The sequence below is a fragment of the Pleurodeles waltl genome, chromosome 9, assembly GCF_031143425.1.
Source record: "Pleurodeles waltl isolate 20211129_DDA chromosome 9, aPleWal1.hap1.20221129, whole genome shotgun sequence".
NCBI lineage: Eukaryota > Metazoa > Chordata > Amphibia > Caudata > Salamandridae > Pleurodeles > Pleurodeles waltl.
This window is the reverse complement of record NC_090448.1, coordinates 1,155,668,977-1,155,741,065: the sequence shown is the minus strand read 5'-3', so window position 1 is coordinate 1,155,741,065 and position 72,089 is coordinate 1,155,668,977.

The following is a 72,089-nucleotide window of genomic DNA, read 5'->3' as shown; positions in this document are numbered from 1 at the left end:
ACATTTTGTGGCCTGGGCTATGGGTGTGCCAATGGTGATGCAAACGGGTATGGTGGGCCATTTGTGTGACAGGCTGGACTGTTTGTCTAATGGTGTTCTCCTGTCTGTATTGCCTCTGCAGGTCAGCACCCATCAAAAGAAGGGAATATGGTGTGCCATTGCCAAGGAGGTGCGGACACTGGGGGTCTATGGCAGGCGGAGCACCCACTGTTGCAAACGATGGGAGGACCTGAGACGCTGGGTGTGGAAGACCGCAGAGGCCCAGCTGGGGATTGCCTTCCAACGAGCAAGGGGTGCCCGTAGGACCATGATCCCCCTGATGGCCCACATAATGGCGGTGGCCCACCCTGAGCTAGATGGGAGATGAGGGCATCACAGCAGCCACAAGAGGGTGAGTACAGTGGCTATCTTTACAACTTACGGCTGGTGGGGTGGTATTCAGGTGGTGGTTGTGTGTCAGTAGGTGCCCCTAGGCCAGGCCAGGCATAGCAGCATGGGTCCTATGGTGGCTAAGGGTTTGAATGTGAAATACTGCTTACCTACCTTGTTAGTATTCGCTTCTGGGCAGGGCTGCATGGGTCCCAGGTGTGCTGCAGTTGGCGGTGTGTGCCCCTCCTCATTCCTTGGTGACTAGCCATTTTACTGGTAGTGCCATGCATACTCCGTAGGCCTGTTCCCTGTGCTGTGTATGCCAACGGTGGTGTTGGTGCAGTCACTGACCCAGTGTATCCTTTGTCTCTCTCCCCCCTTTTCTTGTTTTGTCATCCTGTCCTTATGTGCATTAGCATCATCTGGCGGAGGAGCAGAGGCAACGGCGACAGAGGGGGTTGCATCCCACAGGAGCCTGGAAGCACCAGTGGGATGGAGGGTGAGGGGAGCACCACAGTGGAGACTGGAGGGACAACACAGACTCTGATACCTTCTCCGATGGGAGCTCCCTGGTGGTGGCGGACACCTCTGTGACCACCCCAGCTGCAGGTACCACCTCCAACCCCGTACCAACACTGCCCTCCAAGTAGCCCCTCAGCGAGTTGCTCGTGCCCGCTCACCCAGGAGGGTGGGCATCTCCTTCGCCCCAGGCACCTCAGGCCCTGCCCCAGTCAGCCCTGCTGCCCTGAGTGAGGAGGCTATTGACCTCCTGAGATCAATCTCTGTAGGGCAATCAACCATTGTGAATGCCATCCAGGGCCTGGCATGCCAGATGCAGCAAGCCAATGCATTCCTGGAGGGCATTCACTGTGGATTGGCAGCCCAACAGAGATCGATTCAGGCTCTGGCCTCCTCTCTGATGGCAGCCATTGTCCATGTTTCAGCCGTCCCCCTCCAACTTCCACTTCCCAGTCCCATTCTCCTCAACCCCAACCCATCCCATGCACACAGTCAGACAAACATGCACACAAGACAACACCCAAGAGTGGCACAGGCAAACACATGCACCACACTTCATCCCACAGGCACTCACACAAACACCATTCAGTTGCAGACATGACAGCATCCACTGTCTTCCCTCCTCCTCCACCTCCCACCCAGTTATGTCTACACTCACACCTGCATGCACTACATCAATATCCACTACCAGCATCATCACCACACCAAGCAGAACACACACCTCACTGGCAGACACCTCCACAACATCCATGCCCGCATCCCCTGTGTCCTCTCCTACCGTGTCTGTTCCCCCCCAAAGGACACAAACGCAAGCACTCAGACACCCAACAGCCATCCACCTCACAGAAGCATACAGCCCATGCACCTGCACCCAAATCCAGAAGACATACACCTCCAACGACCACTACCTCATCCTCCACTCCCACTACTCCTCCCTCCTCCCGCCCCAACATCCCTAAAAAGCTTTTCCTTTCCATTATTGACCTCTTCCCTACCCCTGCCCCCCGTCCTGCACGTATAGGCAGGGTAGCAAGAACCCAGCCCAGCACCTCAGCCAAACAGTCCACGGGGCCACTGGTAGCACCACCTACTCGTGGTAGTAGGGATTCCAGACCAACAATACTGAAGGGGAAGGAGCCTGCACCAGCTGCGAAGAAGGGGAAGGAGCCTGCACCAGCTGGGAAGAAGGGGAAGGAGCCTGCACCAGCCAGCAAGAAGGGGAAGGGGAAGGAGCCTGCACCAGCCAGCAAGAGGGGGAAGAGTCCATCCACCCCTGCCAGGAAGGGTAAGGGATCCCCAGCCCATGACCATGAGGAGAGGAGGCAATCTACGCCAGCGGAAGCTGTCAGACAAAGCCTGCCACCACCAGCAGCTGCCACAGGGCCCCCACCGCCAGCTGTGGTTGTGCAGCCATCAGAGAGTGCAGGGGCTGACCAGGAGCCTCCCAAAACCACCACTACAGTGCAGCCATCACCGCAGGTGGACGCCATGTAGTCCAGCCTCCAAGGGCTACTGTGCGGCCTGCCCCCCTCCAGAACCAGTGGGCAAGTCACCTACTTGAGAGACAGTGGCCTTGCACTCCCCAGGACAAAGCAATGGGCATGTTGCCCCCTCCAGAACCAGTAGACAAGACACCCGCTTGAGAGACTGTAGTCTTTCACTACCCAGGACAAAGCAATGGGCATGTTGCCCCTCCAGAACCAGTGGGCAAGGCACCCACTTGAGAGACTGTGGCCTTGCACTCCCCAGGGCAAAGAGCAATGGGCATGTTGCCCCCTCCAGAACCAGTGGGCAAGACACCCACTTCAGAGACTGTGGCCTTGCACTCCCCAGGGCAAAGAGCAATGGGCATGTTGCCCCCTCCAGAACCAGTAGGCAAGAAACCCACTGGAGAGACTATGGCCTTGCACTCCTCAGGACAAAGCAATGGGCATGTTGCCTCCTCCAGAACCAGTGGGCTTGTTGCCGCATCTGGCTGAGGTGCCTTCCACCCCCCTGAGGTGCCTGCCTATTTGACAACTGATGCCCCTGCAGTGTTCTATCCGGATTGGTGCAAGATTCGAGTGGGGCCTTGGACTGTGCCCTGTGGCCATGTGGGCCCTTTGAACTATGGACTGGGCAGTGTCCCTTTTTTATACAAGCGTACATATCTGTTTCATGGCCAAATCGGATTGTTGATTGTATTGTTGGACTGATTACAATCACTTTCATCAATTCCTGTTGTCCTTGCATTATTCTGCAAATTTTTGGGGTCAAATTGTTTTTGTATTGCATCTGGTTGTGTGTGGCGGGTGTGTGTTGTGCGTGTGTGTGTGTCACTCTCATTTTCCTCCCACCCTCCCTTGTGTGCTAGGCGGCTTTACTCACCGTCGTCGTCTTCGCTGGCTTTGGTTTTCTAGGTGGAGCCTAACACAGAAGATCATCGGGAAGACTTGCAGTTCGGGTTCCATGGCAGTGTGTTTCTTCCCTGTGTTTCCAATGGTGAGTCCTTTGACTTTTGTGCTCTGTTTCCGCCAGGCTTTTGATGGCGGTGGTACTGCCCCGGAAAAGGTGGCAGATTGCAGAGTCACAATATGGTGGGCGGAACTTTGTCTTCAACCTGGCTGTAGGCAGCTACCGCCATGGTGACTGTTGTTTCCACCCTGGCGGTCTGTTTGGTACATCAGCTGTCTATCGGAGATCACCGCCATGGTCATAATTTGGCTAAAATTACCACCAGCCTGTTGGCGGTATTACCGCCACTTTATCACCCACCGCCAGGGTCGTAATGAGGGACTTAATTAAGATTCATTGACTTGTAATGAAAGTTGTCTTCAGAAAAAAAGGTAAAAACTCAGGCCCATATTTATACTTTCAGCGCTGGTTTGCGTCAAAAAATTTACTGCCAGCTAACGCCATTCCTACGTGCCATGCGGGCGCCTTATTTAAGGATTGACGTTAGCCGGCGCTGTGGGCTGGTCAGAGTAAAAAAAAAATGACTCAAACCAGGCAGCGCCGGCGAAGGGGAAAATGGGGGTTGTGCGTCAAAAAATGGTGCAAGTCAGGTTTGAGTCAAAAATCATGGCTCAAACCGGACTTGCGCCATTTTTTGATGCACAGCCCCCATGGAAATTACTCCTGTCTTAGCAAAGACAGGAGTCACGCCCCCTTGCCCAATGGCCATGCCCAGTGGACTTCTGTCCCCTGGGCATGACCATTGGGCACAGTGACATGTAGGGGGGCCCAAATTAGGCCCCACTATGCCACTTTAAAAAATAAAAAAATAATACTTACCTCAACTTACCTGTACTTACCTGGGATGGGTCCCCCCCATCCATGGGTGTCCTCCTTGGGTGGGAGAGGGTGGCATGGGGTGTCCCTAGGGGCAGGGAAGGGCACCTCTGGACTGCTTCCATGGTCTGAGACCATGGAAGTGAGCCCACAGGTCCCTTAACGCCTGCTCCCACCCAGGCCTTAAAAAACGGCGCACATCAGGCTGTGCACCGTTTTTTAAGGCCCGCCCCGTCCTGTGCGTCAAAATGACGCAGCAGTATAAATAAGGCACACAGTCTTTAAAGTCATTTTTTGGACGTGAACGCCTACCTTGCATGTCATTAACGCAAGTCGGTTTCCCGCATCCAGAAAATGACGCACACAGCGGAATTTTGGCGTTCGCGGGCTCGGGCGTCAAATTTTAAATATGGTGCACAGTTTGTGCCGAATGTGCGTCAAAATTTTTGACACACATTTGGCGCAAACAGAGTATAAATATGCCCCCCAGTGCGTAAAAAGTGTGGTGAACATCTGCGCTGCAGGAAGACACCTTCTATATAAAAGGGACCACAACTGTGCAATATGGACAAAGACTGAGTTCAACCCAATCTGGAACAATAGAGGTGCCTGAAAGATGGTACTGGTGGCTGAAGCTGGCTCGCAGGAGGGAGGACACGTGCCAAGGACCAAGGCACATGCTTGACATCACTTGTTGGAGCTCAGCTTCTGGGAGGGCCCTGGAAGTTTCTGATCCCATGCATTTGTAGGATCAAGAAAGTTGCTAGTCAACCAATGTCAACATAAGTATGGACCAGCATTGTTTTGTTTGTTTCTAATGTGAGAGTCTTATTTAATGTTTTTTAAGGCACCATCTACTTGAAGTCTGTTTTAGATCTATTTAGGCAGGTGCTTTACGTTAATATTTCATTGGTGACAAAGCCTGTAGGTCTGGTTTAATAAAATTGAAAACACTGCCAAAAACAGTAGGCCTGACTATTTGATTGTTATTTCCTTTGCAAAGCCTGCAGATTTAACTGTGTTGATCATGATGTGTCCATGGTATTGCAGTAGGTCAAATTAGGGATCATATTAGTTGTACACATTAGGCCCTGCATGCACACACGTTGTCACTGGGTACCTCACAAACAAGATCAGCAGAAAAGACTAAAAGAATTACTTATCAGTACCCTTGTTATTTTGGAAATTGGTAGCCGACAAAGAACGTCTTGGCTTTTTGTATATTATTAAGACAGTTGTACACTTTGTATATATTTGTGATTTTGAGGATACTGTTTATCTGTGAGTGCACTAAAACATCATTCATTTTTAAAAATAAAAGCATGTGTTCTTGGTTTTCTATTTTTGTAAGGAGTGGGCTGCATGGTACATCCCTCTGCGGCCCATTAACCCCCCCTTGGAGCCCCAGTGCCCCTCCAAAAAAGTCCTCACATCTTTCCAACATTCAATGTGATATTTCCCCCCTCCGTGCCACGTTAAAACCACATGTAAATATAATGTATCTTCCACAGCTGCGGGCCACCCAGGGCTTTAAGTCGGATGAAAAAACGGGGGCGTGGCTTGTATTGTTAGGGGCGTGGCTTAAAACACATAAGCTAAAAATCTGTGCTTAGTTTAGTGCGCTGCCCAACTGGTATTTTGCTGCTTCTTTCTGTCATTACATCCAAACACATAATGCAACAACTGAGATTACACCTAAAACATGCCAGGACTATTGGCTTTGTCAACGGTTGTTAGTTGCATAAGATGAGCAAGTACATAGTGGCTTTGTTGTATATAATATTGAAAACGCTTCAGTTCTGAAGTGATGCGACTGAAGTAACTAGAAAGAGTCTCTGAAGTATCTTCCAAGGCAGTGGAGGGTGGTACTGCTGCCGAGCTAAGATTTTTTTTTCATCTTGAGGATGAAGGCAAAAATGGGGAGCCCAGCAGGGTTCCCGGCTCACAAACTGTTTTTCAGGACTGCCAGCACCAGCAGGACCCTGCCCACTTAAAGCCCTGAACCCAGTGCTTAATTTGTAAATAAAAATGTGCTGGTGCCCAAAGCCCTCCTCTTAAACACAGGGCTGCTGCAATTAAATGTGCCAGCATAGAATACTGAGGCAGTGTAATCCTGAAGCCATCTCGGGCCTCTTCAGTCCATCACAGGCACTCCCTGCCCCTTAAGCTCACTCTAGAAGTTTTCTACTTTCTCCCTTTGTGACGCTTTTTCGTTTTTCTCTTCCTCCGTCTTTCCCATATGTGTCTTTTGCTCACAGCAAATGCTTGAGGCAGAAGAATAAGCCCCTGCCCTCAAAAATAAGTCCCGGTGCTCAGCACCGGAAACAACAAGCACAAATTAAGCACTGCCTGGACCCACCACCTTGCGCCCAGGCATTCCTCCTTCGTTTGCAGGGCTTGTGCACTCTTTCACTATCATTGGGAATTCAGGCAAAATGGAATTTATAAAAAGTCCGCAATCCACAGCTAAACCCACATTTCCAAAATATGAGGCGAAATATGCATTTCCTCCTATGAAATCTGCTCTGTCCTTTATCTAAACTGAAAGGATCATTATTTTCCTGCACGATTGTGGCTCTCTGCCACAATCACAGAGCCCAAGTATCTGTCATAAAACCACAACAAAGCAAGAAGTTTGATAAAAGCCTCTCTGGAGTGGTTACCTGAACTGACCTGCCCACCGGATGGGCCCTTTGAAGGGGCCGGGCTTTGTGGGCCTTTGGAAACAGCTTCTGTCACTCAAACAAGCTCTTTCCTGAAAATTGACCGCGGTGCAGCGAGCTGATGACTTCAAGTTCTGAAGAACAGCAGCCAATTTGGAGCCGAGGGGAGAAGTCGTTTGTCAGAAGCAGCTCTGCTCCGGCTGAGGGATGCGGAAGTCGGAATTGCAGCCCCGGTTATTTAAATGCACCATTACAAAAGGGAGCGCTGGCAGCCATTATAGCGCGCGATTTGCAGGAATCGCGGTAATGCTTCTCTCTCGCACGTATTTACTTAAATGGAATAAATGTCGCGGGGGGGCGAGGGGGGGGACGATCAAGGCTCAACCGTTTTAACCTTTAGCTTGGCTGGCGCCTGCCTTGTTAGCATGCCCATCTCGCGCGCCGGAATAATGCGCGCCTCTATTAATAAAACATCGGAGGGAACTTCTAAAGGCATGTCACCCAAAGTGGGAGAGGTTGGGGGCGCTCGCATTAGAGGCTAAAGCTTTGCTTTCTGCGGCATTTATGCTCAAAGGATACAAAAGTACAGATATTTTAGCAGTTCGTGCAGAAAAACGGCTGTCAGGTACAAATGGCATTATTGCATTATTAGGTAATAATAAGCCAAGCAGTACTTTTAAGGTGTGCCGTTGGGTTTCGAGAGCGCATTTCCTTTCGAAGGGGGCGTTTGGAGGATGGTAAGGAGGGATGCCATCTCTGCCTCTTGCGGCCACGTGCCAGCCATTAAAGATCAAGAGGTCTGAGGTACAAAGCCCTTGTGAGGTCGCAGACCCTGTGATTCGCTAAATCACATTTGTAAAGTCGCTGTATTTTTAATTCGTCATTAAATGCCACTCCGGCTTGCAAATGGAGTTCTGCGTCTCATTCTGAGTCCCAATTATGAGGGGAAGTAATCGGAAGTCGCAATGACGTTTCAACGTGTGTGATTGCAAATGCGCTCGAAATGTCATTCATAGAATGGTGCAGAGTAGAGTGGCGTAGAGTGCAACGGCATACATTGCAGGGGCAATGAGTGGAGTGATGCAGAGTAGAAAGTGTAGAGTGAAGTGGTGTTAAGTGCAGTACAGTGGTGTAAAGCAGTGGTTCCCAACCTTTTGACCTTTGTGGACCCCCACTTTATCATTACTAGAGCCCGGGTCCCCTACTGAATCTTTATTGGATTCCGGGGACCCCCACTGAGTCATTACTGAAAGCTGGGGACCTGAAGTGTTAATATTATTTAATTTTCTAAGCAGTCGCGGACCCCCAGGGGTCTCCGGACCACAGGTTGGGAACCACTGGTGCAGAGTGCAGTGGGGCACAGTGCAGTGGTACAAAGTGTGGAATAGAGATCATGGCGGATAGTGCAGTGGTCCAGAGTTGACTGTCATAGAGTTCAGCGGTGTAGAGGTGCACAGAGAGCAGGGGCATAGTACAGTGGCATGGAGTAGAGTGGTGCAAAGTAGAATAGAGTAACGTAAAGTGCAGTGACCTAGAGAGCAATGGTGTAGAGTAGAGTGGCATAGAGTGAAGTAGCATGGAGTGCAGTGGCATAAAGTGCAGTGGTGTAGAACAGAGTGTTGCAATGCAGAGTAGAGTGGTGTAGAGTGCAGTGGTGTAGAGTACAGTGGTTATCAGCACCTAAGGTGCAGTGTTATCTGGTTCATAAAGGAGAAGCTTTCAGAATAGTGTCGGGCAGCCTTGAGAGAGCTGACTGTGGTGCAGAGGACCACTGCATGCTATCCCGATATCTCTTTTAAGAGCAGAATTTGTCCCTCTAGTGGGCTGTTTTAAAAAAAAAAGTTTCCCCTTTCTGAATGCAAATACAGGGATTGAGGTCTGCCGTTCCTTGCATGGTGGTATTTAGGGAAATAGAGTCAGAATTTTGACCCTAGTTTGGCGCTTTGCAGATGTTGACGCTAATCCTGCAAAGCACCCAGAGGCCCATTGTAACCAATGGTAGCCTCCTTTTAATGCCTGCTCTAAGCAGGCGGTAAAAGTGCCCAAAAAAATGACACCAAGAAATCTCTGAGATTTCTTTGCACCATTTTTTCGCCCCCCCCAAAGGGGGAACACCCTCTTCGCATACATTATGCCTGCTGCAGTTATAATGTAGCACAAAGGGTTACAAAGTGGCACAACGCATGCATTGCGCCATTTTGTAAATATGGTGCAGCGTTTTTGGGCATCTAACGCCACATTAGCAACAAAAACATGACGCTAATGTATCATTAGAATGGGCTAGGCCCTCTTAAATCTGAGCCCAAGAAGATTTCAAAAATTGGATTTATTTATAGAGTTTAAATCATGGAAATTGTTTACTTTTCAGAACAGTGCTACCTCAAATTTTGCAATGCTAACAGCCCCAAGCTTCACAGACAACATGGCTTACAAGAGCTGCATATTATTTCACAGAGAAGCCTTTTCATGGTGGGGGCTCGTGATCAGCACAGCAGCACTAAACTCAGTGCCGCCGTGGCTGACCACGACTCAGACCGCTTCTACCCCGCCGGGATCCATGATCCTGGCATTGGTGGTGGTCCCCTGGCGGTCGTACCACCAGGAGTGCAGTGGTCAGAATGCCACAGCCAGTTTCGCAGCCATAAGACCGACAAACCCATAATGAGGGACTAAGTGTAGAATATTTCACAAACAGCCAAATTGCTTGTGAAATAAAAATAATGCTAGCACTAGCCTATGTCCCTGTTACAGAGGTAGCCAACTGCTACAGTTTGCTAATAGAAAGCCCTTTCTACCAACACAATGAAGGCAAACTTCATCCCCTTATGGTCTATTTCTAAGACACTTAGGTTTGCATCGCTCTGGAACTGAAACCAACCCAAATTCCAAATACCATGGTGGAATGTTTATGACAGCACCTTGGCACACCTTGCCACAGGAACCCAAAACAAACAACGCAGTGGAAAGATGGCACGATGCCTTCCAATCCACTTTAGGCAGAACTCAACCTACACTATATGAATTTATAAAAGCATTACAAAAGAGCAAAGCTACCAGGAACTACGAATGGAGCACTCTGTTAGCCAAATTGGCCCTAAACGTAGCAAACAAACCAAAAGAATGTACACATGCTACAATTTAAAGTCAAAGGGGCCAGTTTCAAGTTTGGCAGTCGGACCGCCAGTCCGCCACGGTGGCAGTCCCAAATGCACCATAAAGTTGACAGTCTTTCGCACGCCCACTTAAGATGCATGCAGCCTCAACTTCTGCCCCTGTCGACGGAGTGGGTACCATAGCGAAGCGACGAACTGCAATGCTAGCAACACATACTCTGTCTCGGCCAGGGCAAGGTGTTCCGTCTGAGCAGATTACAAAAACACTGTGGCACTAGTGGTCCCCTGGTGGCGGTCACTGACAACGATCAATCATCACAGTATGCGCTCATCGTAGCACCAGAACAGTCGCAGTTGGATTGAGACAAATACAACACACTTGATGAACATCTGCAAAGTAAATAAGCCTGCAAATCACACTATGAAACACACGCCATTCCAGACCATGATCCTTTGCCACTCCACTGCAGCACAGCCATTTGGACACAGCATTTTGGTGAGAGAAGGCAGGCCTATTACTACTCACCACACACATTGCCAGCACCCTTTTGTCCCATCCCTTTGTGTAGTTTTTTGTTGCACTGTCACTGACTTTAATTTGGGGATATGGCACAACCCTAACACCCACGCTTTTCAGAGGCAGAGTTGACAGTCATGGTGGATAAAATCATAAGAGTAGAACCACAATTGTTTGGAACCCAAGTCCAAAATACCACTTTTAGTCAGAAAAGGGAAATGTGTACCAGAATAGTAGACAGGGTGAATGCAGTAGGCACCGCCTTGCGGACACAGGAGGAAATGAGGAAGAGCTTGAATGACCTGAGGGTGAAGGTGTGTTTTCCTGGCATCCGAACAACACATGGAGTCCAATAGGACAGTTGGTGGTCCTCCCAGCAACCCAATCAGATGGTTCCCTTAGGAGGAGAAGGTCTTGACCATCCTGCATCCTGAAGGCTTGGCAAGAATACCTGGGGGAGGAGACTCTGGTAAGCTACATCTCACTGTCACCAAACCTCAATGTCCTGTCTGCCCTCAGTCCAGCTTTTATCATTTTGTTGTCTGCATAGTTTCCTAACATATAATCCACAAAGTAGCAGATAGGTTGTCTTATCATTGTCAATGTGTGTTTCTGCAGATAAGATTACATGCATCAATAACTGTTGCATGCCACAAGTTGAAATGGAGTCTGTAAGTGTAGTCCCACAAAAAATCTCATTAGTTGTGTCAGTTGGTATCTAGATGGTCCATCCCAAATGCATTTTGTGCACAGGTATGTTATATAAACCATTCTGTAAGTGTTGGCAAGTAGACATTGCAATTACTACAACTACATAAGGCCTTGTTTTAGCAAATCAAAACATAACAAAAGAGGGATTTTGACCATTCACACATGTCTGACATATCACAACTGGCGTCCTTTTCACATGGAGTGAGCAATCAACCTACAATGCTCTACGCAGAGACATTTCTGCCAAATTTGCTTTATTTTGTCGTGGTCTCCACAACTGAAACAATTGATAGAATGAGTGACATCATACCAAGTGTGTGGGCCAAAGTTATGCAAGGCATGAAGTCAACTCAGCAGTCTACAAATTGCAGGTGAATTATTGTCTTTGCACCATCAAATGATGATGAATATGAAATAGTCAACTAAGATGTGTGATTGCCTGCATTGTACACAGCCAGGCCTTTCGAATGGTCAGACATACTTGTTAACCTCTACACTGTATTGGCTAGAATGATGGGGAGATGTCATGTACATCCCTCAATACAAAAGGTAAACACCTTGGGACATCTAGTGAACTGCATAATTTAAGTATATGTATTTTACGTCTACAACTATCTTGTCAACAACTTTAAGACCACTGAAATATATCACAATAGTAACCGCTATCTATTTTTTCTTCTCCTAGGTGGCTACTTACTGTGTCACAAAAGTTTAGGATGTAGATATCACACTTCCACCAATAACATTCTTCTCTTTTTCACAATCTAGCAGAACACCTGACCAGAGCTTGCAGACACCCACACCACCCCAGGACCAACTCTTCAGGGATGACAACACTCCTGGTGATCTGGATGAGGAGTGCGGCTCTGGTTTAATGGTCAGCCTGGGCAGACATCAACTGTGAGTGTCACTGGGCCCACAACAACACCACCCACCCCAACAACAACACCTCAGCAAACATCATCCTCCGCAACCTGTGTACCGAGCACAGTAACTACCATTGTGTGCCTCCCTCCTCTATGCTGGATCCTGATGTGACAATCGCCACCCCAATTACAGAGGAGCCAGGAACCAGTAGGAGTGGGCAGAGTGAGGCCACTGGGGACACTCACACCCAGGACACCATTGGCCAAGTTTTGGGAGTCTACCAGGAGTCCCAAGGCGTGATGGACCAGATACCCACCGAACCGAGGGAGATGAAGCAGCTGCATAGGGACATATACAATAAGATCGAGGCCCGTAACTTCAAAATGGGCTGGCTAATAGGGGTGCTGATGGACATCCATACCCACCTGTGCAGAGCTTTCCCAACACCATCTACATCTTCCTGTGATCCAACTACATCAGGACCATCAACATCTGCTGCAGCCACAGGAAGGGAGACCCTGCCAGAGGAAGATACACTTTCAGACACCCCTATCCCCGCAGCTGTAGATCCCCCCCTGCACTGCAAAACAGGGACATCCACGCAAATTGCCAGGAGATAAGGATGGCAAGAGCTCCACCACCAAGAAACCTCAAACCTAATTTCCTCCAGTGTGTGTTACACATTGACCCTATGGACTATTTCTGGACACATCTACCAGCAGTATTTTGGACTTGGGACTTCAAATAATGTGGCAACTCCAACTCCAACTATGGTTTCATTCACCATGAATGACGTCTTCGCTTTTCATTGTTCATGTCTGTATTACCCAATGTATCTTTTATCCCGGTTTACTAAAATAAATCCATTAGCTGTTGTGCATCTCACATCTAGCAGTGTATACAGGGAATTCAACATGAACTTGACAATGGCACAAATAACTACTTGTGCAAGTATGGATATGTTGGATATTTACAATGTTTAGCTCAGGATTACAACAATATTTCACCCACACATACATACAAGTGTGTACCCATATACCTGCTTAAGTACATTTCAGAACCAATAGCCAGGCATCATGTCAGAAACATAGCACATCAGACATGACACCAATAATTTTGATCAGTGTTCACAATTTATTTTGCATACATGCACAACATGGAAGGAGGGGCTACATCTGGCAAGTTCATTATGAATAGGCAAACTTTAATTGGTCTGTGTCACCAGCTGAAGCCATATCACCTAGTCCACAAAGGTAATCACACATTCATCAATAACACCAAAAGACATACACATGGTAGTACTACATTGTATGATCACAGGATCATTCCAAACCATATTTCCAGTATCTGGTGTAATGGCGACAACAAACATCTACGTCATGCTACAAGAACCTCACCGTACAATGATGAAACACATCAACAGCTACATACACATTACACACAATTACGATTTAGCCAATCTGAAGGGAGAATAGCATGTTTTGCCTCCATCACAACATTTTGTTGTAGCTCATGATGACACACATATTGCATTAGGACCATTACATGACAAGGAACACTTCCAATGATTTCCTTATTACTTCCACATACTGGTGAGGAGGAAGGAGCTGACACTGTGCAAGCTGCCCTGGAACAGGATTTGTACACCCAAAGTCTGTGATTGTAATACTCAGGAGCAACCATTCTACCCATTGTACATCCAAACAGCACCATATACCCACAATTGACACAACTCTGAAGTTTCCAAATGATAATGCCATTGTAAAGGTACCTAAAACAGATAAAAAATTAAAATTAGCTGTACACCCATACAGGTAAGACAATTCAGATAGTCAACTCCCTGAGTACACCGTCCATGACAAAATAGAGCAAAACAAAGCAACACAAACTTAATCACCTGGCGTAATTAACCTTGTTCAACAAACACCTTCCATCTGGATTAACCAGAGCTTGCCCTCCATGGTATTTTCCCATAACTTACACCTCCCATTTTCACTACAAGAGTTGTTGTTAGAATCCAAGTCATGACATGTTAATAAAATACTTACACTGATGAGAAGTTGCTGATGAGATGGTGACGCGTCAGCTTCTTCCTCCTCACCAGTATCAACATCATTAGACATCCAAGGATCCTCCCCCGGTGGCACTTCAGGGCCTCTGACTTTGCGACATAAGGGATGTTCTGTCGCAGGGCTAGGTCGTGGAGCATGCAGCAGGCCACGTGATCTGACACACCTTCCCTGGTGAGTGGAAGGGGGCTCCTCAAGTTTTGTCCAGACAGTGGAATCTGACCTTCAGGAGCCCAAAAGCCCACTCCATTGACTGCCTTGTCCTTCCATGGGCCTCATTGAAGCAGGCTTCCCCTTTCATTGTAGGATTCCTTAGCGGGCCAGCAACCATGGTCGATTGGAGAGGCTGAGTCTCCTAGATGGAAGATGGTCAGAGGTGGAACAATAAGTTACACAGTTCCTGTTTATAATACCTGATATTACCCACACAAAGTTAGCTCAGATCATACTTACCAACAAGCCAGGCCCTCTCCGGTTGGAGTTGTGACATCAGCTGGGGTACAGTCCTGTCCGCATGACAAAGGAATCATGGGCAGATCCAGGGCAGCGGGCACAGACATTGGAAATGTACAAATCAGTTAAGCAGACAACTTGGGCGATGATAAAATTAAGGTTCTTCCTGTTGCTGTAAACTTGTTTCCTGTTATGTGGTGGAACTAAGGCAATATGTATAACATTAACGGCTCCAAAAACATGTGGTATCCTAGCAACTCCACAGTATTTAGCCTTCACATTGGCTGAATCCTCTCTCCTGGGGAACCGGATGTAGCTGTCCATGTGTCTCATCACTGCTGAAAGCACGCCTCTTAGCACACAACAGAACATTGGTTGAGACATACCAACACATATTGCCACTGTGTATTGAAATGAACCTGTTGCCAGGAAACACAATATTGCCATCACCTTCCCTACTTGTGTTACACATGTGAGATTGGTGTTTTGAGGCAGGAGATCAGGCTCCAGCAGGTAACATTGATCCAGCATGGTTTGCCTATTCAATTAAAACTTGCAGATGATTTCCCTTTCTTCCATTGTGTGAAGGTCTGGAAATGGGCGGTGCACAGGAGGCTGTCGTCTTCTCCTTCTCCCAGGGTACCTATGCATAAATTGTAAACAATATATGAACATTGGCCTCAATGTCCACAGTAACATATGTGAAGAATAAGCCAAAACTCATGTGACACTACAAATCTGTTTTAGATTTCAAAATAGACATTTTCATCTAAATTGTATGTTATGCAATATCCATCACCAATCCACATTGTTGCCTTGATATGTTGTTTGTCCACTGATGTGTAAATTGTACATCACTGATGTATTATTTGCACCTTTTCATATTTAAAAAAAAAGTTATATTGGAGAAAGTACTATCAACGGTGGTGTACAGGGTACCGTGCTAATTAAGCCTAAAAGCACACTAACACACCAGACAGATGAAAAGTTTAATTAAAATATTTCCCAATTGTCTTTCACATGTTAACAGATGTAGCCCCTCATTTGAAGTGGTGGTAACGCAGTTAACAGTCCCCATTACTGCATTTTCAACCGCTAAAATGGCTGCTGCCTAACCTTTCATATTTTACATTGTGCATCTGATGCCACCAGCGGAAGTCGACCGCACAGTAGGAGGATGATTGCACGACGGACACAGCCATAGGCTAACATTGGTGATTATGGTGGTCGAGGGCCAATGGCTGTGTCCCTATACACTGCTGACCGCGTATATCGCATATATGTACGCCGCGGTTTGGAAAAAAACCTCACTTTCCTCCTGACACTGCTGCTTTCAAGGCCTCCTCCATTTTAGCTGCTGTTTGTCACTTCTAGGAGCAATCATGGCAGGCCAAGCAGGTGAGAGGGTTTGTGCCATCTCAGCAGAGGAGCTGGAGCTGCTGGCAAATGTCCTTTCCCTGTATGGCCAGCTCTATGGCTCACCAGAGGCACAGGTAGCTGCCTCACATTCATATGTTTCTATGTTTTACTCCCTAATGTTCCTTCTCCATGTAACATTGTGCCTCTGAGTCCAATTGTTGAGTCTGATTACTTGTGTAAAGTATTGTGGTCCCAGCATAGGGTAATAATGTCAGGGACTGGCTAGCATACCATACATTGTGTACTGAACATCATCATTGGGATGCGTGAAGTGTGTTAAGCCCTATATTCCATTTGTGGCATATGTAGACATATATGCATGTAAAGCTGTCATGGTACCTGTAACTAATTTATCATTCAGAGCATGCAACTCTGCAAACACATCTCTGGCCCTTACTGCATGAGCTGTGAATGTATCCTGAACTAAACTGTTGAGAATAATGTTAGGTAGGTGCGTAGGTTCCCGCCTATCACTCAGTATAGAACATATTTCTAAAATATGTTGTCTGTGAACTAGCAATAGCTCGCAGACACCTTCAGAGTGCCACACAGACTTGTGCACACATATGGAATTACCTCACATTCCAAAATATTTTGAAATACTTGAAACATGATGTTTAGATGGGGTTAGTATGCTCTGCCTGCAGTTAGCAAGGCCTGAGATTGAGTTGTGCCTAGTCATTACCATGGATCTGGCTGAGGAAGGGGTTGTGTGGTAATACAACTGATGCCAAGAGTATTTTTCCAGTAGATCTGTGAATCCGTGGAGGAGCCCTGAAAGAGTTTGAACACACATTGGCAGTCCTGATTGCTTTTACAGGGAATACATTTGGAATGTTGACTGAGGTAACCCCTTTGACCTGATACATCATTGCATTGACCCACATTGGCAGTCTGTCACATTTCTTGATGACAGGTCCCTTACACCTAGAGGTCTGGATTCTATTTTCCATAAGTAATGAGTGCACTGAACAGGCCTATGGCACATGCTACACATTTACAGTGCAGATATGTTTTTGGTTACAAGTGGTTTGATGTATGTATCAACAATTTGTCAACATCCATCCACACCAAAGAATACAATGGAATGTTGATACATACTAAGCAAACTCAAACAGACGTTGTCTGATAATACTTTAGGTTGTCCACATGTCTACACATCAGCATAGAGGAAGCTATTACAGGTCATAATGGAAGGGCTGTCATTAGTGTCCAAGTCTTAGGATGTAGTCTGTACTATGCTTCCAAGCTGCATGGACTGTATGCATCAAATCATTGGGCCTGGCTGTAAAGGTGTCTGTACAATAAAGCAGATATAGTGTGCTCTTCTTAAGCTCATAATGGTGTCATTGTTTTTACAGTGGCCGCCATTACAGTTAATGTATGATGGCCCAGGGCTACATGATGTTTGTGTGTTGGCTTAGTTACTGTAGGACATGACCAGGGATGAGGCTGGTCAGCAGATGACTACCCAAGTGTATATTTGTGTCTTTGTAGTGCTCAACATGTGGAAACCAAACATGTTATGTGTTCACTTTTGATTTTGGCTTGTGCTAGTTGTAGACAAATTGTACGACAACGAAAAACAATAGCCAAATAATGGCAGTGATATACGGTTCTTTCCTCTCTTGTGTCCGTACAGCTCAATGCCCTTCAGAAGTGGACCATCTGGAAAGCCATCGCCTGGAATGTAGGTCCCTGGGGGTCAATCACCGGTGCAGTGCCCATTGCAAGAAGGGGTGTGAGGACCTGAGGTGCTGGACCAAGAAGATCACTGAGGACCAGCTGGGGAAGCCCTCCAAACGGGGTGGCTGTGGCAGCTGACCCCCCCCCAATGACCCACATACTGGCGCTGGCCTATCCTGCGCTTGATGGGCAGTTGAGGGCCCATTAACAACTGCAAGGGGTTGAGTCCTTGCCAGAGCTGTCCATATAACCTTACAAACTATTTTTTTTCAGGTAGCCATTTGCCCAGCAACATTGTGAGTGTGCCATGCCCAACGCACTGAAGGAGTTCTGGATTGTGTAGGTCTGGTAGTAGGTGCATGATTATGTGCTTTGCCTAATGTTTCTATGACCAGGAGGCAAGCAGAGTCCAGTCCACTGCCAGCTGTCTGTGCTCTGTAACATTGGGATGTGGGACTGCAGGTGTGTTATTTTCCCCTTTAATGGTGATCAATGTGACCAGGTTTGTATAGTTTAATTTTGGGACTAGTCCAGGACTTACATAGGTTAAGGGGGAGTATTGCATGGATGTATATGTGGGGTGTAAACAAATTGGGCCAGACATTGTTTTGTGTGGTATTTCAAATGGTAAAGGTTTCAACTAGTCTTGTGAATTGTCAACCAAATTTCACTTGCACTTCTCCCTATAATGTATGTTGGATAAGTGTTGACTGTGTGCAAGTTAGTCATTTATTTATGCAAACCTGGAGGATAGTTGGTTGTCATGGCTTTTTGTCTTCTTTTTGTGACATGCGTCCATTGATTTGTGTGTACCTTACACCTATTTTACTTGTATGTGAGGAATCCATTTATTGATTTGTTTGTTTAAATATCTTGCACTTCCACATTGCACAAATACGCATAGCAAAAAGTGATGCTTCGACAGCTGCGGTCTTGGTCTGAATTTCATGCCGGGGATGGCGGTACCACGGCTGTCTTTCGTATATGCATCCGCTTGACTTGCAATTAGGCGGGTGGACTGCTGAGTTGGCGGTCAGGGAAAACCACTTCATTTCCACAGCGGTGACCTTTCCACCAAATTCGTAATGTGGCCCAAACTCTTCATAAATAACAAAGTAGTAGATTACTTAGAATATATAGTCAAAACCAAATTATAAAATAAATGTCAACCTACCAAAGTCCTCAAAAAATATGACAAACTCTAAACCAAAATACCAAATCTGTTTTTTAATAATAAATATATTTTTTTAGATCAGTCAATCAATTTTGTAAAATTGCAATAAAGTTAATAAAGCCTGATATAATATAAATATATTTGAATTATTTGAAAAAAATGTAACCATCACCAACCAAAATAGCTAAAAGCAAACGTAATCTGTCACAAAAAATAATTACAACACATAATCTAAATAATTCCACATAACAATCACATACATTTGACACAAACAATATAATATCACATTTCTCACGCACAATAAATGAAAGAAATAAAACTTTCAGGTCTGTTGCTGCCGATGTTTCTCTGTCTCCATGTAATGAAAAATAGTAACCAACCAAAAATGAGGTACATGAATCCAAAAATCCCCCCAAAAATAAAGCAAAAGTATAACGAATTCCAATCAAAATCCCACAAAGCAATCCAAAAATACCCATGGAATGCATTTGAAGAGAAAAACCTATATAATAAATGAAACAAACACACCAGCAAGTGTGTGAGTTACAAATAAAACTGATTTTTTTATATACAAATTAAATTGTTATACAATTGTAAACATTTTTTTTAAAAGAATGTAACATTTTTAATTTTAACATAAATATATTTCTAAATATTCTACTTTATAAAAAATGTGTTTTTAATATTTTGTAATATTTATTTGTATTAAATAAATGCTTATTAAAAACACCATTAATATATATTTAATATATTTCTTAATTAACATCAAATTAAAATAAAATATAAATATTAATATAACAAAATACATTCAAAATTCAAAATTATTAATTTGCATATCTTAAAAATTATTACCTTACAATTTGAATTTAAAAGATACATTTAAAAAAAATCTCCCTATGCTTATCCCCTGAAAACCCAATCTCCTCCTACTAAAAACATATTCAAGAATTAATTATATACATTAATACAACTAAAATGCAAAGTACAAGTGAAGTAAAAGAATCTTACCAAAACACTCAGAAAAAAGTAATTAACACATACAATCAAACGCACTACAATACATTACATACTAATTAACAGTTACACATAATATTACATATTACAGTATTTTCTACAGCAATATTTTTTACAATGATATAAAAAACGACACTAAAAATGATATTTTTACCTTTGATATTCCTGCACATGATATTCTTGATGTCCATATATTCTTGACACAATATTTTTGTTTCATTTTTTTTTCTGATATTTTTTCCAAACACCGGATTGGACTTCAGGAATGCAGTTCTAGTTATATTACCTCAATCATACATTTTCCCTCTCAAAGCTATTCGATGGCAAGACTCACTCAAAGAAATGTGATTATATTTCCGTAGGGGTCTAAATATGCTGCCTCACATACCAAGAGAGTCACCTAAAAATTCAACACACCTTTCTTAGGTCTAACCATAGAACTCATCACAACCAACATCAGATCTCGACCCAACCTTCATTCTTTCAGAGAGTCCTTTTATACAATTTTGATTTTAGTGAAATTGGACATTTTTCCTATGATTGTGCATACTCTTTCCAGCATGGGAAACCATTGTCAGTTTTGCCAGTAAGTTTGGGGGGTTGTGAGTTTCAGACTTTCCGACAATCAGCCTGGCATTTAGGGGGTCATTTGGAGTTTGGCGGATGGAAACATCTGCCAAACTCCAGACGAGAAGACCACCGCTGTGCTAGTGGTCTCCCCACTGGCCCCATTACAACTTTCCCCCTGGGCTGACTGGCGGAAACCAAGGTTCCCACCTCTCAGCCCAGGGGGAAAGGTGCTCCAGCATTATTCCCGGCCCATAATTGAGCTGGCGGCAATGCTGCCGCACGCAGGGTGCACCAGCACCCTTGAAATGTGCACTGTCTGCACAGCAGACATTGCGCATTTCAAGGGTGCTTGGCATGGGGATCCCTGCACTGCCCATGCCATGGACCCCCTGTAGCCCCCAGCACTTGTTTCCACCAGCCTTTCCATGGTGGAAACCGCCATGAAAAGGTTGGCAGAGAAGAAGGTTGTAATCAGCAGGGCGGTGCAGAGTTCAGCACTGCCCTGGCTGATTACAACCAGGGCTGCCATCAGCCCATCGGGATCTTGGATCCTAGCGGGGACAGCAGAAGGCTGGGGAGTCTGCCCACCAGCCTCATTATGTGGGGGTCAGACCGCCACAGCCGCGGGACTCCAGCCGCCTTCTGGTGGTCTTGTGACCACTAGACTCGTAATGGGTCCCATAATGCTTAAATATATGACAAGCAGGGTGCATGAGGGGCACCTAAGAGGCAGTGGAAAGGAAGAGGAATGCAGATTGGTTGGAGCACTAAGAGAGAAAACACAATATTTGATCAAATAACCTACATTTTTCAGGACTTTTAAAACAGCGAGGAAGAGAGTGTTTGTGCATTTTCGTCTGTGGGCTTGTAGAAAATCCTGGTGAAACCCGACAGGCATCTCACCATACCCGACAGAGAGCACCTGTACCCAACTATTTATCAGAAAATACATTTATTAGGGGGGTGTAACACCCGATACACCCCCATGAAGCTACGCCCTTGCCTGTACCATATTTTTCTGATAGAAAATCAGGTTTCATACAAGAGCATTCATCGTTAATATTGTCTAATATGACCTGGGCACCTTAAACTTTCCTTTTTAATTTTCTTAATGCCAGACTCATGAGCATATATTCTAGTGGCATGAATTGATTTAAAGAGTATCCACTCTCAAAAAGTCAATAAATCCAAATAAAGAAAAATACAAAAGTCAAAAAGACCGAAACCACTTGTATGTTTCACGAGATTTATTCAAATCATTCTTGTTTGTTTCACAGAAAGTACAAACAGTTTTGTTTTCAAAAATAATAATTGACCCCAAACTTGTATCAAAGTTTGTGTGAATTATTCCTGTTAATTTCACAAGAAAATTAAAGTTTCTCCATTCCTCATATTTTAGACAAGTGTCGTTTCGAAAGGAATGTTTTCTTACAATGACATTTCCATAAGTTTTAATGTTTTTAGTTTTTTTTAGGTAAGTTTGTATTATATTTACAAAATTAAGGTTCTGAGCACATATGTTCCAGCCGACACGTGTTTCGCCCCTATATTGCCTGCAAGGCAGGGGCTTTCTCAAGGCTTTATACCTGTTTTAATTGTGTGTCTAAGATATGAGTTCCTATGTTTCATTTTTGGTAACAATTTAAAAGATCTATTGTCTCATGTGGTCAGTAGCTGCCCCTCTCAATCGTCAAGATGGGCAGTTACGGATTACATGAGACAATATATTTTCTTTCCTTAAACAAGCCTGACTTAATAGTCTAACAAACGGAATTACAGGAAGGAAAGGGTGAGGGTTAGGCCTATACCCAAACATTATTATACTCTAGTGACATATATGTTCTTTTAGCTTATACAGCCTTACCAGAGAAGGAAGTCATTGTCAACATTGTCTCAACACTTTCCATTGCTGAAGCATTGTGTTTCTTTATTTTGCTAAGCTGTGCCAGAATTTCAATTGTCAACCTAATAGTTTTAATCTAACCAGAGCTGCATTGCAATCTGTTTGGGATGTACCGGTTCCATTCATTTTCTGGGTGGCATATTCTACAGGAGCACCAAGGTCCAACTTTCTTAGAGTGTCTTTTTTTTGTCATAGTACCAAGTTATGCGTGGCTAATTGCTGTTGTGTGAGTGGGATGGATACAAGTTCAAGTTGAAAGCCATGCTCTGCAGCCTGTCCCTGCTCCTTACAGCTGAAGGCCATGGCAGGCAGGGTTGGCTGCCCCCAGTGGGCTGGGCAAAGCACTGGCCATAGGTTAGGAGCTGCAACCAAACCCCTCTGTACAATCCCTCTCACTCACGTCTTAATTTTCAAGCAGTCTTTCACTGACTATCTACCACACTATTTCACTCACACATTTCTCCTTGTGTCTGTCACTTCCAATGAATCTCATTTGCCTTTGCTTAAACAAAAGACCATACATTTTCCTCTTTTTTTAAACAGTTAATGTGACCAATACCACTGACCTGGTCAGTGAACTGTTCTGCCTCCAGTGGCTCCACCTGGTAAGTAGAGCCCTCATCCCTTGCTCCTCTGAACTCCTGACCCCTGTCAGGAGTTCGAGGCCCCCTCCACCCGCAGGCTTCTGCCTGCGCCTCATCCCAGGTGTCTAGTGGGAGAGCTCTGCTTTCCTACTAGCCTGCCCTCTCCCTCTCTCCTCCTTTTCTCTGCTTCACTCCCTGTGTGCTCTCTCTTCTGTGTCTGCCCCCCCGTGCCCCTTTGCCGTTCGCTTTTCACAGGGCTCCTTTCTTGACTTATTGACTTGTGCTTCACACTCTCTCTTTGCTTTTTCCCGCCACTCTGCTTTCTCTCTCTCGCTCTCCCCCACCGCTGCTGCCCCTGTGGCTCCGCCCCCCTCCTCTCTATAGCGCTGCACTCCCACCGCTGCTGCCCCCACCCCCTTTTTTCGTGCAGTTTTTGCCCCCGCTCTGGCCTCCCAGCTGTCCTCTCCTCCCCCCCTTCACAGCGACCGCGCCGCTGGCGCGCTGAAGGCACGCCAAAGGCATGCCCGTCTGCACCCGTCCACACCTGGATTGCGTCCAGTGCTGGAAACCCCTGGCTCTCGTCCCCCCCCACCAACGCTACGCACGTCTTCATTCGGAAGCTGCCACCCTCCGCGCCCTCAACAGTGGCAGCTCTCCCGCCTGCCTTCAAGCCTCCCCGCAGATCACCCGCGGACCCTTCTCCTGCTGGAACTGCACCTTCACCAGCCTCCACGTCAACGACCCACCCACCAAGGCAGGACCCAACCATCTCAGATGTATCCTTCTCAATACCCGCTCCGTCCACAAACACGCAGTAGAGTCTACTTGACTCAGCTTCCCCAGATGTCGCCTTCCTGACGGAGACCTGGATGAACCACTCCTCAGCGCCTGACATCGCCATAGCAATCCCGGATGGTTACAAGATCACCCGCAGGGACCGCTCCAACAAACCAGGAGGAGGCATCACCATCATCCACAAGAACACCCTCAGGATCACGGCCAGCACCGAAGACACCCTCAGCACCGCCGAACACCTGCACTTCCAGATCCACACTGACCCAAACACCACCCTCTGAAGGACCCTTGTCTACAGGCCCCCGGGCCCCTGACAGCAGTTCAGCAACTCCATCACCGACATCATCAGCACACTCTCTCATCCACTGACTACATACTCTTTGGGGACTTAAGCTTCCACCTCGAGAACACCAATGACAACACCGCCACCCTGCTCGACAACCTCTCCAACCTCGGCCTCAAACAGCTCATCATGACACTGACCCACCTCGCAGGACACACACTCAACCCTATTTTCTCCGCCAGCAATCACGTCTCCTTCAGCCACACCACCGAACTCCACTGGACAGATCACCGCTGCATCCACTTCTCCTTCAAGAAACCCACAACACACCACCATCCACAACAGACTCCCCACCGCAGTTGGAACAAGGTCACCAAAGACCAACTAATCACGACCCTCTTCCGGAACCCACCCATCGACACCACCGACACTGACACAACAGCCCGCAACTTCAGGCAATGGATCGACACCTGTGCCAACGCTCTTGCCCTGATCAAGAATCCCTCCAACAGACACACCGACAGTAAGGCATTCTGGTTTACCGCCGACCTCCACAAATCTAAGCAGACCTGCCGAAGACTCGAAAAGAAGTGGCGCCAAGATCAGACACTGGACAACCACACAGCCTTCAAAAACGCCATCTGCAGACACCACCAACTCATCCGAACCGCCAAGGGAACTGCCTTCCAAGACCGAATCAACAACAACGCACACAGCCACAAGGAGCTCTTCAACATCGTGAAGAAACTCTCCAACCCCAGCTCCAATGCCAACGACATCCCGCCATCTCAAGACCTCTGCGACTCCTTAGCCTCCTACTTCCACCGCAAGATTGCAGACATCCACAACAGCTTCAGCACTCAGACCCCCCTGGAAACTACCAACATCACAGACTCACCACCAACCAGCATCCTGCTCTCCTGGACCCGTCAACGACAACAACACCATCGAAATCATGAACACCATCCACTCCGGCTCTCCATCCGACCCCTGCCCTCATCACATCCTCAACAAAGCAAGCTCCGTCATCGCACCCTAACTACGGAAGATCATCAACAGCTCCTTCGAGTCCACCACCTTCCCGGAGAGCTGGAAACCCGCCGAGATCAACTCCCTCCTCAAAAAACCCAAGGCAGACCCAAAGGACCTCAAGAACTTCCAGCCTATCTCCCTGCTCCCCTTCCCGGCAAAAGTCATCGAGAAGGCTGTCAACAGACAACTGATCTGCTTCCTCGAGGAGAACAGCACTCTGGACCCTCGAGGAGAACAGCACCGTGGACCCTTCCCAATCCGGATTCCGCAGCAACCACAGTATCGAAACTGCCCTCATCGCCGCCACCAACGACATCAGAACCATACTGGACAACGGCAAAACTGCGGCCCTCATCCTCCTGGACCTCTCAGCCGCGTTTGACACCGTCTGCCACCACACCCTACGCACACGCCTCAGCAATGCAGGAATCCGCAACAGAGCCTTGGACTGGGTCACCTCCTTTCTCACCGGCAGAACCCAGATAGTCTGCCTCCCCCCATTCCGCTCCGAAGCCACCAAAATCATCTGTCCCGCTCGCTAAGATCACCCAATCCTACAACCTCAACATCATCTCATTCGCTGACAACACCCAGCTGATCTTTTTCCTCACCAAGGACTCCTCCAAGACCAACCTCCACGAAGGAATGAAGGCCATCGCCGAATAGATGAAGAACAGCTGCCTCAAACTCAATTCCGACAAGATGGAAGTCCTCATCTTCAGCTCCACCCCCTCCACGTGGCATGACTCCTGGTGGCCTGCCACTCTCGGATCCGCTCCAACTCCCACGGACCACGCACGCAACCTAGGATTAATCTTGGACTCCTCATTAACCATGCCCCAGCAAGTCAACACCATCTCCTCCTCCTGCTTCAACACCCTCCGCATGCTCAGAAAGATCTACAAATGGATCCGTACCGAAACCAGAAGAACAGTCACCCACGCCCTCGTTAGCAGCAAACTGGACTACGGTAATACCCTCTACGCAGGAATCATGGCCAAACTCCAGAAGAGGCTGCAGCGCATCCAGAACGCCTCCGCATGCCTCATCCTGGACATCCCCACCCCTGCCACATCACAGGCCATTTGAGAGACCTGCACTGGCTCACCATCAACAAGAGAATCACCTTCAAACTCCTCATCCACGCTCACAAAGCACTGCACAACACCGGACCAGAATACCTCAACAGACGGCTCTCCTTCTACACAACGACCCAGCAACTCTGCTCCGGCGACCTCGCCATCGCAACCATCCCATGCATCTGCAGAACTACAGCCGGCGGCAGACCCTTCTTGCACCTCGCTGCCAAGACGTGGAACACTCTTCCAACCCACCTGTGCCAGACCAAAGACCTTCTTACCTTCAGGAGACTTCTCAAGACCTGGCTGTTCGAGCAGTAGAAGCACCACTTCCCTCCCCCCCACCTCAGCGCCCGGTGACCCTCACGGGTGAGTAGTGCGCTTTACAAATTCCTTGATTGATTGATTGACTTCTAAAAAGAACCATTTCTATTTTTTGAAAAGTTTTTAGTTCTTTTTGCTTTGTTTATGTTGGAGACAGCAAAACAAAAACACACCTTCAGTACTGGGATAGGAACTAAGTAAACAAAACACATATTTGCAGGTCCTCTTGCGGAGACGCACTTGATCTCGCCATGCTCTCCCACTTTGCTCTCCACAAGAGGTTACTGTGCCATAGGACAATAAGTGAGTGGGCAAAGCAGGCATTCATCATATCTTACTTCTGCTATAGGACACTTTCTATCAAATTCCCACCAGAGGGTAGTGTCTTGCAATGTTGTGGCGGATGGAGTTGTCTCTTCTGTCTCCCTTTACATCTTCTCCCTGTTAAATAGAGATTCATATCAAGTATTATGATGCTTGTGCATCAAAGATGTGTCAAAGCTGCACATGCCTCTGTTACCCTTGCTCACTTTCTTTTCACACCAGAGAGAATAGTGAAACACTTCCACACCATGGAATCCGAAGGCAATTTTGAACCCTCAGTGTGGACGGCTCCATGTTTTTAATATGTCTTCTCTACATGTCCTCTGAATTTCCCCTCTACTGCTATTCATAATCCAGAATCCATTATAGAGGAGGAAAAGGATTTGAAACTCCAAAAAAGGAAACCACAGCAAAAAAGCTGAACAGCCTCATTTGCTACAGAGCTCTCCTAGAATATGTGGAAAAGAGAGACATGTTATATTTTTAATGTATATAAGGGCCTGAGTTAGATTTTGGCAGATGGTTTACTAATCTAAATCTCACTATATCCTGTGGGATTTATATTTCAGTGGACAGGATATCCGTCGCCGTTGTGATGGAGTAACACGTCCACCAAAATCTAAAAAAGGCCCTAAATGTTTTCAGGAATCAACAAAACGTCTTCAGAGGGCCACCAGAATCTGTGAGTTGTCTGCGGCTCGTGTGAAATAAGCATAAGTGGACCAGACACAGCCAGGAACCGCAGTTCCGGTTCTTGGTATTACATATCTAACAGTACTCAAAACGTAGAAATTCTGAGATCCACTGTTAGGTGTGTGAGTTTTGAGTTGGGAAGGCCCTACGCTCAAGCAATGTAACACAATGTGTTTTCTAACAAAATACAACTTCAATAAAATTATAGGGTTCGCTGTACTCATTTGTTTTGTTCAAGAGACTTGGAAAGGATGTCCCAACTCTCTGAAATCAGGAGAACTACAAACCCAAAAAAGAGCCACAGCTTAGTAGCATTTTGTCTATTGAAGGAGCTGTGGAGGGTCTGCCAATCCAGGAGCAACAAAAAAGCATGGGGGGCATCTATGTTTTTAACCATCTTGAGTTTTACAGAATCACAAAGCATGAGTTACACTGTGATTGTACACGTTTGATATCATTACTCCAGATACTTATATGCAATTAATACATATACGTCTCACTTCAGAATACTAACTCAGGGATGTTTCAAAAGTCCGAAAAAACAGCAAGAAGGAAACATCATCAAGCCTATGTCCTTGATTGATGTGGGTTAGTGCAGACTGGGAGGTTATATTAGTCGGTGGTATCCCTGGTGAGCGCACCAAATCCACGATGATATTGTTGGAGCGTTGCCTAGGGGAGGGCATATTCCGTACCTCATGCTATTCCTAACTGCAAGACGGCCTCGCCAGTTGCTACGGGGATCAGTGACAGAGTATCGGAAATAAAAATATTGTGTGGCTATAATATTGTGTCAAAAATATTGACAATAAAAATATCGAGAACAAAAATATTGAGAAGGTAAGTGCAAATAGGAATGTATACATGTACTATTCTAAGCTGCACATCTACATACTTTGCAGATATATAGATCATCAAGGTACATACATGTGGAATTATAAATAGAAACATTACAATATTTTTGTCCTCGATATTCTTGACACAATATCTTTGCCAACAATATTTCTGCTTCCGATATTCTATCAAAATACCAGCTACGGTGGTCTTGTATCATCATTCAGGTCACCTTGGAGTACATGAGTGAGTTTATCACAAGGTGCCACTATGGGATGTCTGCGTAAAGCACGCATTTCCTCCTGTCGCAACACCACAGATTTCACCTCTGCCCATTGAGTCATAACAGTCTGCCAATGCCATGCTCCAGGGATTGTTGTTGCTTTTGACCTTATCACAAGTCACGTATGTTGTCAACAACAGAACCAAATCGATGAAGCGGGTGGTGGCCTCTCCTGTCCATTGCCACCTAAAGAGACCCAACACTTGAAGGTCTATGTTGTTCAGGTTCTGCTGACCGAAACCTGGTTTCTTGCCGCTGGCCCAGCGGGGATCTCGGCCGCAACACAGGAGCCAGCTCCAAATGGAGCCGGCGGTGTTGCGGCTGTGCGACGGGTGCAGTTGCATCCGTCGCGCTTTTCACTGTCTGCACAGCACAGCAGACAGTGAAAAGCTGCACGGGGCCGTGGCAGGGGGCCCCTCCACTGCCCATGCCTGTGGCATGGGCATCGCAGGGGCCCCCAGAGGCCCCGCAACACCCCTTTCCGCCATGAAAAGGCTGGCGGGAGGGGGGCTCGTAATCCCCTGGGCAGTGCTGCAAGCAGCGCTGCCCTGGAGGATTACTCCCGCCAGGACAAAAATGGTGGGAAATCGCCGTTCCTGGCGGTGCAACCGCGGCGCTTCCGCCTCAGTCATAATACCCTGGATTTCACCACCAGCCTGTTGGCGGTGAAATCCGACAAAACAACCCTGGCGGTCAAAGACCGCCAGGGTTGTAATGACCCCCAGTTTCTCAAAAGGCTCTTGTAAGGAGACAATCCCAAAACAGCAGGTGCATGGGGGGTCCACATGCTGTGACTCCTCAAATATGTCCTAGTTCGAGGACAAGGGGCCTGGGTGTCAGAAACAGACCCACCAGAAAACCAGCTGCTCCGACACTAAGTCAAAAGGGATTAGGTTGCCTCTTTGGAGTAAGTCGCCCAGTGTACCCAGACCCAGTGATCCCCAAATCTCCATTCCCTCTCTGCCCGCCACTGTTCAAAACGCTGTCTTTGACCGCTGTGGTATTTCCGACGTATAAGGCATCACCCCCGATGAGACTCACAGTGCCCGCTGATAGCTGGCATGCTCCACACAGCTCTCGCACTTTATTCAGGGTAACCCTGCCGACATCAGCAGATACTTCCATCAGATTGAGTCCCGCTAGCCAGCGAGCCACCCACTGGAGTTGGGCTGCAAGATAGTAATGCTTTAAAACCAGAGCCACCAGTCCACCGCTATCTGTGGAGAACTGTAATCTGAAATGAGCCACTCTGCATTTGCCAGTATTCCATATCAAATCAGCCAGTATTTTGTTTAGCATTTGGAACGCTTCACAAGGGATGAATAGGTTGTGTGATAGAGTAATCTTGAGAGCATCATGATCTTGGACAACCCAAAAATGGCCCTGTACCATAAGAAGAAATTTCCAAAATGTGATTCGAGGGCGGGATAGCTCTTATCAAGTTGCCCTCAAGGAGATCAGGAATAGAGTGATATATATATTAATGCCCAAGTAGCGAAAGATTTGAGGCTCCCATTTAATCCGGTGGTTGGCTACCATGATTGGGACAACCGGGCATTCCTCATGTAGTGGAAACCAGCAGGTTTTCTAACCAGTTGTCCCTCAACCCTGAGGCAATCTTAAAGGTGCTCACCTCTCGTGCTATAGCATCCGCATAGTCTTTTATACCCCAAAAATATACAAGTACATTATCGGTGTACAATACTGCGTGGGTTGCACCTCATAAAGGAATACCCCATGCCCTTCCGGAGTGGTGTAGGCGCTGAGCCAGGGGTTCCATAGCCAGGGCGAAGAGCAACATTGACAATGGACAGCCTTGGAACCTTCCTTGGCCCACAGGAAATGGGGCAGATATCAACTGACCAATCCCTAAAAGAATATGGCATCTAATTGATTTACACTTCATACTTTCCAAAACAACAGTCCACAGCCTGTAGAAAAATAAAGCCTTCCTTTGGAAGACACCCTTTTGTTTGTTCCCTGTGAGAAAGACAGGGATACTTCTAATGTGACCAATAAATCATCACAAATGGTTGGACAAAGACAGGAAGCAGGGATATCCAGTCAAGGGCAACCCTCAGCAGTAACGCAGCAATATGATGACTTTTGGGAATGGCAACTCCTCCAAGGGCTGGTAGTGCTTATAATTTGGGATGAGAATCACTAGTGTGAAAGTTTTTCATACAGCCTAGAGGGAAGAAGAAAGTGAATACCCACTACTCTGTAGGTGACCAGGACCTGCAGCATTGGCTTCCTGGGAAGTAATCGTTGGGCACAAGTGCATGATCAAACACTTCAGAGTTTGGGAACCCAATGAGTACTCTTGAGTGGTATTGCAGGGACAGGGGCAGGATGAAAGTCTTCCACTAGATTTACGCCAAGCAGCAGAAATGGAAGAAGAACCAAGATCTATGAGCAACAGATTTAGCTGTCCAGGGTAGGCTAGGTGCAGGGCCTGGCCGCAGGCTGTGCACAGTATTTAATGGACATCGGTCCAGGCCTCCTGTCGCATCCTTGCCACATCCCCAATGGCTGTGCACAGCAGGGGTTGGCCATAAGGCCTGTGTTGCAGCCAGGCCTTGCACCTCATTTAATCTCTCGATACCTCTATGATTTTGAATTTCATAACTTTGTAGGCGCAGTGATGTCGTCAGTGATGTTAGGTGATGCCATAAATATTGTCATCAATGATTTCACTTCTGGTGTTATGAATGATGTCATGTGCAATATCATATGCAGCACAAGGGGAAGGCACAAGTTATGGTTTGCACTGCAAAACATAGCTGGTGAATTTCTGTGGTATGTTGTGTTTGAGCAAGAACCATAACTAATTTTCTGTGTTGTCTCTGCCAAACGTTAAAGTAACATTACAGTTAAGAGTTGCAATAATATAAATATTAACGTTTAAACATCACAAAACACTGAAATTCACAATGTTTACTGAGCCAACTATACCGTGTGCCCTGACATGTACTGCTTATGACCTCACATATTACATCACTCAGACATGTTAAATGACATAATTGATGACACAGCTGATGACGTCATACAATCATTGTGACACAATCCTATATGGTTTGTGGGCTTGAGGTAATTCAACACACTACAGGTGTGGACAATTTTCTGTTCACCTTAATAGGTTTACCCACATCAGTACTTCAAATGACCCACAATGTTAAGTTGAAAGGTATAATTTTTCTACTGTAGACACTATCTTGCAGGCCCTTAGTAAGATGCACCACAAAGGTTGATGAGTAGGGCACAGAGGCATACAACCTAAGAGCCTGAACCATGCTTTCAACACCAGTGAGAGATAAACCACCTGCCCCTACCGCATTCTACATCATTCATATATCTGCAGTGCCTCAAAACTTTCAGCACAGTTCGGGAAATAAGCATCTACACCATATAAATATCCTTGCTACATATCATTTATCTACAGAACTGTATAACAACTATTTAATAGGGGCATGCACGCTAATATCCACTGCTGGACAATCTATTGTGAACAGAAAGTTTGGCCTTTTTCAAAGAGTTTTCGGAGTAGGGTTTGGCTTTAATCCTCAACCTACTTTCAAACATACCTTTGCAAACCTTATTAGGTGTGTTCACCCTTTATCTTCTTTAACCGGGAATAATACTTGCACCCCAAACTTTAGTAATTTGTAAACACTGCCCCACATAACTTTCAACATGTGCAATCATGTTTGCCTCTAGGGGATTTGCACTATTTCCATGCTATTGGCCCGCACATGTACACTTGGTTACTCTGTGCTGTATATGACATCAATGATGTAATTTCAGAAATCATTAGAGATGTCATCAATTAAATAATTTAACATGTCATGAGTAGGGAGCATTTTTAATTATGCTGGAGTAACCCGAGTAATTTCAGTAACTCTTGTAATTGCCAGCATGCGTAATTAAGAGTAAAATCCTACCAGAGGAGCACAGAAGCAATGAACTAAGAGACAAGTGGCTGCTGGCTACTCTGTTCATCTATTGCAGCATTTAGTGGTGTTGTTGGAGCTCTAAATGCATCCTCAGACCCATTATGGACGCAAGAGTGCATTTTGCAATAAGAAATAATGCTCGATTCACGTCTCATGTAATTATGCATATTTACAAGTAATTTTGAGGTAATTATGAGTAATTACACTAGAAAGAATTACGCCCATACCTAGTCATGAGTGATGTAATATGTAAAGCCATAAGCAGTGCATGGCATGTGCACTACCTATAGTTAGCGCAGTAAACTGTGATTGGTGAATTTTATTGGCATGTTTTACTTTTATCAGTGATTTTTCGTATTATTTTAACACCTATACAAAACGTTGCTTTAACCTTTGTTTCTTCAGTGAATTTCTAAGGTTTTTTAAACATAAGCTTAGACCTTATTATCATATCTAACTATAACCTCAATTTTGCAATTTCTTTTCCTGGCTTTTTTTAACATAAATAAAGATGTTATTAACATACCTAACTGTAACATCATATTGCATGGCAATCGGCTATGTCCAGTGGTATAGCTGTCCTCCAGCCAATCCCTGCACCCATACGACTGTTGTGCACAGCCATCGGGCATGTGCAGCGGCGGTTGGAAGGTCATGCGCCCAGCTCCTTCACAAATGGCCATCCCTATGTTGCACGTGCATGTCAGCCATGTACAGTGGGAGACTGGTTGGAGCACCTGGTCGCTAGCATGCACCCAACCCACTTTTGATAGCCAACCCCCTGCTGCACTCGCGTTATGGTCACCCATTGTAGGTTGGGTTTACCTATTGAAACTTTCCACGGTCTCATGGGAGTCTGAGCGGCGACTCCTGTCAGAGCACCGCTGGACCTCACGGGAGGGCTAGGCTAAGTCTTGTGGAAGTACCACACTGTCTGTGGAATGAAAACTTGTTTATTTACTTTTGGCCTCTGAGGTTGCCAATGGGTCTTCCCAACAAGGGCCTGGGGGTCAAGGTATCCTTAGTATGCCTCCATAGACTATGTTTCAATGTTTTCCCAGGCCAAAGACTGAAGTGCTCATTATGACTTTTGCGGGCAGTGGAGGCCGCCCGCCAAAGTCCGGCGTTGGGATGACCGCATATGTAGCCGTCTCTCCATAGCTACTACTACGAGTTTCCTGGTGGGCCGGCGGGCGGAAAGAACATTTCGCACAAGGGCTGAGCAGGAACCACACCACAACATTGACACCACCTCATAATAGAGCCGGTGGCAATGTTGCGGTGAGACTGCACCCGTCGCGCTTTTCACTGCCCGTAATCCGGGCAGTGAAAAGCACAAAAGGGCATTCCATGGGGGTCCCTGCATTGCCCATGCCAAGTGCATAGGCAGTGCAGGGGCCCCCATGGGGCCCCCCGGCACCCTATTTCTGCCAGCCTTTGCATGGCAGTGGGATCACCATGCAAAGGCAGGTGGAAAGGGAACTCGTACTCTGGAGGCGCTGCCCTGGCAGATTGAGACCGCCAGCACCACCAGGCTATTGGCTGGCAGCAACCTGGTGGTACCGGTGGTTGGACCGTGGCAGTCCCGCCACGGTTGTAATGTAGAGGCCAGACCGCTGCTTTGGTGGCGGTCTGACCTCCACGGCGGCCCTGGTGGTCACATGACCACCAGGGTTGTAATGAGGGCCTGAGCCCCCAAGTCCTGTGATGGCCACCGCAACATTTTCTTCCATGGTGCGGCCAAATAAAAAGCTCCCTAGGATAATGAGAGGGCCCTATTTTTTGAATTGTGGAATCACCCCTTCTTGACCATCAGGAGCACCCCTTTAATCCCAAATCATTGAAAATTAAGGAGCAGACAAAAATCACAATTTCTGAGTAAAATTCTAACATTTCCACAAATGTGAAGTAATTTCTTTCAGCAGCTCTTTCTGTATCACATCCTCAAATTTATGATGGAAATTAACATGGAAAATCTATGTCTTTGGGACCTGCTTTTACTTGGACCCTGCTTGACAAATCACCCAAAAAATATCCAGGAAGAAGCTGAGGAGGATGAACTTTTTCTTGGCAAAGTTGGCGAGATTCATCAAATGTCACCAAAGTTATTAACAAAACAATAAACACTCCTCTCATGGAAACTCTGACTGAACTATACCTACACAGTGGTGACATTCACTGTGCAGTATATATACTGCACAGACCATATAAGTTCATCCACCTTAGCTCTTTCTTGAAAAGTTTTGTGCTGATCTACAAAGTAGGGGACAAGAAAAAATGGGCTCACAAAACAGTGATTTTCATTGTTAGTTTCCATATGAAGCTTCTGTTGTAGCATTAAGTAAAATGGAATTACACCAATTTGGCAAAAGGTGGACGTTTAAACAAAAAGTAAGGTTTTTGTGATTTGCTGGAAATCCATTTAATGTTTTGTTTAAGATATTAGTATTTAAAGAGGGACCTGGGTACGAAGGGAATAAAGTTATGTATATCTGAATGTATATCTGAATGGCTGGTATCCAGATATGCTCTGATTGGCCACTTTAAAGGGGATTAGTCAACCCGGATTTGCTGACCACAACCTGAACAATATGTTGTGAAGGCTATTACAGGATTCAGGGACATGATTAGGACATCCTGAAATTGTATTATAAAGGTCATGGTGAGCACACCCGATCCCTAGGTGCATGTGGAAGGGTGCAAAAGGGACCTCCCCTTAATTGTCTGGCGACCACATGGGAAACGTGTTGTGGCAGCAATTACAGGACTCAGGTACATGGTACCCATTGAAATGCATGCAGTGAAAGCCTGTTTTTAAGGTTCACTAAAAGGGAGACATATAAAGGATGATAGATTTTATTCACAATATAAATCATTTGTTGGCGGTACTGTACTAATTTGAGGAATTGTGGCATACCTGAATGCTTTCTTGAAGGAATCACAGCGGTAAAACAGAAAGCAATTCCTACAGAAGATACTTCAATAAATGAATACATTGAGGGGGTTATTTTTGTCATAGAAATTATGGCTAGTTCTCTGGAAAGCTACAAAGAGGAAACATTTTATCATTCATGACAGTAAAACATTGTAACATTCAGATTGAAGCTTGTACTTACAACGTTGTAAGCACGCTGTCAGTTAACTACGTAGTAATCAAATGCAGTTTTGCTCAGTATTCTAAAGCAGTGGTTCCCAACCTTTTGATTTCTGTGGACCCCCACTTTAACATTAATGGACCCCAGGGTCCCCCACGGAATCATCATGGGAATCCGGGGACCCCCGAGAGTCATTACTGGAAGCTGGGGACCTAATTTGTCAATATTTGTTAATATTTTTTAATTTTCTAGGCTCTCGCGGACCCACTGAGAAGGCTTCGTGGACCCCCACAGGTCGGGAACCACTGTTCTAAAGAACAAATATAGCGCTAACATTATGTAAACCTGACAAAAGCGTGGCACACCTGAAGCCATCCTGATGGAATCACAGCTGCAAAACTTAAAGCATTTCTTATTAAATAAAATAAAAAAGCGGGGTTCCTTTTGTTGTGGAAAATATGGTTAGTGCTCTAGAAAGCTAAAACGAGGACACATTTTCTATGAGTTTTCTAAAATCTTCTCATCCACTTCAGTAGAACATTTGGACATGCAAAGTGATACAGCAGTCTGTCTGTCAACTCTCTAGTAGTCAACTGCAGCATCACCATAAAGTTTTTATGAACAACTACAGTGCTAATATGTATTCAAGACAAATGTGAGGCACTTCTGAATGCTATTATGTTGAAGTTGTTGAATTTAAAGGCTTTCTTGAAGAGCAGGATGAAGTCAATGACCATTGAGATGTTAATGCAAGCATGAAACCAGAGTGTTACAAATGTAAGGGGAGGTGTGGTATTTTAGTAATTTCAGGCCTATTGTATTTTTAAAGGGGTTAAGCATAGTTAAGGGGTGTGCAGACGCAGCCAAGATAGCGTGCACATTCTGATAATGCTCCAGAGACCTCCTTAATAATCCTTCACACCCAGGGCCCCCCTGCCAGCTGAGGATTGATGGAGCTGACTGCCCTTATCACCACTGGTGGCACCGAACCCCCCAATAGCATCCGGGGGTAGAGACTCGATGGCATGCCACTTCATGGAGACTTGCAATGGTGACCGCCTCTGCTTGCCAATCCTGAGGTCGTACACGGAGAGACGGAGATACGGGTCTGTCCAAGGCCCGGTGTAGACTTTTGATGATCTTCTCCAATGAGGCGACCAGCCTCAGTTGTATTCTCTGAAGTGGCCCCTCTTCAGATCCTGCAGCCACTGGGGCTTGTGACACGGCCGGGGAGGTACCGTCACCAGTGCCCTGTGTTGGCCTCAGCTTACCTGGTCACTGAGTGGGCTTGGAGCCTGCGGGCCACATGACCCTCTCTCTCAAGGAGTTGCTTCTGGCTGCAGGGGCTGCAACTGCCCTGGGAATTTGGGGCCCACCATGGGGTGCACCCTCAACAGCCTGCTGACCCTGTTCACGGCTGCCTGTCTCCCAAGGCCAAACTCAGCCACACTGTGGAATGTCTTTATTGCTCTCACCACATGCATTCATTTCCTCCTTACTAATTCAGATATGGAGTTCAATCTTATCTCCTGGAATGTGAATGGTCTATTAGACTGTATCAAGCACACCATTGTCTTTAAACTTCTCCAACTCCATCGCCCTGGTGCGGCTCGACTGCAGGAGACATACCTTCTGGCTACTCAGTGTCCCTTCTTCTGCCTATTCGGCTACAACCGTGCCTTTAACTCCACCTTCACTTCAAGTTCCAGTAAAGCTATCCATCTCCACAAGTCTTTTCCCCTGGTGGCCATCCAGGTGCTACAGGTACTGCTGGGCAGGTATACTGGAGAGGTGGGCACACTGGAGGGGGAGCCCTATGCCATCTTTAGTGTTTGCATCCCCCCCAGGTACACAAACAAACCTTTCAAGATCTGATCTAGCTAATCACTGCATTTCCACACACTGCATTAATCCTGGGGAGACAGTTCAAAGCCGTCGCTGACGCAGCCCTTCACATCTCTGGCCCTGTTGTCTAGGACCGTCACACTCACTCTCGCACCCTGAATCTCTGGGTGTCCTCCCTTAGGCTCTGTGATGCATGGAGAGTCTGGAACCCCAAAACTACTGCTTTTACCCTCGCAGCGGCGTCTAACTGGTATATGTCCCGCATAAACTATATCTTCCTCCCCTGGGTTGATTTCTCTGCCACAATGGAAGCTTCCATGCTCCCTCAAGGTATATCAGAATGCTACCCACAACTTCTCTGACTGGGTTCTCTGGCCTCCCACAGATGCCCTATGTAGTGCCTTAATCCGCGGTTCCTTATGGACAATCGGTTTGTAGAACATTGTGTCGCAGAAGTGTAATCATACTTGGAAATGAATACAGGCACTCCGTGGCAGCTAGTAAGCCGACAATTCGAGGGGTGGGGAGGAGGTACCTTATAAACAGGGAGAGAGAGAGGCAACAAGACATTTTTGCCCTTGAAGCTGCATACTTACCGCAGAAACAAATCCGAGTGACGGAAGCACTGACTCAAAAACTCGACTTGGATAAAGCGGTGCTGCACCTCCCACAAGGTGGTATGTGACCACCCAATGTGTGAATGAGCACGGTGATAAAATTGGGGTCCTTTTGTACCGATTGGCGACCAGGGGCCTCAATTCATGATTTATTCCTGCTGTGATGACCACATCTGGAGCTCTGGCCACATCGACCAAAGATATTGCAGCTTATGTTGAACAACTCATTGCTCCCCACCCACGCCCCTCAGTGGAATGGGCCCAGCCACTGCTGGCAGATATACCCCTCCCTCCTTAACAAAAAGCTGGTGAAAGACCCTAGACAAACCTTTTACACTTGATGAAATCCAATGAACAATACAGGATTTGAAATCCGGGCAGAGCCCGGGCGCGGTGGGGTTCCCCCTTAAATATTATTCCCATTTCTTCAACAACATAGCCCCTCACTGGCTCCAGCTTTACTCTGTAGCTGTACAAGAGTGGTCCTTCCCACAAGGGCTTGATCTGGTGACTATTGTTGTCGTTCCTGAAACTGATCAGCTGTCAACGTACTGTGCGGCACACTGTCCCATACTGATGTCAAAAGTTAAGCCAAAATTCTGGCCACCAGACTCCAGATGGTCATCGGCTCTCTGGTACACCCTTGACCAGTATGGCTTCATGCCTGGACATAGCATGAGGCACTGCATATGGGGCCTGCAGATCGCCCTTGCCCATATAGATGAACTTCATGAAGACATGGCCCTACTATTATTTAATTTTGAAAAGGCCTTTGACACAGTCGATTGGGACTACTAAAGAGTGGTGCTTAGCTGAATGGGATTCGGAGCCCACTTCCGGGCAATGATCTCTCTTCTCTACTCCCACCCAATGGCTTAGGTTATGATTAATGGGATATTTTCTGATGTGTTTCCAATCGTATAAGCCACCCATCAATGCTACCCCCTCCTCTTCGCTCTCGCCATTGAGTCCCTGGTGCGCCTGATTAGATGCGATGCGATGTGCAGATGAGGGGTTGGCAGTGGAAGGGGGCCCCCCAAGGACAGAATCGCTCTATATGCAGATGATGTCCTCCTGTACCTTGCAGAGGTAGGGTCCACTGGCCTGGGCGCCCTTGAGCTCCTCCGTCTTTATGAGGAGGCTTCTTGTCTCCGTTTAAAAAAAAGAAAGATCCTTACTTGTTCCGTTGCGGGGAGACAATGCATCAACCTCCTGTCACCTCAGTTTCAAATACCTAGTTATACATATCACAACACTACCTGAACTTGCTCAAACACTCAACCTGGCACCCGTCTTGAAGACCACCAAGAACAGCTTAGCGGCATGGCAGAAACTTCCTGTCAACCTTCTGGGTAGAGTTGCCCTGGTTAAAATGATGATACTGCCTGGTACCTTTACATCCTGCAAAATTTCCCACTTCATATCCCTGACACTTTTTTCCAGGAAGTGGCAACATTGTTGCGCTCCTCTCTTTGGCGTGGCTTCCCTCCCAGAATCTCGCACACCAAGGACCATATTTATACTTTTTTAGCGCTGCATTTGCGTCATTGTTTTACGCAAATGCAGTGCAAACTTACAAGATATAATTGTATTTTGTACGTTTGCACCTCTTTTGCTTAAACAAATGATGCAAATGCAGCAGTAATATGGGCCTAAAAGCTGCTGCGCGGTCTATGATAGGGATATCGCTGCAGTGGATATTCTTCTCTATTACTGGACATCCCACCTGCTGATCATAAATGATTTACTGATGGACGGTTGGGATGATCCAGAATACCAGAGATCAGTAGACTGGGTTTTGATGGGGTGAGGCATCACCTGCATGGCTGACCAATCCTTCTCAATATCACAGATGTCACCGAGGTGGTATTCTTGATTTGGAAGGTGGCCTTCATTCTACCAGCTAGGGCGGGTGCCCTATCGGCCAGACTCCCCATGGAAGGGTCACTGGTTGGAACATCTATCATGTTTGGAGGGCTTTCAAAGATGGGGCCTAGTGGGGATTATCACGCTGCCTGACATGTGACACAGATCCTCCATGTACTCCATTGCCAACTTTCAGACCAAGTTCTCACTCTCCCACGCTCAATTTCATAAATATCTACAGACACGCCACGCTCTTGGTTGTTATGCTACACACCTTCAAAACCTACCAGAATTTAACCCCCTCAAAGCCAAGTTATTGATGGGAGAATAGAACGTGGGGGTACTTCCCAATTATACCCCACCCATATGAATAATAGCCCAGAGAAGCAGGAGCGACTTTGCTGGAAGTGGGAGAGGTGGATGGGGAGCTGGAAGAGGCTGAGTGATGGGAGGCATGAGTGGCCCCCGAGAACTTGCGATTTCAGCTAGCATGCATTTGGTACAATTAAATTACTTACACCAGGCTTACTTGACCCCAAGGCACCTAAATTAGGCAGGTATGTACAGGGTTTTATTCTTCCCATGTCAACTTTTTTCATATGGAGTGGCAATGCCCGAAGATTACTCAATATTGGTCCCAGATTAATGGCACTGCCTCCACCATTCTAAATATTCCACTGCAGTTAACTCCAAAGATGGTGCTCCTGGGTGTAATGGATGATCTGGGTGGTTCACAGGGGGACAGAGCTTAAGCGACTATGGTGGTTTAAAGAGATATAGCACAATCCTGGAAACACCCTGAGCCCCCCAAGTTGAGACAGTGGTGTGCTGGTATGGATTGGTTTGCCAGGCAGAAGCATCCGATCTACATTGCCCACGGTTAGTCAAATAAATTCTCGACAATCTGGCCTAAATGGTGGGAGTACTACGGATTATCTGCAATGTTAGAAGATGCTATGTTATGTTCCAAGTATTTGTAGAGGGCTCGGTTACCCGTAGGTGTCCTGGCACTAGTTCTAAGAATAAACCGGAAGTAACTGAAGGCTACTTCCTAAAAAGCCTAATGTGGAAGGGTCATGATTCCAGACTTTTGCAGTGATGATAAAAAAGCTTCGCCCGCCCCAATTTGCCCTCTCGAATCTAGGTACAGCCACAGTCTTGGCGCTGCACAGCCAAGATCTCTGTTGGGCTTGTACCAGTAAACATTTTGCATCAAATAAAGGGGCCCTTGGTCATGTAAAGCTTTGTAGGTGGCACAGAGCACTTTACACTTAATGCGATGTCTGACTGGTAGCCAGTGTAGCTTCTGAATTGCGTGGTTACTGAGTTAAATTTCGGGGTCCCAGTTAATAATCCTGCTGCAGAATTGTAGCATTTGTAATTTATTCAGATGTTGTTGCTGCATATTGAGATGTAACCCATTGCAGTACTCAACTTTTGAAACCACCATAGAGGTGACTACTCTTTTCTGTAAATCAGACGGGATGTATTTGAGGATTTTTTAATCATTCTCAGTGTAACAAAGGTAGCTGAAATAACTGCGTCTTTTAGATGTGTTCTCTAAGGTTCAGAGACTGAGACTAAATACATGGAACCCTTATTTTTCTCGATTTCAACAGCATGGTCTTATGCTTTCTTTGTATCTTTCTTGCAAAAAACAATAACAAGTTTATCGAAAAACAATATTTAAACAGACATCTGTATGAGTGCAGCCTCTTTTCACATCTGTTTACTCAAATCTATCCATCTTTTCAGTCACTGAACACCTCCCTAATTTTAATATATTATCATTTAATGATTCCGGTGACAAATATATATATAGACATGTCTATCCATCTACATATATATTTATATATTTATATATTCACTGAAGACATTATAGTTAGGAATTGTAATAATAACTTGAACGCTCATCATGCACCATGTTGTTATCAATGATTTCATTTCAGATGTTACTAGGAATGTTACCAACGCAGTCACTGAATGTGAATGATGTGATGTGTAAGATTACAAGCAGTACATAGTGAGGGCACCAGTTATAGTTGCTTTAGGGCACGAGTTATAGTTAATTGAAACAACTCTAACTATAACAGGTGCATTTCTGTTGTTTTGTACATTTAAAATGTCAGCCTAACTATAACGTCCCTGTAACCTTTGTTTTTTTAAGTTGATTTTTATGTTTTTTTTAAATTCTATTTCGTGACTATAAGTGGATGTGAGAAATTGTAGCAGGGTGTGAGAGCGCCTATCTGGATGTGAGCGTGCGTGTGAGAGTGTCTTTATCGGTGTGTAACTGGGTGTGAGAGTGTCAGCCTGGGTCTCAGAGTGGGTGTGAGAGTATGTGTATGGGTATAACAATAGGTGTGGGAGGGTGAGTCTGAGTGTGAGAATGGATGTAAAAGGGAGTATCTGGGTGTCAGAGTGGCTGGGGGAGTGTCTCTCTGGGTGTGACAGCGGGTGTGAAAGGCCATCTGTAGGTGGTAGAGTGGGTGTTGCAGTGTGTGTCTGGGTAGGAGAGTGAGTGTGAGAATCTGAAGACCTTCCGAAGGAGTCGGAGGGTGTGGAAACAGGTGGAAGCAATGGAGTTGACCTGTCTGCTCATGGTGAGCGTTGAGTCGAGGATGACGCAGAGGTTTTGTGTGTAGGCAGTAGTGATGGGGTGGCCTGCCGAGTGTTGAGGGCCACCAGGAGTCGTCCCAGGCGGATAGGGAGGGTCCCAGGTTGAGGATTTCGGATTTGTCGGAGTTTAGCTTAAGGCAAGCTCTCCCTCATCCAGGTAGCGACTGCTTCCATCCCGTCCCTGAAATTCTTCCTGATGCTGAGGGGTTCTCGGTCAGGGAGATGATCAGCTGGGTGTCATCAGCCTAGGAGTTGATATTCATACCATAGTTCCTGGTGATGAACAGCGTAGGGCTCAGCGATGATCCTTGGGGTACTCCACAGATGATGTTGGTGGGTTCTGACAAGTGTGGTGGGAGCCTGACTTTCTGTGTTTTTCCTGTCAGGAAGGAGTGTATCAATTGGAGATCCTTGTCACGTATGCCTGCTGAGTGGAGTCTGGTGCATAGTGTGCAGTGAGACACTGTATTGAAGGTGGCTAAAACATCAAGTAGGATGAGGGCTGCTGTTTCTCCGCGATCGAGGAAGGAGCGGATGTAATCCATGGTGGCGAGCAGGGCAGTTTAACTACTGTGGTTAGTTCTGAATCCTGATTGGGAGATGTCCAGGATGTTATTGTCCTCGATGTGTTGGCGTAACTGAGTGTTAATTACTTTCTCTGTGACCTTGGCTGGGAAGGGCAGCAGCGAAATGGGGAGGTAGTTCTTTAGGACCGTTGGGTCGGCTGTTGGTTTTTTTAGAATTGGGCGGACCTCGGCGTAGGGAGCAGAGTTCGGGTGCGATCGGGGCACTGGCTTTGTTGAAGACGGAGTGTGGGCAGGGGTATGTCAGGGCTCCAGAGTGGATGCTGCTCGTGATGGAGAGGGTCCAGGCATGCAGGAGTAGCGCAGGTTTAGCAGGATCCTCGTAGGGGTGTTGTTGGTGAGCTCAGATCGTCTTGGGATCTGAAACTGTTGTAAGATGTCTTTGATCTTCTGGTGGAAGAAGGTGGCCAGTCTGTCGCAGAGATTCTGAGATGGAGGGATGTTGATGGTCTTGACTTGTGGTTTGGTGAATTCTTGCTGACTTTGAAAAGGTTTTTTTGTGTTGTGTGTGATGGAGTTGATGCGGTCCTGCAGGGCGGATTTCCTGGTAGTCTTGATGAGGTTGTGGTGGGATCTTGTGATGGTTTTGAAGGTTGCAAGGTCTTGGGGGGATTTGATGTGTCTCCCCTTCTTCTCCAACCTCCTTCCTGGAGTGTGGGGTGAACCAGTGGTCCCTGTGGTCTCTGTAGAGGGGCTTGCGAGCAGAGGTGTTGGCATCTGTTCTGTCGGGGTGGTGAGTTGCTGAGGGTGTTGATGAGTTGTTCCTCTGAGATCTGGTTCCTTTCCCTGTAGGTGGGGTACATTGAGTGAGTGTGCATTGAGGGCGTGGAGATGGAAAAATAGATGCAGTGGTGGTCAGCCCAGTGTAGCGCAGTCGAGTCGACGATGGTGACATTGCTGCTGGCAGAGAAAATGGGGTTGAGAGTGTGTCCGGCGGTGTGCGTTTGGTGAGGAGACCAGTTGATTGAGCCAGATTGTGTCCAGGTTCTCGAGTAGTGCTAATGTGTTGTGGTCACTTAGATCGTTGAAATGGAAATTGAGGTTGCTGAGGAGAGTGTATTTGCTGGAGGTGAGTGCGTGGGGGGCTATGAAGTCAATGAAGGTGTCGCTGAATGCTGGACATGGTTGGGGCGGTATGTAGATGAGGGTGCTGTGGGTGGTGGTCTTAGAGGTGGTGTGCACTTGGAAGTGTAGATGCTCCATGACAGGGGTGAATTCCTGCGTGTTTATCGTCAGTCAGTAGTCATGTGGGCAATGGCTATGCTGCCTCCTGGTCTGTATGGACGGTCCTTGTGTAGCAGCTTGTAGTCTCTGGGGATGGCGATGGCTATGTCCGGATGTTGTGTTTGTCCATGTCTCAGTGAAAAAAGCGATGTTCGGGTGGGTGGTGCCTATCAGGTCCCAAATCTCCACGGCGTGTTTGTGCAAGGAGCGGAGTTAAGGAGGATGCAGTTGAGATGGTCTGGAAGTGGTTCTGGCGCTGTGAGGTCAGGCATTTGGAAGCCGGGTGACAGGTGCATCTGCATTCAGAGCGTGTAGGGCCCTAGGGTCGTACCAGTGGATGGTAGGAGTTTCAGGGTCCGTGGCTCTGGGCGTAGCCCAGGCATGGACAGGCCCTGACGGGCTTGCCTTTGGTGCACCCTTAAGAAGGGGGGGATTGGTCAGCTGGGAGACAGGAGGGCGTGAAGCACTACGAGGATTGGGGGGTGGGGTGAGGCCGCGGGGCGGCAGCGGCAGAGAGTGGGAAAAGCGTGAGAGCAGAAAAAAGTGAAAAGAGGGAGAAAGAGACAATAAAGGCAAAAGTACAGAAGAAAGAATGAAAAGACAGAAAAGGCAGACAGACCTGACAGATGCAGAGGCGCAGGCGGGGGCCTGCGGGTGGAGGTGGGCCTCCAACACACAGCCAGCAGGCTTTGTGAGGAGACAAGCAGCAGCAGCAGCGGCCATGCAGGAGGGAGCGATGGACGGTGGCCAAAAGGTCAGCGAAAGTAGATTCGTCCCACGTTGGATCCGTGTCACTAGGCATCTATTTTTTGCTACTTAATAGCTCTAAAACTACTGAACGGACTTACACCAGATCACAAAAAGCACGCTTACTAGACCAACACTTAGCTTTCTGCTAAATTTGGTGTAATTCCATCCAGCGGTTTGGGCTATAGTTGTGTTCAAAATCCCTGTGGAAAAATGCATGGGGAAACTGGGCCATCCCATTTTGACCCCAGGGACCCAATTCCCTGGGGCCCAGCCTAATTATTTGTTTTTTGGGGGAGGCGGGCTGTGTGGCCCCCCACCCCAAACCGATCAGGGGCCCCAGGGACCCCATATCCGGGGTCCAGCCTAATTGTTTAATTTTGGGGGGGAGGCTGCGTGGCTCCACTCCCCAGGGCCGATCTTGGCCCTTGGGACCCCATCTCATTCCATCCCCTGGAACCTGGCCTTCTAAAATGTCTTTTTTGGGGGGTAAATGGGGCAGCAAGGTCCCCTTTCACAGGCCGATCTTGGCCCCGGGGACCCCAAGCATGGGGACCACCCTTAAAAAATGTATTTTTTGGAGGGAGGGGGCTGTGCAGCCCACCTCCCCAGGCCGATCTTGGCCTCTGGGACACTATACCCCGGGACCTGGCCTAAACATATATATATATTTATTTTAAATGGCGGCCATGTGGACCCCCTCCCCAGTCCGATCAGGGGCCCTGGCGACCCCATCCCCCAGTGCCCAGACTATTTTTTTTTTTAGGGGGGCTACGTGGCCCTCCTTCCAGAGCTGATTTTGGTCCTGGGGACCTCATCCCCTGGCGCCTGGCCTTCTAAAATGTTTCTTGGGGGCAGAGGGGGTCACAAGGACCCCTCCCCAGGCCGCTCTCGGTCCGGGGGCCCCATCCCCCAGGTCCTGGCCTAAATATATTTTTTTTTTGGAGAGGAGGGCAGTGCAGCCCACCTCCCCAGCCCAATCTTAGCCTCCGGGACACTATACCACGGGACCTGGCCTAAATATGTATATATATATATTTTTTAAATGGGGGCCATGCAGACCCCCTCCCCAGGCCGATCAGGGGCTCTGGGGACCCAATCCCCCAGTGCCCAGACTAATTTTTTTTTTTTTTGAAGGGGGGCTACGTGGCTCCCCTCCCAGAGCTGATCTCGACCCTGGGGACCCCATCCCCTGGCACCTGGCCTTTTAAAATGATTCTTGAGGGCAGAGGCGGTCACAAGGACCCCTCCCCAGGCCAATCTCAGTCCTGGGGACCCCATCCCCCAGGTCCTGGCCTAAATATATACTTTTTTTGGAGAGGAGGGCCATGCAGCCCACCTCCCCAGGCCGCTCTTGACCTCTGGGACACTATTCCCCGGGACCTGGCCTAAACATACATATATATTTTTTTTAAACGGGGGCCATGCGGAACTCCTCCCCAGGCCGATCAGGGGCCCTGGGTACCCCATCCCACAGTGCCCAGACTATTTTTTTTTTTTGAGGGGGGCTACGTGGCCCCCCTTCCAGAGCTGATCTTGGCCCTGGGGACCTCATCCCCTGGCGCCTGGCCTTCTATAATGTTTCTTGGGGGCAGAGGGGGTCCCAAGGACCCCTCCCCAGGCCGATCTCGGCCCGGGGGCCCCATCCCCCAGGTCCTGGCCTAAATATATATTTTTTTTGGAGAGGAGGGCCGTGCAGCCCACCTCCCCAGCCCAATCTTAGCCTTTGGGACACTATACCCTGGGACCTGGCCTAAATATATATATATATTTTTTTTAAACGGGGGCCAAGCGGACCCCCTCCCCTGGCCGATCAGGGGCCCTGGTGACCCCATCCCCCTGTGCCCAGACTAATTTTTTTTTTTTTTTTGGAGGAGGGCTACGTGGCTCCCCTCCCAGAGCTGATCTCGACCCTGGGGACCCCATCCCCTGGCGCCTGGCATTCTAAAATGTTTCTTGGGGGTAGAGGGGGTCACAAGGACCCCTCCCCAGGCCGATCTCGGTCCTGAGGACCCCATCCCCCAGGTCCCAGCCTAAATATATATTTTTTCTGGAGAGGAGGGTGGTGCGGCCCCCCCCTCCTCAGGCCAGTCAGGGTCCCCAGGGAACCCATCCCCAGGGTCCAGCCTAATTATTTATTCATTTTTTGAGGGGACAGGGGCTCTATGGGCCCCCTCCTCAGGGCTGATCTCTGCCCCAAGGAGCACATCACCCGGGGCCTGGGCCATGTGACCAGGTACCCCCCCAGGGCATCCAGTCACAATGTTGGGGACCGTGGGGGGAGCCTGAAGCCCCCCCATTGTCCCAGCTGGCTCCCCGCCACCTGCAAGAGCCAGCATTGCAGTAACAGCACAGCTCCCTCTCTGTGAAAACAATGTTTCCTCTTCCTCCTTGCTGCATCTTTGCAGGCAGGGAGACAGAGGAATCCTCTGCTCGCAGTGAGGGAGAGCTGTTGGATAGCTCTCCCTCGCTGTGAGCAGAGTGGTTGCTGTGGCTTGGCAGCAGCTGTCAAAGCTGTAGCCAAGCCACAGCAAACAGCTACATCCCGAGGGTGGGCATTTGCCACATGTCTAATAGAAGACATAACATTATTGACTCTTCCTTTTTTTAAATTGGTCTTGGGAATCCAAATTCCATTACTTGGTCAAACAATCGGTTTTTTTTTTCTTTATTTGGGATATCCCAAATAACATAGGGGGTCATTCTGACCCCGGCGGTCTAAGACCGCCGGGGCCAGGGTCGGCGGGAGCACCGCCGACAGGCCGGCGGTGCCCCGCAGGGCATTCTGACCGCGGCGGTTCGGCCGCGGTCAGAAGAGGCAAACCGGCGGTCTCCCGCCGGTTTGCCGCTGCCCTTAGAATCCCCCATGCGCCGCCATGGGGGATTCTGACACCCCCTACCGCCATCCTGTTCCTGGCGGTTCGCCCGCCAGGAACAGGATGGCGGTAGGGGGTGCCGCGGGGCCCCTGGGGGCCCCTGCCGTGCCCATGCCAATGGCATGGGCATGGCAGGGGCCCCCGTAAGAGGGCCCCGAAAAGTATTTCAGTGTCTGCTAAGCAGACACTGAAATACGCGACGGGTGCAACTGCACCCGTCGCACCCCTGCAACTACGCCGGCTCAATTCTGAGCCGGCGTCCTCGTTGCAGGGGCATTTCCTCTGGGCCAGCGGGCGCTCTTTTGGAGAGCGCCCGCCGGCCCAGAGGAACTGTCTGAATGGCCGCCGCGGTCTTTTGACCGCGGTGCGGTCATTCAGCGGCGGTACCCTGGCGGACGGCCTCCGCCGTCCGCCAGGGTCAGAATGAGGCCCATATTGTTCAATAAACTGAGGAACTAAATCATCAGAGTCGTATTGAAGTTTGGGTGCACTCTTTATCCATAGTATCATATGAGTATGAGGTGCACCTCTCACTTGGTGCTCTTTTCTCCAGAAGAAATCAACCACCTCTCCTAGCGGGGGTTTCTTTCTATTTGTTAGGACCTTGAGTATAGTTTGTAATTTGTGATTTAAAAATCTGCATACATTTCCTCGATCACTAGAAGAACATACTTCCCGTAGTCTTTTCATAGACACATCGGACCAATTATTGTTAGCCTCTAGTAGGAAAGTGTATAAATCATCCCAAAGGTATTCCGCACAGCTTAAAGTGAGAAACAATTCATTTGCTTATGTTTGAGTTCTCTGTGTCATCGGAACCAGTATTCATTTGTACCTCTTTGACATGCCATGATATTGATTAAGTTATATTCCAGGTTTTCATCATTACTTTCAACTTTTTGTAAAAAATCTTTAGCTGTTATGTTATTAAACCATGTTCCTGTTTGCATTAAATGGCCAACAGCTTAAGAGGTAGCAGATTACTCACTTTCATATAGTAAAGTGAAAATATAAGGTATGTTTTGCCTGAACCATGGGTCTTGATAATATAGTCTTGTAGAACGATATTCTGAAGCAGAAATTGGAATAGGACGATCATCATATTGCTCTCCTTTACCAGTTGGAAATAAAACCGGATAACATCAAGCCTCTAAAGTTTTTCCCCAAATAATATCAGGATTTCCTGTTGCCTCTGTCATTTTAGAAAGTTCTAAGGCATCACCTATTAAATCTTTAAAATGTAATGAGTGTATACTGTAGTGCTAATATATTTCTTCTGACTGTTCTTTATCAATCTTTAAAAACTGCCCCTACATTTGTTTCTTTTGGAAGCAGTAGCTTATTACTGTCAAGGAGGTTCTCTGCCTGAAGGTTTTTGTACTGTATGTTATTTTGTAACAAGGATGAATTAATACCTTGCATTTTGGAAATGCTTATCAATTCTTGCCATTTTGTTTATCTTTTGTAGGAACTCAAATAACTAACACAACTAAAGGTCCTAACTTGTGCTGAGCTACCACAGTGTCAATATTTTTCTTAAAATGTAATGGTAGGAAAACATGCAATAATTCTTCCACTTGAAACTTTCCAGATTGTGCTTGCATTCTAAAAATAGTTTTGAAAGGATGTAGGGTTTGAAGTAAGATATTTTCGTATAAATTCAAATTTGGAATTCTGGAGGTATAGAGTAAATTTCCAAATGATTGCAAATTGAGCGTAAAGACATACAGTTATGGTAAATTTTTCCAAGACAATAATAACATACCATTTGATCAGAACAAACAGCATATATGTTTTCCACAATAAGATATATACCAGGTTTTCTCCAAGCCTCTCTCTCTTCTGTTTCAGATTTTTCCAGTAAATCAATATATTTTATCTGCTTTCCAAATGTGCACCTGCAGCAAATGCAGACTTTGGCCCTCATTACAACCCTGACGGTAAATGCTGCTTACCGCTGTGCCAACGGCCGGCAAGATACCGTGACCGCGGCGGTAATCAGCCATGGGTATTATGACCCACACAGAGAATACCGCCACAATACAGACACCCACACAAGTCCGCCACACCAAAGGTCAGTGATAAACTGGCGATAGCAAAACCCACACCGTTACGCCAACAGAAATACGCCCACAGTATCACGACCCAGGAATCACTGCGGCGGTCTTTCAACCATGGTAAACCATTGGCGGTACACACCACCGCGCTCAATATACACACACATTAACAAAACCACACCACATTGGTCACTTCAAACTACACACACCTGACACACATACACACATCACACCCTCACACTCATACCACTATAAAACACACACCCACACAACCCACAACCCCTTACAATGAAAAAAAAGAGACCAAGCAGAGAGAGAAAAGCAAAGAGCACACACTCAATCAGAGGCACAGAACACCATCACCCATACACCATCCACGCACATCACAGTATACACCCCAACACATCACCCCACACATCACCTCGCACATCCACACACATATCACTCACACCACATCCATGGCACCCCAAAAACACCCCAGGTTTTCAGAGGAGGAGCTAAGGGTCATGGTGTAGGAAATCATCTGGGTAGAGCCACAGCTATTCAGATCCCAGGTGCAGCAGACGTCCATTGCTAGGAAGATGGCAGAGAATCGTGGACAGGGTCAACACCGTGGGACAGCACCCAAGAACCAGGGATGACATCAGGAAGAGGTGGAACGACCTACGGGCGAAGGTGCGTTCCGTGGTTTCAAGACACCAGATTGCTGTACAGAGGACTGGCGGTGGGCCCCCACCTCCTCCCCCACAACTAACAACATAGGAGGAGCAAGTCTTGGCGATCATGCATCCTGAGGGCCTCGCAGGAGGGGCAGGAGGACTGGACTCTGGTAAGTCAAATCTTTGCCATTATATCCCCCACCCTACCTGCATGCCATCACATACCCCCACCCTTTCTCTCACTCCCATCACTCCACCAACTCACATATATTCCACTATCACAACCCACCCATCCCAATACCAAGCCCTGCATGCAACAACAATGCATGGACACCCATCACAGGCCTGCATGGGCACACATCACCACAGCATGCCCAGTAGAGAGACTCACCCAGCCCACATAATCACCACTCATACAAGGCCAAGGCGACTGGGAGAGCACAATTATACAGGGAAACACACCCATTGCACAAGATGGCACACACAGATACAATAACAATGCATTTGCATCCCAACAGGACCCGTACCTAACGTCACTGGAGAGGAGGTGCCATCAACATCCAGCCCTCCCCAGAAGAGGCCCACAGTGATGACAGCATCTCTGCACGTCTGGATCACAATGACCACCCTGGCCCAGCAGGGACCTCTGGACAGCCGTTTTCACAGTTCCAAACCACCACAGAGCCTCCCACCTCAGGAAACACCACCACAGCACCCACCCAGCAGGCCCATACCTCTATTCCCAGGACACGTCAATCAGCAGTGTGTCCAACACTACAGGGACCCCAGGCAACCCCACAAACACAGGACGATCAGGGACCTGGGGTCAATGGCAGTGGGCACACGGTTCAGGGGACAGAGGCACAGGACAACAGGGAAACTGGGAGGACTGCTGTGCGACAGGAGGAGGACAGGCCCAGGGAATCGACCCTCCACAAGGCACTCTCAAACATCATGAGAGCATACCACAATTCCCAGGAGACCATGGGCACAGTACTGGCCAAGTTACAGTGGACCCAGCGGCTGCAGGAGGGACAGTACCTGGGGATCAGGGAGGACCTCACAAAAATCTAAACCATCCTGGTCACCATTGCAGGGGTGCTGGCTGACATGGGCAATACCATGAGTGAGGCAGTGGCATAACAAAGGGCCCCTGACACTAGCCAAACCGAGGAACAGCCTTCCACTTCCGCCGGCGCTAGTGGACAAGAGGCACCGCCACAGGACCAACAGGCCACCAGCACCCCACCCCACCCCCTGTAGATGGAGAACCACCCTGCAAACGGTCCCTGTGATCCAGGCAGAAGACAGAGAACATTGCCAAGACCCCCACCAGGAAATAGGACTCTCCTGATTGTCACCCTTGTGTCCCACTCTGTCACCCTGTCCACCTTGAACTGCCATTGCTCCCCTTCCTATGCCCCATTGGACAATGCACCTGTGATACCAATAGACTGGACTCTATCCTGGACCTTCCTCCACCATCACCCCAGCCCCTTGCACTTACCCCCATACTATTTAGCACAAAAAATAAACACCCTTGAAATATAAACCATACTGGAGTCAGTGTAATGATTGGAAAGATGTATTCTTACAACATTCTCAAAGCATTGCAACGTCTATGTTCATTGAATTATACCACAGGATGACAGTTGATGGTCAGCAGTACATATAGCAGGAGTCAGAATGGGGTACACAGATCTGAAAAAAGGGAATTCAAAGGGAACAGTCAGTGTCCATAGACAGAGGGTAAGAGGCTGCCATGTACAATGTCCAAAATTATACTGAAATGGGAAGTTGAGTTACAGTCTCTTACCTGTGTGTCACTGGAAGTACTGCAGGATGTTTGTTCTGTTGTCAACATCTTCTTCCTCTGTGTCCTCTTCCTCACTGTCCACAGGCTCCACCGCTGCCAAAGACAATCACCAGGCTCAACCTCCAGCAGAAAAGACACCTGGTGTCTCAAGGCCAGGTTGTGCAACATACAGCATGCCACGATGATCTGGCACACCTTCTTGGGTGAGTAGTACAGGGATCCACCTGTCAGATGGACTCACCGGAACCTGAGCTTCAGGAAGCCGAAGGTCCTCTCAATAATCCTCCTTGTTCGCCCATGTGCCTCATTGTAACGTTCCTCTGCCCTTGTCCTGGCATTCCTCACTGGGGTCAGTAGCCATGAGAGGTTGGGGTAACCAGAGTCACCTGTAAATATCAAGAGACAACTGTTGGACACACACTAACCCTTAGGGACAACCCATACTCAGACCCCAACTTATACTGTGTGGGGACCTTGGCCTTACCTAATAGCCACACCTGGTGCCTCTGGAGTTGCCCCATCACATAAGAGATGCTGCTATTCCTCAAGGCAGAGGTGTCATGCACTGAGCCAGGATATTTGGCATTCACGTGGTAGATGTACTGGTCTGCCAAACAGACCATTTGCACATTCATCAAATGAGAGCTTTTTCTATTCCTGTAGACCTGTTCATTTCTGCGGGGGGACAAATGCCATATGTGTACCATCAATGGCACCAATGATGTTGGGGATATGTCCCAGGGCATAGAAGTCAGCTTTCACTGTGGCCAAATCCTCCACCTTGGGTAAGACGATGTAGCTGCGCATGTGTGTCAGCAGGGCAGACAACACTCTGGTCAAAACATTGGAGAACATTGGCTGAGACATCCCTGAAGCCATGGCCACTGTTGTTTGAAAGGAACCACTTGCCAGGAAATGGAGCACTGCCAGGACCTGCATTAGAGGGGGGAGTCCTGTGGGCTGACGGAGAGCTGACATCAGGTCTGGCTCCAATTGTGCACACAGTTCTTGGATTGTGGCACGATCAAGTCTGTATGTGATGACAATGTGTCTCTCCTCCATTTTCGACAGGTCCACCAGGGGTCTGTACACCGGAGGATGCGGCCATCTCATCATCTGCCTCAGCGGTTGTAGCCTATGGAGGAGAACGGTGAGCAGAAGGTCATATTTCCACATAGAATGCACAACTGTTTTTGAATTAATGTCACAGAAGCAGTGTGTGAATTCGAGAGTCAGTAGATATGCCAATATGTGCTGTGATGCAGCTAGGTGCCATGCCATGTGCCCCACTGAAATGGCGGCTGCCTGACCTGTGAGGAGGGACAAGGGGAAATGAGGTAACTGTGCTGGCGTAGTGCTGCATCGCGGTAGGGGGTCGATGACCGCCGCACAACTCAGCATTGGTTAACATTGGACCCTATGGGTCCCAGGAGCCAATGGTGATGTACGCCGGCGGTGACGGTACACACCGCCGCGGATGTCACTGGCATTTTCTAGCTATTTACTCACTTGCTGCCTGACCATCAACAGGAGAGGACCTACACTGCAAGTGCTGCTGTGACCTGAGTCTGGAAGCGACAATAGCTCATGCGTCTGGGGAAAGGGCCCCTGCCTTCTCTGCGGAGGAGTTGGAGAAACTGGTGGATGGGGTCCTCCCCCAGTAGATGTTACTCTACAGTCCTCCAGACAAACAGGTGAGTACACTGTGAGCATGATGTGTGGGCAATGCCTGTTTGGAGTGGTGTGGATGTGAGCCACATGTTGGTGGGTGCTAAGGCGTCCTGGCCTGAATGCTGCATGAGAGGTGGTCAGTGTATGTGCATCAGGGCATGGATGGGAACTGGTGGGCAATGAGTATGATGGTCCTGACGGGTGAGTAATTACATTTTCCGCTGTCTTTTCCCTCTAGGTCAGCGCCCACCAGAAAAAGGGTATTTGGCGTGCCATCGCCAAAGGACGTGCGGACCCTGGGGGTTTATCACAGGTGGAGCACCCACTGCTGCAAGAGATGGGAGGACCTGCGCCGCTGTACCAAGAAGACGGCGGAAGCCCAGCTGGGGCTGGCCTCCCAACGTGGAAGGGATGCCCATTGTACCATGAGCCCCCTGATGTTCCGCATCCTGGTGGTGGCCTATTCGGAGTTGATGGGCGCTTGAGGGCATCACAGCAGCCATAAGGGGGTGCGTACAGATTCAGAAAGCTGACTTTGCGTGCTTTAGGAACTAGCTGGGTGGGGGATGTGGGCTGTGGGTGCCCCTAGGCCATGGTGATCATGGCAGGGTAGGTCCCTTCTGTGCAGGCTCTGAAGCACCCCTACCCCAATGGTACAAGTGGCCAACTACTACTGAGCAGGGTCCTGTGGGTGTCAGGTGTGCAGATGGTGGCGTTAGGCATTGTACCCCATGGGCTGGTGACTACCCTAGTGACTGGTTGAGCATGGCCTAGTGCATAGGGCAGCTCCATGTGTGTTGTGTACGCCAACGGTAGTGGTGTTGCTGGCATTGACCAAGTGTATCCTCTGTCTCTCCCCCCCTTTTTGTTTTGTCACCCTGTCCTTGTGTGCATTAGCATCATCTGGCAGAGGAGCAGAGGCACCGGTGACAGAGGGAGCTGCATCCCACATGGCCCATGAGGGCGAATCCACTGAGGGTGAAGGCACCAGTAGGACGGAGGGCGAGGGGAGCTCCACGACGGGGACAGGAGGGTATACCAGTTGCAGCGATTCTTCCTCTGATGGAAGCTCCCTGGCGGTGACGGACACCTCTGTGCCCACCCCAACAACAGGTACAGCCGCCACCCCCCCTACCAGCACCGCCCTCCCAGCAGCCCCTAAGCATGTTTCCCGTGCTGCTCACCTAAGAGGGTGGGCATCTCCTTCAACCCAGGCACCTCAGGCCCTGCCCCAGTCAGCCCTGCTGCCCTCAGTGAGGAGGCTATTGCCCTCCTGAGATCCCTCACTGTTGGGCAGTCAACCATTCTGAAAGCCACCCAGGTTGTCGAGAGGCATTTGCAACAAACAAATGCATACCTGGAGGGCATTCATTCTGGCGTGGCGGCCCAACGGAGAGCATTTCAGGCTCTGGCCTCAGCACTGATGGCAGCCATTGTCCCTGTGTCCAGCCTCCCCCCTCCAACTTCCACTACCCCAACCCAATCCCCTCTACCTCACCTTATCCCAAGCACACCTTCAGACCAGCATGCACACACATCAACACACAAAAGTGGCGCAGGTAAACATAAGCACCACACATCTTCACACAGGCACTCACACAAGCACCATACCCATGCACACATACCAACATCCACTTCCTCCACTGTGTCCCCTCCTCCTCTTCGTCCACCTCCCTCCCAGTAGCGCCTCCACTCACACCTGCATGCACTACATCTTCACCCACTATCTCCATCACCAGCATGCCCATCACAACACACCCCTCACGAGCAATCACCACCCCCACAACCATGCACACGTCCCCTGTGTCCTCTCCCAGTGTGTCTGTGAGCCCTTCTCCCAAAGTACACAAACGCAGGCACACACCCACTCAACAGCCATCCTCCTCACAACAACCTCCAGCTCATGCACCTTCACCCAAGCTCAGCAGACGTACACCTCCTACAACCACTACCTCTTCCTCAACCACTTCCTCTTCCTCCACTCCCACACCCCCTCCATCTTCCCGCACTAGTGTGTCTAAAAACTTTTTTTCTTGGCTAACATTGACCTTTTCCCTACGCACCCCTCCGTCCTTCCCCTAGGGTCAGGATGTCTAGATCTCAGGCCAGCACCTCAGCCACCAACTCGGCATCCGCTGTGATCCCTGCAAGTCTGAGAGGACCGAAGGGGGCACCCGTCAAGGCTGGCAGTGTGCCACCTACCAATGTAAAAGACCAATCAATTCCGCCACCTGCCAAGGTTAAGAAGGGGTCAGCATGCAGCACGGACATGACGCACGACCCACCCAGCAAGGCCTCATCCAAAAAACAAGAGGACAGTGCCAAGGTCCCAGCAGCGTCTACCAAGGTGGGGAAGGGAAAAAAAAGCAAATGCGAGGCACTTCAGTGCTCGGAGCCTCCAGGTGAGGGACTGGTGACGACCATTTGTCCTGACAGGCCAGCAACCTGTACCACAGTAAGCTCCGCCGCAACCACCGCCACCTGCACCGCCACCTGCACCGCCACCTGCACCGCCATCTGCATCGCCCCCTGCACCGCCGCTGCCACAACGACAGTCACCAGCATCATCCCCAGTGGGCAGCCGTCGGAGGCTGCTGGAGACAGACTGGTGTCTCCCTCCACTATTACCAGCACCTGCACCACAGGCAGCACCAGCAGCATCTACGCCGCAGACACCGCACCGCCATCTACACCGCCATCTGCACTGCCAAATGCCCAGCCGGCGCCACTACATCGGACATCAGCAGCATCCCCAGTGGGCAGCCGTCTGAGGCTGCAGAAGATGTCCTGGATCCTGCACCCACCACTTGAGGCACCACCACCAGCACTGGCACGACCATCAGTTTGCAGCCTAAGTCGCCGCAGGATGGAGTCTGGCTCTGCCTCCATGGAGTATTTTGCTACCTGTTCCCTGCACATCTCGTGCCTCAGACACCCAGGTGAGGGAATGTGAACTGCCACACCCCAGGTGCAGCATCACTGGGCACACAGCCCCCTCCAGAACCAGTGGAGAGATGCATCCACTCCCCCTATCCTTGGCAGGATGAAGCAGACTGGGCGCAAGGCCCCCTCCAGAACCAGTGGAGAGAAGCATCCACTCCCCCTATCCTTGGCAGGATGAAGCAGACTGGGCGCAAGGCCCCCTGCAGAACCAGTGGAGAGATGCATCCACTCCCCCTATCCTTGGCAGGATGAAGCAGACTGGGCACAAGGCCCACTCCAGAACCAGTGGAACATGTCACCCACTTGATAGACTGTGGCTTTGCCCTCCCCAGGACCAAGCAGTGGGCAACCCACCCACTTGAGAGACTTGAGAGACTGTGGCTTTGCACTCCCCAGGACCAAGCAGTGGGCAAACCACCCAATAGAGAGACTGTGGCTTTGCACTCCCCAGGACCAAGCAGTGGGCAAACCACCCATGAAAGGGACTGTGGCTTTGCACTCCCCAGGACCAAGCAGTGGGCAAACCACCCACTTGAGAGACTTTGGCCTTTCATTCTTCAGGACCAAGCAGTGGGCAAACCACCCACTTGAGAGACTTGAGCGACTGTGGCTTTACACTCCCCAGGACCAAGCAGTGGGCAAACCACCCACTTGAGAGACTGTGGCTTTGCACTCCCCAGGACCAGGCAGAGGGCAAACCACCCACTAGAGAGACTTCAGAGACTGTGGCTTTGCACTCCCCAGGACATCACTGTGGGCCTGCTGCCCCCTCCAGGAGCAGTGGCGTAGTACCATCTTCCGGCTGAGGTGCCCCGCACATAAACCAGCATGGGAAGGACCTGCAGTTCGGGATCCATGGCATTCTGGTTCTTCGTTGAGTGTCGAAAGGTGAGTGGTTCCCCTTCAGTGTACTGTTTCCGCCGTGATTTTGATGTCGTTGGTACCGCCCCGGAAAAGCTGGTGGATTGGTGCCTTGTAATACGGTGGGCGGTACATTGTCTTCTGCCTGTCTGTTGGCGCTGACCGCTGCGGTGTTTGTTGTTACCGCCCTGGCAGTTGGAGTGTTAAACCGCCTGTCTATGTTGGCGGGTTCCGCCATGTTTGTGATCCAATTTTTTTGACTGCCAGCCTGTTGGCGGTATTACCGCCGCTTTATCACCGACCGCCAGGGTTGTAATGAGGGCCTTTCTGTGGAATTTTTCTAATGTTTAATGAAATGCTAAAATATCCCAATTAAACTGTTTTACACCCATAATAGTATTATCCACTGTAGTGTCTGCATGAAACATGTTTGTGGAGATGTGATCTTCACACTCACCACCAAAGTATTTTGATTCAATATAGTTTTAATAGATAAGACCTTCTCTGCATTGTAATGTAATAGAGCATCATTAATTTCCTCCAATTGTATAGCAGGCCCTTTCGCAAAATATAAGGTTCATACATATTTTTGGATAGGCGAATGATGTGTTGATAGTTTTTAATGTAATGAAAAGTGGAATTACACATATGATTTTAAGGCATCATAAACTATGCCCTTGTATCTGTGTAACATTGTAAAATGGGCAGTTGTCCAATGTTTGCAAAATTTTAATTTTGCCCTGTAAATGTTTTTTCTTAAAAGTGGTAATAAAGTTCAGTAGTACCACCACAATACCATACAATTTGTTGTACCTTTGCATATAGCTGTGCAATTCCATTGGTGACCAAGATGTTTACTTCTTTTTTCATTAACATCCTGTTGCAAGTGCTCCATAATATTGGTCACTTTTTTTCTGTAAGCCAACCACAAGTCCATGCATAACTTCATAGCAACATCCTTCATTGTTTACAGCTAGAAGCCATTTGTATATGTATGGTAATCTTCTTCGTGAAAGTATGGTTCATTACTGGACATAGGTCTCCACCAGCCTCCAAATATGTTTGAGAAATTGTAGCAATTCAAGTTTTTTCCTTATCTTAGATAATTTAAAATGTAAAATTAAGTATGTTAGTGTTTAGGTGATTAATTGCCAAAATAAATAATTTCCATTTGACTGCAAAGGCTTGCTCCGCAATTAACTGCACAAATAGTTTATGTTTCAGTTTAGGAGTATAGTATTTAAAAGAATGATGAGTTTGTAGTACATTTTCTAGGGCTCAGTTTTTAAACTGTTTAGAGATAATACTTTTCGTAGACTTCCTTCTTGTGCAACTATGCGAGAAAGAAGAATTAACCTGTTTGTAGTTGGATGTACGTTTTTATACATAGTAGCAACTTTGGGATCATTTTTTACATGCACAATCATATTCTGAGAGCAAACTTTATTGTCACTTTGCAAACATATGATATTGTTTACATGGTCCACTTTGTCCTTTTGAAGGTGTGGCTAGCTATGCCCTCATGCCTTTGCAGTATGTTTTCATTTCCATTTTTTTCAGGTAATGTTTGAAAGGCATCTTGCTAACTTTGGATGTACCTGTAAAAAAAATAAGGAAGAAAAGAAACAGTGGTATTACTAATAAGTACACTGAAGTGTATTCTAAACATTTAAGCCCTCATTCCAACCCTGGCGGTCTCTGACCACCAGGGCGGAGGGCAGCGGAAGCACCGCCAACAGGCTGGCGGTGCTTCCTGGGCTATTACCGCCGCAGTCAGAAAAGGGGAACCGGTGGTTTCCCGCCGGTTTTCCCCTGGCCCAGGGAATCCTCCATGGCGGCGCTGCTTGCAGCGCCGCCATGGGGATTCCGACCCCCTTCCCGCCAGCCTGTTTCTAACGGTTTTCACCGCCAGAACCAGGATGGCGGGAACGGGTGTCGTGGGGCCCCTGGGGGCCCCTGCACTGCCCATGCCATTGGCATGGGCAGTGCAGGGGCCCCCTAACAGGGCCCCATACAGATTTTCACTGTCTGCTTTGCAGACAGTGAAAATCGCGACGGGTGCCACTGCACCCGTCGCACCCCCGCAACTCCGCCGGCTCCATTCACTTCCATTCACTTCCTCGTTGCAGGGGCTTTCCCGCTGGGCCGGCGGGCGGCCTTTTGGCGGTCACCCGCCGGCCCAGCGGGAAAGTTGGAATGGCCGCCGCGGTCTTTTGACCGCGGTCGGTCCTTCGGCAGTAACCGCCACCCACCGCGGTCAGAATGACCGCCTTAATGTAGATGTAACATTGGTTTAATACTAAATATAATACAGATTTCTTGTAATTTACATTAGATGCAACTAAACTATGGTGTTAGTTCACCAATAATAAAATACTTAGGAACAAGTCTATCTGTGATCTTCTATTCAAGTACAACTGTGATGCAGCTAAAGAACATCTTAGTACTATTATTGGGTGTTAATAGTCTAGTGGTAAATATTTTGCAATAGGTATTAGTCTTACATTCAAATGTTATTACTAGGAAGCCATATAAATGGATAGTTTTCTCATGTGTCTAAAGTTATTTTGACTTGTAGGGTACTTTTGAACAAACCATAAAGTACATCACAAATAAATAGTGTGACATATTTGTAATACTATACTCTAGTGGTTAATATGGTCATATGACCTTATTTTCTAGTGAAATAGTTGTATGTACTCTGTAGTAACATTAACAATATACTCTTTTAGAAAGTAGGGGACTTCAGTTGTACTGTTTGGGCTAGGTTAGCAGCCCAATGTTATATTAAACCTATCGGCATGCTTCTCTCACAACTGTAATATGTTACAAACAAGCTTATTGGGCAGTGTTGTAGGCTATTAGAAACAACTTTCACCTTACTGCATTAACTGCTTCTTGAAGGTATTTGGCTGCGCTGAAAGAAGATGGTTTGTGTGTGGATAATTTGACACAGGAATATTTTTGGGGCGAGAGAGTATGCCCAAAGAAGAGGAGTGGAGCATAATTTAGGTATAGCAAATGTTGATATCACATGGGCGGCTGAAAGGGCTTTAATGTGAACTAATATTCTACCTCTAATTCCATCTCTTACTAATTTTATAATTATTCATTATGTAGGCAGTTATTTTGGTCACTTCACAAGTGTAAAAATAGAAATTAAGATGAAAGCAACTTTTACATCTTTAATATGTTTATTTCCTCACACATATTTTGTGTATTCGAATATTTGTCTAAGGATACAATTGAAATGCTCTGTGAAAAATACCGCAAAGTATGAGAAAACCACAAACATATCAGCAAAATAGCATCTGGATTACTAAACGATCACAACATGTCCTCCATGTATCACTTGAACATTATGGGGGTTATTCTAACTTTGGAGGAGGTGTTAATCCGTCCCAAAAGTGACGGAAAAGTGACGGATTTACCACCAGCCGTATTACGAGTCCATTATATCCTATGGAACTCGTAATACGGCTGGTGGTATATCCGTCACTTTACCGTCATTTTTGGGACGGATTAACACTCCTCCAAAGTTAGAATAACCCCCTATGTTTTCAAATACTTCCCTTTATCATGCTGATGGTGGCCCTTTCACTACAACTGGCAGTGACATCTTCATTAATAACACTGGCCAACTCCTACTACAACATATTAAAATTCTAAATAATGAGTTTTAATAAAAACCTAACCAGAGGATCAATGTATATCAATGAGTATGAGTTATTTTTTTTAAAACACTTTTATGTTACTGTAGTACTGTCTGGAGTCCCACGCGGCCGTACTGCAGAACTGCACACATTTCATAAAACACTTTAATACATCTCCAAACGTTTTACAGTACATATGCCAAATACACCAAACTCAATACAATTACAATTAAAAGGCTAAACCATTTACTAACACTCACTTTTAATATGTATTTCGAAACACAGTAAAAGTGGTGTATAAGTCAGCATGACTGCCATGAAGGTTTTGAGAAGTCCTCATTAGGCAATAAGATCATCTCTTGCTATCGCAATATACCACATACCAATGTGGCCACAGATATAATTTAAAAAATACCTTGTAGCTTAACTTTTACTTCATTTATTTGGGGCCTCTACCAAAAAGAGTCATCTACATCCCCTGCTATGTAAAACTGCCAAATCTGACAGAAAACCAGCTGACGGCTTTTGCGCTACACGAAATACAAACATCTATGGAAATTGCATTGAAATTGAAGGCCTTTTTGGGACCCCCCCTGTTTATCTTTGCATCCACTTGACCAAATGCCAGAAAACATTCAGAACTCCTAAAATAAAATGCAGGCAGCACGTCTGCAAAGTTTCACAGACATTTGTCAAATGGGTGCAAAGTTATTAAGGGACAAAAATTCAAACAAAGCCATATCTCTGGTCGCCCTAACTATAACTACAAGGTGGCTACCACCACTCTGTCATATGTATATAGTTAGGTGAAAATGTCAGTTAAAACCTACAGTTTCAAACAAACAAAACCACTGAAATTCACCAGTTGTAGTTATTCCAGTAACTATAACTCACGCCCTAAAATAATTATAACTCACCCCCTACTATGTACAAAGTTGCCATCAATTATGTCATTTCAGATGTTGCAGTCATGTCATCAATGATGCCATAGAACATGTCATGATTGAAGTTATATGGGAGGTAATTAATAGTGCATGGTGAGGGCGTGAGTTATAGTTACTTGAGATAACTATAACTGCTAAATGTCAGTGGATTTGTTTGTTTAAAACTATGGCCCTCATTACAACCCTGGGGGTCAGTGATAAAGTGACGGTAATACCGCCAACAGGCCGGCGGTAAAAAAAAAATGGAATTAGGACCACGGTGGAAACCGCCCACACAGACAGCCACTTTAACACACCGACCGCCACAACGGTAGCAACAAGCATCGCAGTGGTAACCACCAACAGCCAGGAGGAAGACAATGTTCCGCCCACAGTAATATGACACACCTCTCCGCCACCTTTTCCAGGGCAGTACCAACGACATCAACAGCACAGCGGAAACAGTACACAGAAAGCAAAGGACTCACCTCTGGACACTCAAGGAAGAACCACAACGCCACGGAGCCCGAGTTGCACATCTTCCCCATGCTGCTATACCTCTTCATGCATTATGAACATCAACGCCGGCGAAGACGACCACGGTGAGTACTGCTGCCTAGCACACAAGGGAGGGGGGAGGAAAAAGAGAGTAACACAAACACGCAACAACCCAACTCCCAACACCATGCACACAAACAGATACAGTAACATTACATATTCCCCTGTACCCCTCGGGAATAATGCAAGGACAAATGGAATTAATTAAAGTGAGTGTAATAAGATAAATAAGTAGAAATACGTGCTTCAAAATAAAAACAGTATATACATATATAAAAATGGAGGGACACTGCGTAGTCTTCAATGTCCATGGGCTACAAGGCCACATCACATAGGCCAAGGTCCCACCTCACTCCTGCAACAACACGGAGAGAACACTGCAGGGGCATCAGGTCGAAAATACACAGGCACTGCAGGGGAACGGGGAATGGGCTGGGGGTGCACCTCAGCCGGCAGATGGTACAACACCACTGGTCCTGGAGGGGGCAACATGGCCACCACTCTGTCCTGGGGAGTGCAAGGCCACAGTCTCTCAAGTGGGTGACTTGCTCACATGCTCTAGATGGGGCAACATGCCCTGTGCTTGGTCCTGGGGAGTGCAAGGCCGCAGTCTCTCAAGTGGGTGACTTGCCCACTGGCTCTGGAGGGGGAAAATGCCCTGTGCTTGGTCCTGGGGAGTGCAAGGCCACAGTCTCTCAAGTGGGTGACTTGCCTACTGCTTGGTCCTGGGGAGTGAAAAGCCACAGTCTCTCAAGTGGGTGGTTTGCCCACTGCTTGGTCCTGGAGAGTGCAAGGCCACAGTCCCTCTAGTGGGTGGTTTGCCCACTGCTTGGTCCTGGGGAGTGCAAGGCCACAGTCTCTCAAGTGGGTGGTTTGCCCACTGCTTTGTCCTGGGGAGTGCAAGGCCACAGTCTCTGTAGTGGGTGGTTTGCCCACTGCTTGGTCCTGGGGACTGCAAGGCAACAGTCTCTCTAGTGGGTGGTTTGCCCACTGCTTGGTCCTGTGGAGTGCAAAGCCACAGTTTCTCAAGTGGGTGATTTGTCCACTGCTTGGTCCTGGGGAGTGCAAGGCCACAGTCTCTCGAGTGGGTGGTTTGCCCACTGCTTGGTCCTGGGGAGTGCAAGGCCACAGTCTCTCTAGTGGGTGGGTTGCCCACATGCTCTGGAGGGGGCCTTGTACCCAGTGTGCGTCATCCTGGCAAGGAGGGGGTGAGTGGATGGCTTCTTCCACAGGTTCTGGCGGGGGCCTTGTGCCCAGTGTGCTTCATCCTGGCAAGCAGGGGGTGAGTGGATGGCTTCTTTCACTGGTTCTGGAGGCGGCCTTGTGCCCTGTGATGCAGCCCTTGGGGAGTGCAAGGTCACAGTCTCTCACCTGGGTGTCACACCTACAGGATTTGCAGGGTCCAGGACGCACTACAGCCCATGGAGGCAGGACTACACACTGCCCGCCGGCGGCGGTGGCTGCTCAGTAATAGCAGTGGCTGTGCTGGTGTTGGGGATGCCAGGAGTGGGGGAGGCTCCAGCCCTTCCCCTGCAGCCTCGGACGGCTGCCCACTGGAGCTGCTGCTGCTGGTGGTGGTGCAGGCAGTGGTGGGGGGAGGCTCCAGCCCTTCCCCTGCAGCCTCGGACGGCTGCCCAATGGGGTTGCTGTTGCTGGCTGTGCTGGTAGCGGTGCTGGTGGCGGTGGAGGCAGTGGTGAGGGGAGGCTCCAGCCCTTCTCCTGCAGCTTCGGACGGCTGGCCACTGGGGCTGTTGCTGCTGGTGGCAGTGCTGGTGGTGGTGCAGGCAGTGGTGGGGGGAGGCTCCAGCCCTTCCCCTGCAGCCTCGGGTGGCTGAACCGCCATGGTTGGTGGTGGGGGCTCAGAATCAGTCCCAGCACCATGCCTCCTGTCCTTCCTGCCTGCAGGTGCAGGCCCCTTGCCCTTCCCTTTCACAGCTGGTGGTGCCTCCTTACCCTTCCCCTTGGCTGCTGGTGGTGCCGCCTTGCCCTTCCCCTTGGCAGCTGGTGGTGCCTCCTTGCCCTTCCCCTTGGCAGCTGGTGGTTACTCCTTGCCCTTCCCCTTGGCGGCTGGTGGTGACTCCTTGCCCTTCCCCTTGGCAGCTGTTGCAGGCACACTTTCAGTGCTGATGGTTGGTTCGCTGGAGCCTGTCCCACCTGCAGTAGCTGCTGACACTACTGTGGCCGTGGACTGGGTGGCTGAGGTGCTCGCCTGGGTTCTCTCCACCCTGGCCCGACGTGAAGGATGGGGGGAGATGGGGTAGGGAAGAGGTCAGCAGTGGAGAGGAAAAGCTTCTTAGGGACACTGGGGCGGGAAGAGGGAGAAGATTTGGGAGTGGAGGAAGTGGTTGTAGGAGGTGTGTGCTGTGTTTGGGTGCATGGTCTGGATGCTGTTGTGAGGTGGATGGCTGTTGGGTGTCTGAGTGCTTGCGCTTGTGTACTTTGGGAGGAGGGGGCACAGACACAGTGGGAGAGGACACAGGGCGTGTGCATGGATGTGGGGGTGGTGACTGCCAGTGAGAGGTGTGTAGTGATAGGTGTGATGGTGATGGAGGTAGTGGATGAGGATGTAGTGCATGCAGGTGTGGGTGGAGACGCTACTGGGAGGGAGGTGGAGGATGAGGAGGAGGGGGACGCAGTGGAGGCAGTGGATGTTGGTATGTCTGCATCTGGATGGTGTTTGTGTGAGTGCCTGTGGGATGATGTGTGGTGCATACGTTTCCCTGAACCACTCCTGTGTGTTGTCTTGGGTGCGTGCTTGTCTGAATGTGTGCTTGGAATAGGTTGGGGTTGAGGGAAATGGGACTGGGTAGAGGAAGTTAGAGGGGGGAGGCTAGAAACAGGGACAATGGCTGCCATCAGGGAGGAGGCCAGAGCCTGGATTGATCTCTGTTGGGCCACCATGCCAGAGTCAATGCCCTCCAGGAATGCATTTGTTTGATGCAAATGGGCTGTCAGCCCCTGGATGGCATTCACTATGGTTGACTGCCCAACAGAGATGTATCGTAGGATGTCAATAGACTCCTCACTCAGGGCAACAGGGCTAACTGGGCAGGGCCTGAGGTGTCTGGGGCGAAGGAGATTCCCACCCTCCTGGGTGAGCGGGCACAGGAAACAAGGTGAGGGGATGCTGGGAGGGTGGTGCTGGTACGGGGGTGGCAGCTGTACCTGTAGTTGGGTGGGCACAGAGGTGTCCACCACCGCCAGGGAGCGTCTATCGGAGGATGTATCACTGTCAGAACTGTCCCCTCCAGTCTCCGCCGTGGTGCTCCCCTTGCCCTCTGTCCCACTAGTGCTCTCACCGTCAGTGGATTCGGCCTCCTTGGGCCCTGTGGGATGCTGCTCCCTCCATCGCTGGTGCCTCTGCTCCTCTGCCAGATGATGCTAATGCACAAAAGGACAGGGTGACAAAACGAATAGGGGGGGAGACAAAGGATACACTTGGTCAATGGCAGCAACAACACCACCGTTGGCGTACACCACACACACACACACACACAAACAGGGAACAGCCCTACGCACTAGGCAAAGCACTACCAGTCACAATGCTAGTCACCAGGCCATGGACAGGAATACCTAACCCCAATAGCAGCATACCTGACACCCACAGACCCCTGCCCAGGTGTGGATGCCTACTAGCTTGGTAGGAGGTGGTGTTCATCAGCCCCTGCTCGACATGGGACCTACCCTGCAATGTCCGGCCTGGCCTAGGGGCACCCACAGGCCCACATCCCCCACCCGGAGACCACCCCACCACGCGCAAGTAGTATATTGGGAATCTGTACTCACCCCCTTGTGGCTGCTGTGATGCCCTCAAGCGCCCATCTAGCTCCGGATAGGCCGCCGCCAGTATGTGGGCCATCAGGGGGGTCAGGGTTCGATGGGCATCCCTTCCTCATTGGGAGGCCATCCCCAGCTGGCCCTCCACCGCCTTCCTTACCCAGCGTCTCAGGTCCTCCCACCATATGCAACAGTGGGTGCTCCGCCTGCCAAAGACCCCAGGGTCCGCACATCCTTGGCGATGGCACACCATATACCCTTTTTCTGAGGGGCGCTGACCTGCAGGAAAAGAAACATAGAAAAAGGTATCAGTCATACCATCCAGCCTGTTACACTCATGGCCCACCATAGCCCACAACATTCCCTTAACCACAGACATGGCCAAACATACATACAGCACGCTGTCCAGAACCCTTCCACCAACCCCCCTGCACGAGGCCCTCACACACAGCACTCCATGCATTCATGCCCCCTGCATTGTGCTCACAGTGTACTCACCTGTTGGTCTGGAGGCCCATACAGCAGTCGGTACTGGGGTAGGACCCCATCCGACAGTCTCTCCAACTCCGCAGCGGTGAAGGCAGGGGCCCTTTCTCCAGTGACACGAGCCATGGTCGGTTCCAGACACAGGTCACAGCAGCACATGCAGTGTAGGTCCTCTCCTGTTGAAGGTCAGGTAGCAAGTGAGTGAACAGATTGAAAATGGCGGTGATATCCGCGGCAGTGCGTACCATCACCACCAGCGTACATCACCATTGGCCACTGTAAACCATAGGGCCCAATGACAACCAAAGAGGAGTTGCACGGCGGTTCTCGACCGCCTCGAGCAACGGCGCACAACGTCAGCGGCATTACCTCATTTCCACATGTCCATCCACACAGGACAGACGGACACCATTTCGGGGGGGGCAGGCCATGGCACCTAACTGCGTCACAGTACACCCAGGCACCATTTGGGCCTAGCCAACAATATACTGTTACAGGCACAACATGCAATGCAGTGTAGTGTTTGGAAATGTGGAATACCAAACAGCTGCTCACCGTTTTGCCCCCTAGATTACAACTGCTGTGGATGAATAGGAGATGGAGACATCCCCCGTGTACAGACCCCTGTTGGACTTGGCAACAAGGGAGGACAGGTACATTATCCTCACCTATAGACTGGACAGGGCCACAATCACAGAGCTGTGAGCCCAATTGGAGCCTGACCTGATATCTGCTATCCGTCACCCCACTGGGATCCCACCTCTTGTGCAAGTCCTATCTGATCTCCATTTCTTGGCAACTGGCTCCTTCCAAGTGACAGTGGGCTTGGCAGCAGGAATGTCTCAGCCAATGTTCTCAATAGTGCTGACCAGAGTGCTGTCTGCCCTGATTAAACACTTAAACACAGGCGCAGCTACATTGTTTTCCCCCAGGTGGAGGATTGGGCCACAGTGAAAGCTGACTTCTACGCAATGGGACATTTCCCCAACATTACTGGGGCTATTGATGGTTTATATTGCATATGCCCCCCCCGGAGAAAGGAACAGGTGTTCAGAAATCGAAAGAGCTTTCACTCGATGAATGTGCAGATAGTGTGCCTGGTGGACCAGTACATCTCCCATGTCAATGCTAAGTATCCTGGGTCTGTGCATGATGCCTATATCCTGAGGAATAGCAGCATCCCATATGTGATGGCTCAACTCCAGTGGCTAATAGGTGAGCCCATGGTTCCCACCCAGTTGGTGTTGGTGTATGGTTACGGTGTTGGCCATAAGGGTTAGTGTTTGGCTAACAGGTATCCCTCGATATTTGCAGGTGACTCTGGTTACCCCAACCTCTCATGGCTACTGACCCCTGTGAGGAATCCCAGGACAAGGGCAGGGGAACGTTACAATGAGGCACATGGGCAAACAAGAAGAATCATTGAAAGGACATTCGGCCTCCTGAAGGCCAGGTTTTGTTGCCTCCATCTAACTGGTGGATCCCTGTACTACTCACCCAAGAAGGTCTGCCAGATAATCGTGGCATGCTGCATGTTTCATATTCTTGCCTTGTGACGCCAGGTGGCTTTTCTGCAGGAGGATGAGGCTGGAGATGGGCGTGTGGCAGCAGTGGACCCTGTGGACAGTAAAGATGAGGAGGCAGAGAACAACAGAACAGCTATTGTACGACAGCACTTCCAGTGACACACAGGTAAGACTCTGTAACTTCACTTTGCATTGAGAGTTTTGATTTGACATTGTACATGGCAGGCAGATTCTCCCACTTCTATGGCCACTTACTGTACCCTTTGGCATCTCTATTTTCATATTTCTGTGCCCCACTCTGGCACCTGGTGTGTTGGCTGCAGCCAACTTCAGGTCATTCATATGTATACTTTACTGTACAGTTGTATTGCAGTGTTTAAACCTTGTTAAATGAATACATAGTTAAATCATTTGACATACTCCAAACTTGTATTTTTTCAAAGGGTGTTTATTTAAGTGCTAATAAGTAGAGGGGTATGTGCAATGGGCTGGGGTGATGGTGGAGGAAAGTCCAGGATAGAGTCCAGTCTATTTGTATCACAGTTGCATTGTCCAAGGGGGCATAGGAAGGGGAGCAATGGCAGTTCAAGGTGGACAGGATGACAGAGTAGGACACAAGGGTGACAATCATGAGAGTCCTGTTTCCTGGCAGGGTCTTGGCAATAGTCTCTGGCTTCTGCCTAGATCGCAGGGACCGTTTGTGGGGTGGTTCTCCTTCTGCAGGTGGAGGGGTGCTGGCGGCCTGTTGTTCCTGTGGCAGAGCCTCCTGTCAACTAGTGGCAGCAGAGGTGGAGGGCTGTTCATCGGTGTGGCTAGTGTCAGGGGCCCGGTGGTGTGCCACTGCCTCTGTCATAGTGTTGGCCATGTCTGCCAGCATCCCTGCAATGGTGACCAGGGTGGTGTGGATGTAATTCAAGTCCTACCTGATCCCCAGGTACTGTCCCTCCTTCAGCTGCTGGGTCTCCTGCAACTTGTCCAGTATCTTGCCCATCATCTCCTGAGAATAGTGGTATGCTCCCAGGATGTTGGTGAGTGCCTCCTGGAGAGTCAGTTCCCTGGGCCTGTCTGCCCCTGTCACACAGCAGTCCTCTCAGCTTCCCTGTTGTCCTGTGTCTCCGTCCCCTGAACCGTGTGCCCACTGCCACTGACCCCAGGTCCCTGATCGTCCTGTGTTTGTGGGGTTGCCTGGGGTCCCTGTAGTGCGGGGGACACTGCTGATTGATGTGTCCTGGGGACAGAGGTATGGGCCCGCTGGGTGGGTGCTGTGCTGGTATTTCCTGAGGGGGGAGGCTCTGTGGTGGTATGGGACTGTGCCTGGGTAATCGACTGTCCGGAGATCCCTGATGAGCCAGGTTGGTCATCCAGATTCAGGTGTCCTGAGCTGCTTTCATCACTGTGGGCCTCTTCTGTGGGGGGACTGGATGTTGCTGGCACCTCCTCTCCGGTGATTTTGTGTGGGGGACCTGTGGGGATGTAAATGCAGTTATTTTTTCTGCGTGTGACATCTTGTGCATGGGTGTGTTGCCCTGTATGGTTGTGATTGCCCTGACAGCTTTGCCTTGTGTAAGTAGTGAGTTTGTGGGCTAGGTGATTCTCTCTAATGTGCATGCTTTATTGATGGGTATCCATGCAGGGCTGTGAGTGATGTCCATGCATTGGTGGTGCATGCAGGGCTTGGTATTGGGATGGGTGGGTTGTGATGGTGGGGTGTATGTGAGGTGGTGGGGTGATGGGGGTCAGGGTAGGGATGGGGGTATGTGATGGCATGCAAGTAGGGGGGGTGAAAGTCATAAAAAGTTGACTTACCATAGTCTAGTCCTCCTACTACTCCTGCCAGGCCCTCAGGATGCAGTATTGCCAAGACTTGCTCCTTTCATGTTGTTAGTTGTGGGAGAGGAGTTGGGGGTCCACCGCCAGTCCTCTGTATTGCAAGCTGGTGTCTTGTAATGGAACGTACCTTCCCCCATCGGTCGTTCCACCTCTTCCTGATGTCATCCCTTGTTCTTGGGTGCTGTCCCACAGCGTTGACCTTGTCCACGATCCTCCGCCATAGCTCCATCAGAGAACCTGGGGTGTCTTTGTGGTGCCATGGGTGTAGTGTGTGTGGTGTGTGTGTGAGGGTGTGTAGGGTGATGTGTTGGGGTGTGTGCTGTAAGGTGCGTGGATGGTGTATGGGTGATGGTGTTCTGTGGCTCTGGTTCTGTGGGGGTTCTTGGTGTCTCTCTTTCTCACTGTTGTCAATTTTTTTGAGTCGTAAAGGGTTGTTGGTAGTGTGTGTTTGTGTGTTTTATAGTGGTGTGTGGGTGTGTGTATGTGTGTCAGGGGTGTTTAGTTTGAATTGTCCAATGTAGTGTTGTTTTGTATGTGTGTGTATTTTGAGCACGCCGGTATGTACCGCAAGTCGTTTACTGCGTTTGAATGTCTGCCACGGTGATTCGGAGGTCATAATGCTGTGGACGTAGTTCTGTTGGCGTAACGGTGTGGGTTTTGGTACCAGCAGTTTATCACTGACCTTTGGGCTCGCAGACTTGTGTGTGTGGCGGTATAGCGACGGATTGCTATCTGTGGGTCATAATATGAGTAGTGGTAAACCACCGCGCCGGCGTTATGTTGGCGGCAGTCGGCATGGCAGTAAGCGGGACTTACCGCCAATGTCATAATGAGGGCCTATATGCTTTAACTAACATTTTCACCTAACCATAACGTCCCTTTAACCTTTGTTTTTTTCAGTGAATTTCTAAGGTTTTTTTATAACGTAAGGTAAGATGTTATTACAATTCCTAACTAATAGTCACTTTATCCTTTGTTTTTTTACATAGAAAATTTCTATTATTTTTTTAACCCAACTTAAGATGTCCAGAGTAAAATCTCATTGTCATGTGTGGTGTGGGGCTGTTTCAACATTTATAGGTATTCTGACCGTTGGGCTGAAATTTTAAATTGGAATCCTGATTGGCTGAGGGAGCTCATTTATTATCCACTGCTTTCAGCCAGGATAGCCCCATAATTCCCTTGGTGAGCTAATTTGCATTTATATTTCTGTTCAGTGATATACAATCTGGGTAGGTGCAGAACCAACATCTTACAAAATTGTTGTGGGGGGCTGCAGAAGAGCAGTCAACAGAACAAATAGTGTATTAAAATAAATCCTAGGTTTTCTGGGGTGTATACAATCTGACACCAGG